This window comes from Netta rufina, assembly GCF_964035555.1.
Source record: "Netta rufina genome assembly, chromosome: 9".
In the NCBI taxonomy this organism is placed as follows: Eukaryota; Metazoa; Chordata; class Aves; order Anseriformes; family Anatidae; genus Netta; species Netta rufina.
This window is the reverse complement of record NC_140132.1, coordinates 6,941,339-7,013,427: the sequence shown is the minus strand read 5'-3', so window position 1 is coordinate 7,013,427 and position 72,089 is coordinate 6,941,339. Positions and strand designations below refer to the sequence as shown.

General features: G+C 39.8%; 1 protein-coding gene across 1 annotated transcript; it reads right to left on the bottom strand.

Annotated features, from left to right (window-relative positions):
* Positions 1-19,322: 19,322 nt before the first annotated feature.
* Positions 19,323-52,714, bottom strand: SLC25A36 (solute carrier family 25 member 36). Its single transcript, XM_084291895.1, has 7 exons — positions 52,615-52,714; positions 44,075-44,245; positions 39,220-39,297; positions 35,814-35,914; positions 28,112-28,178; positions 24,520-24,809; positions 19,323-23,673 (listed from the first exon to the last, which is right to left on the bottom strand). Exons 1-7 carry the CDS (start codon positions 52,653-52,655, stop codon positions 23,480-23,482), a joined length of 942 nt encoding a protein of 313 aa, XP_084148021.1. The 5' UTR covers positions 52,656-52,714; the 3' UTR covers positions 19,323-23,479.
* Positions 52,715-72,089: the final 19,375 nt, after the last annotated feature.

The window sequence follows — 72,089 nt, the reverse complement described above, 5'->3', positions numbered from 1 at the left end:
AAAGAAAGCCTTACAGGTTCTGTAATGGTTTGCAACAGCAGTAAATTAAGGCACATCTTTGGCAACCTAACACTAGTTTTATTTTTTATCACTACATTTAAGTCTTCCAGAGATGAGGAATCACACGTTCATTTTGGTTTCCAGATTCTCACGTATTATAAAAATATTTTACTGTCTTTTGTTTGAAAAGTATAAATCCGATAAAGAATGTATTTATTCTGGATTCAGCTGCAGAGATAAAACGTCATTTTTCAAATTTGCTGAGGAAGAAAGGAAACAGTTTCACAAAAGCAAATTTAGTGCAAATCAAACAAAACTCAAGCAGAAAAATAATTTATCAGCTTATCCTCATAATGAAAAAAGAAGGAAAAAAGATGGAAATGCACATTTTTGGCAGCGTAACAGCATTAGCCAAAGTACATCAAATAATCAGTTGGCAGTAGCAAGCCTTTGATTCAACTTCTTCAGTATGAATGAGTTTTGCATCACAAAGCAGGCTTGTATTGTGTAACAATATTTTCACTTCATTTTTTTTTTCTGAAGTATCTCAAAATGAGCTGGGCTTGCTGGATTAAAATGCTGATGAACAACGGCAAAATAGAAGGGGAGACTTTCAAAGGCACAAATCAAAGTTAAGCATTCAGCTCCTTACTTTCTGGATGACTTTCAATATGAACCAAGTATTTGGCTACTCGTCACATAGGACAAAGAAGATGTAACACATACAGTAAAGCATGGTTAAAAGGTGTCTTCCTGTAGTTGTGGTAGCTCTTGCCACAGACATCACAGGAGGTGGTCTGGTCACGCTGTTCTGGCTGGAGCAGTGAGATTATTCTAAATTCCTTCTCAACTACTTCTCCCATTCCTTACTGTTGCTGCAGCATGACACCACATGAAATCACACCCTAACGTTTTCCTGACAAAATGAGCTATTTAAAAAATCCACACCATCAAAAACATTTCTGTCAATACAATCATACTGAAAGATTTGTGTTTGATAGCAGCATCATGTAGATGCCGACGCCAGCGCACCTAAGAGGAAAAATGCGTCCAGCAGGCAATGTTAATAAGCAGACAAACCACGTTGGAGAATAAATTCTTCAAACTGGCCCAAGACAAAGCACACCCAAATACAGTTTTCAGCTGCTCCCAGGCCAGCAGAAAGTTCCTGTTCCAGGAACTTCCATTGCAGACCAGGATGCAGTCAGAGCTGTGTGCGAAGAAGTCAAGCAGCCTCCAGGCCCAAAAAGAGAGCTGGAAAACTTCAGACAATCAGGTAAGAAAAAAAAAATCCCCATTTCTTTCAATCTACAGTTCATTCATTACTGCAAAGGATGAGACAACTGCTACAACAAGATAATATCAGAGTTGAATTCATAGTTCCCCTTCAGAACAGCATGCTTGACGAAACAAAATATGTTTTTCTGTATTTATCTGGATCTACTTATATTGTCATTTCAGAACCATTTGATTTTTGCGTGGTGACTTCAAAAAAAGCCCGCTTTTCATTTTTGATTGTGGTGACAATAGTTCTTCATGCTTTGACACAAACTAAAAACCTTTCAAAAAGTTCTATTAATAAAAATCCTTACCAGTAATACTGCTGAGCAGATAACCACTAAAATTTAGAAAGAAAGCCAGCTTTCCAACTAAGATTTGGAAGCAAGCCAGTAAGCAGTCTAAATACCAGCACATTTAGCTGTTTCCCCTGTCCCTCAAAGTCCATCCCATGAAGCTGCCCTATTTCAAGACCACGTACGATGTCTTGCAAATACCGATTGCTTTTCACTCTCAAGTATCTCAAACCACCCCCCTTCATCTTCCAACAAGCACATGTTTTTAAAACAGAATGTCTGACCTACAGAAGCCTGACAGGGAAGCGCTCAGAGATAACTACATGGATTACTTGAGCCAAATGCCAAATCTACTTTGAAATGTATTTCAGTGCTCCCCTTGGTTTGAGAAAACACTCGCAAAGATTTATGAAATGTTTCTGTTGTATTCCCTTATCACAGGCCCTGAAACACAATTCTTGGTTATATCAAAATACCCTCCTTTGTCTCTTAGAATAGGGGCAAAAATGCAAATGTTTTCATCTGCAAAATGTCTCAACTGGATTATGAAAAAGGAAAATACTTACAGAAAACAATCCAGCACTAGAATAAGAAAATCTGTCATTTGACGTCTGTATTCTTTCAATGATTAATTTCATGAAAATTAAGATGAACGTGAAGTATGAATATAGCAATTAAATTTCACAATGAAAATGTTTGTAAACTGCTAAACATCAAGCAATTCACCTCAGTTTCACAGAATTCACAAAATCCCCATAATGGTTATCTTAACAAAAAACTAATAATAAAGGAAAATTAACTATGAATTGACTTATTTAATTCTATAACGTTAGTGACATACATTAGTAATGTTTTTTTCCCCCACTATGTCACATTAGTTAATAGCTTTGGTTATGCAAAAATAAAAATCATAGAATCATAGAATATCCTGAGTTGGAAGGGACCCTTAAGGATCATCAAGTCCAACTCTTGACACCGCACAGGTCTACCCAAAAGTTCAGACCATGTGACTAAGTGCACAGTCCAATCTCTTCTTAAATTCAGACAGGCTCGGTGCAGTGACCACTTCCCTGGGGAGCCTGTTCCAGTGTGCAACCACCCTCTCTGTGAAGAACCCCCTCCTGATGTCAAGCCTAAATTTCCCCTGCCTCAGCTTAACCCCGTTCCCGCAGGTCCTGTCACTGGTGTTAATGGAGAAAAGGTCTCCTGCCTCTCAACTCCCCCTTACGAGGAAGTTGTAGACTGTGATGAGGTCTCCCCTCAGCCTCCTCTTCTCCAGGCTGAACAGGCCCAGTGACCTCAGCTGTTCTTCGTACGTCTTCCCCTCCAGGCCTTTCACCATCTTCGTAGCCCTCCTCTGGACACTCTCCAACAGTTTCATGTCCTTTGATGCAAAATGATGATGCAAAAAAATGATGCAAGTTATTTGAGCACAACCCAGATTTCAGAGATCATAACTGGATTTCTTCATCCTTTACACCTACTTTACTAATACTTGTCAAAAATCAGCATGTCCACCCTACTAAAGAAAATATTAAAAACTAGCACAAGAAATAAGGGAATAAGAAGCTTACATTGAGAATGCAGTAAGAGTGGCTAAAAGAGTCAAAGAGGGGCTTGTGTGGTGAAAGGAGAGGAAGAGAGATTCTGGCCAAGCTCACAGCCCTCAACTCAAGGCACTTGGCTCAGAGCAGTCACAGCAGAGCCCTGACTTGCTCCAACAGAGCTCCACAGCAAATCCCTCCAGCACTTCTGCCCAGGTCCCACCTGGCACAGACAGCAGCAGCCACTGCATTTTCTATTCCCCCGGAATGCGGAGCATATCAGCTCTTCTCTTGGAGCTAAAGGATATGTATTGCTTACTTAGTTCCTCATCTCATTCACAAATGCATAAAAAAGCATGTGTGGCTGCAAGTGGTCCTAAACATTTTCTGTGCTGCAGCGAGGAGAAGCCTCAGCAAAACCTGCAGCCATTAGGAGTGTCAGCAGGGAGAATGCAGGCTTCATAAATGGATCAAGAACAACTAACTGCAGTGCCTTAACATTTCCTTTCTTTGCCTTATCAGTGCTAGGATTTAAGGTTAAGCAAAAGTATCCTATATCAGGTCCCAAAACAAGAACCTGGGAGACATAGGAAGCCAGCATAAATTAAGTTTAGGTTAGGTGGTTCTAATTTAAAGACTTTTTGAGCCTAACAGGTACAATCACCTTTGAACCTAACAAATTTTCATCTAGGGATTTATAGTCTAGTATCTACAGAAGGCCCTTCTGAAATGAATAGAAAGCTATTCCTGCCAAAGGGGTAAGACACAGCTTTTTACATAGCCCACTAAAATATCTGTAAAGCTTTCTCTTCAGAAAGAAGAGCAATAAAGACAGATTGTGCATGCTTTTTTAAAAAACAAACAAACAAAACCAACAACGGGTAATTTAAATCTCCACAGGAAGGGCGTTTTTTTGTTTGTTTGTTTCTCCAAAAAAAAAAAAAAAAGGCTCTTTCTATTGCCATTAGCTTTTTCAATCAATACAAACACATAACCTCTTCTATAAATAATGTAGTTTACAGCATCAAGTAATGGGAAAGGAACAAATATTTCACAGGAAACAAATGGGAAGATAAAAGCTAGCTTTTCAATAAAAGTGATGGAATTTGTAATACAGACTGGTTGTCACTGAACTCTTAGTTTCAGACTCATCGGCTGAATCCACCTCATTTTAAACAAATATTGATAATTATTTCTGCTTCCTGTCAGTATACGGCTAATTTCTATGGAGCTGGAAACACGATTTACCAGTCTGACACTGATGCACATGGCACAGTTCCAGTCAGAAACACACACACTTGCTCTCTCATGACTTCTTAGCAGCAGAACCTCCTTGGTCTTGAAGGTTGGACTGACACGGTGCCTTGCCGTCAGGACAGCAGCTTCCTCCAGCACTGTAGAAGCATTTGTAAGCATACAACAACAAGGAAGGAGAGCTAAAAATACACTGGTATGTTTGATGCTCACTTCAGGGTAGCCTTGCACCATCTTACCAAAAAATGCAAGAGATACTATACAAGGGTAGGATGGTGTTAACACCTCACCCAGTGGGGATCCTGAATCAAACTTCTTCAAATGAATGAGATTTACCCAGGCAAGGTGAGATAGCAGAATCAGGCCCATTTAAGGATGAAAGTAGAACTATTACAAGGTTATTTTTCAATGGTATTATCATTCCATGTATAACCAAACGGAAATGTAGTGTCTGCATATTAATAGAAAAGCTCCTACAAAATGTATGCGTCACTCTGCAAACCAGCAATTTTGACTGAAGATACAGCTAAAACGACCCAAGAGCCTGTCTGAAATAACTGCTGAAAATGCATCAAAGCTGAGCCAGCTGTGCTATTTGTTAACTACAAAATACAAAAACAGACTTATTCCAATTGCTTGTAGAAATATGAAGAAACTTTTTTTTAATAATAAAAAACAGTATTACTAAGTATATCAAAGAACATGAAAACCTAAGTCACTTTTCCATATGCAGGATGCTTCCCCAATTCCCCAAGTTACTCAAAAGCAAAATAAATCCAAGTAAAAAAAAAAAATTATATGGAAACTACTTGTCTCAGATATAAGCACTATATGACAGAAGTGACTCTTCGGAGGGCTGTCTGCACTTGCTTTTATTGGTTATATTGAGTTATATGGACTACTGTTAGGACAGTAAATTAGAGCACCTTTTTTACCCTTAAAAAAAGTGAGGTTTTGAGGCAACCTTTCAGCAAGACAAGTAAACCTAATTAGTTTAAAAATGAAGTATGATCAATTTATGAAGGGCATTACGTGTCACAAGTTCCCGTAACAAGAGAAACCTGGATTTAATCACAGCAGAATCTCCTTTTGATCCTGCATCACTAAGCAATCAGGGACTTATTTCTCATCATGACTGGAGAACACCACAGGTGCTGCTCAGTACTTCCCATGTCATAGAAAATAGTAATAATGCTGGTTTACTGCAGGCTAACAGAATGGTAAATCCCTTCTGGAGAGCTGAGTCGGGGCATGTCTGGACTGCACAAAATATTCACCTTGTTAGTGTTCTTTCCTAAGTTTTTACTAGATAGTCTACAGTCACCACTCAGGCTAGTTTTCAACCATAAAGCCTACAAATCACACTGATTCTTGTAAGCAATATTATGCTCACACATAGCTAATTTCAGAAAGTTTTATAAATTCTTTGGATTTTATGACCTACATAAACATCAGTGCCACAGGACAGCATGACAGGGTGTTAGTTGGCTTAGTATTGGAAGCAACGTCTTGACTCACCAGCATCTACTAAGTGTGCTAGCTACAGAAATTCTCACTATTATCAAAGAACAGCAAAATGTCTGCAATTAATGTTTAGCGAAGTGTGACGGAAAATTCAAATTCTTCTTGCAGGGCAAGCAGGCGATCAGGCCCAGTCAGCATGGCTTTATGAAAGGCAGATCCTGCTTGACGAACCTGATCTCCTTCTATGACAAAATGACACACTGGGTGGACGAGGGAAAGGCTGTGGATGTGGTCTACCTTGACTTCAGCAAGGCTTTTGACGCCGTCTCCCACAGCATTCTCCTCAAGAAACTGGCTGCTCTTGGCTTGGACTGGCGCACGCTTCGTTAGGTTAGAAACTGGCTGGATAGCCGGGCCCAAAGAGTCGTGGTGAATGGAGCCAAGTCCAGTTGGAGGCCAGTCACTAGTGGCGTCCCCCCAGGGCTCGGTGCTGGGGCCGGTCCTCTTTAATATCTTCATCGATGATCTGGACGAGGGCATCAAGTGCAGCCTCAGTAAGTTTGCAGATGACACCAAGTTAGGTGCGTGTGTCGATCTCCTTGAGGGTAGGAAAGCTCTGCAGGAGGATCTGGATAGGCTGCACCGATGGGCTGAGGTCAACTGCATGAAGTTCAACAAGGCCAAGTGCCGGGTCCTCCACCTGGGGCACAATAACCCCGAGCAGAGCTACAGGCTGGGAGATGAGTGGTTGGAAAGCTGCCTGGCAGAGAAGAACCTGGGAGTATTGGTTGAGAGTCAGCTGAATATGAGCCAGCAGTGTGCTCAGGTGGCCAAGAAGGCCAACGGCATCCTGGCTTGTATAAGCAGCGTGGCCAGCAGGGCTAGGGAGGTGATCGTCCCCCTGTACTCGGCTCTGGTGAGGCCGCACCTCGAGTACTGTGTTCAGTTTTGGGTCCCTCGCTACAAGAAGGACATTGAGGTGCTTGAGCGGGTCCAGAGAAGGGCGACGAAGCTGGTGAGGGGCCTGGAGAACAAGTCCTACGAGGAGCGGCTGAGGGAGCTGGGCTTGTTCAGCCTGGAGAAGAGGAGGCTCAGGGGCGACCTTATCGCTCTCTACAGGTACCTTAAAGGAGGCTGTAGAGAGGTGGGGGTTGGTCTGTTCTCCCACGTGCCTGGTGACAGGACAAGGGGGAATGGGCTTAAGTTGCGCCAGGGGAGTTTTAGGTTAGATGTTAGGAAGAACTTCTTTACCGAAAGGGTTGTGAGGCATTGGAACAGGCTGCCCAGGGAAGTGGTGGAGTCACCATCCCTGGAAGTCTTTAAAAGACGTTTAGATGTAGAGCTTAGGGATATGGTTTAGTGGGGACTGTTAGTGTTAGGTCAGAGGTTGGACTCGATGATCTTGAGGTCTCTTCCAACCTAGAAATTCTGTGATTCTGTGATTCTCTTCTGCACCTGTATCAATGTTCCTATCTGAGATTTTTGTCTTCCAACTCATATGTCCAACTGATTATCAGTCATACTGTAAAAAAAAAAAAACAACTAACAGGATAACACACATCTTCATACACTGATGAAATCAAACTGCATTCAGGCTCTTCAAGCAAATGTACAAAACCATACTGTTTTGATACTTCAGCTCCACTGAGACCTGGATCTTAGCTTTGTTGTCTTTAGTTAAAATTCCTAGTCTGGAACATGCTTGCATATTGAATAGCTGCATTAAACAACTTAGCTCTTTCTAGAGGCTTAAGCCTTAAACTTCCCCACTCTCCATAGATGAGGGCAACAGTTCTGCAAATCAATTTAGCAGCAAGGAGGGGAGATATTCACTAGTTAGGGGAGATAGTTAATTCTGAATCTTACTGTTTAAAATCAAACAAAAAAAATTCAACACTAAATTAAATGAAGTAGGATGGGTCAAGCCTTTTGTGACTGTCAACTTAATCAGAAACTATGAACACAGAATGAACCCTCCAACATAACGTGCTCAGTGAATAGATAAAATCCAAGCCTAAGAATTTGAACTTTGATTTATATGTAAAACTCTTTACACTCAGTCATCCTAAATTCCCATAATGTTTCACATACTCAGGTAAAATATGAGAAAGCTCACACACTTTCAGTTCTACGTGACAGGAAAGATGTTATTTGTGTATGTGAATTTGTGGTGCCTCTGTTACAACATATTCATTATTTATTGTTTGGTGACCCTACCTGTGCTGCAGGTAACTTTGGTTGCAAGGAATTACAATTGTCTTTCACCTGCAAAGGGCTTTCTTAAGAAGTTGTGTGCTTTTCATCCCCTTGAATACCTTATGATCATGTTAGATTTTTGATTGCCTATAAACAAGGAAATAGAGTGAATTAATCTCTTAGGCTTTCTTTTCAAACAATTTTCCCTCTATTAATGCCATCTAACTGACTTCTTATAACCTGGAAAACTTTTATTGGGGGTGTGTGTGGAAATACTGCTTAGAGAACAATCACTGGAATCACTTTACCTGGTATGCAATTCCCATAAGACCATACTACTGTTTCTGCACAAAAATTCTTATGGCTAGAAAAACAATGGGGAAAACCATGTTTCTGTATAAAAAGCTGCTTCTGATATAAGGGGGATAATATTTCTCCATGAAAAAAGATATCTGTGCCTGAACAAATTCACCATTTTGCCCAGAGGGAGAACTTCAGTCATTTACACCATGAATAAGAGTGTTGGCTGGCAGAAAGAGCAAACTGTACACTGGATCAAATTTTCACATACTTGCAAAACTATCAACTTTCATATTAAGTGAAAATTGGTAGTTTTATATAGCTCTGTTTTCAATATTCTCGATCACCATCAGGCCAGGGACTAGAAATCCCAAGGTCAAGAATAAGCCTAAGTTTCAGAGTCAAAAGTTCAGAATGACCTTTTACAAAAATAGTCATCTTTTCAGTAGTCCCTCTAGGTCTCCTGGAGTTACACTACTTCTTCAGAGTGATCCACTTTAACACTTCAGATTAAGAGGTCATATAACAGCTCTGCTAAATAAAATTAGCCATTACAGGTGGAAATGCTTTTCTTCCCACCACGTCTCCTAAATCTTTGAAAACTAAACCAAGAGGAAACTAAAGCAAGAGCTTAACTACACCATTTATCTGACTTAAGAGTTTGATGAAAATTAATTTGCATCTATTACTAGTAACCTAAAACATTCTGCATTAATTGTAACCTGCTTATAAAGCAACTAACACATTCCTCTTCAAAGACCTGTGTGTGGGCCTTACACAGAAATCCTGTTCCATGACTAAGGCTCCACAATATTAAGACAGCAGTATTTATCATAATACAAATACCCTCAACTCAACAAAAGACTCTAGCTGACTGAGTTTAAATCTTTTCATGTTACGGTCACCTCCATCAGTACAGTTTGTAGGACAATACAGAGTTGAACAACGAGCATTGACTTTAGCAAGCCTTCAGTAAGACTCTCATAGGTTACAAAATACCTCATTTTGAGTTTTTTTTTTTTTTTTTTAAATTTGATTTGTGTACATCTGAAAGTGTTAATTGTTAAATTGAGAGCTGTGTTTCTGAACTACATCATTAATGAATTTTTTTGACCAGCAATTGGTTGAGGTTTTTCTCTTTTGGTATACCATTGGGAATAACAATTATTTCTTTATAGAGGCTGAAAGAGATGCAATTGCACCCCTGTATGCTGTAGTAATTTCTACCACAAAAATCAATCCATAACAGCAGGAAGAGAGTAAATGAAGGTCTGCATAAGATAAAAGTGTGTATCATTCTTATTATATCCTCCTTGTTTATCCTACATTTCCTTCTGTCATGTACTAGCTTTCTAAGCTCCATCAGCACATTCTTAATATATGCTTACAGATAGCCATGGCAAAATAGAATTGAACTACTGTTCAACTGGGGTATTCTCCCACTGCAATAACATTTTTTTTTCTCCGTGGAGACCCTTTTAGTTGTTGTTTTGTGTTTTTTTTTTTTTTTTTTTTTTTTTTCCCCACATACTCTAGTTGAAGTTTATCAACAGCAATACCTGCAAAAATACTTCAGAACACAATACAAAGAACCAAACATAATCTGTAGCCAACTCTTTACCTCCCTTCACTTTTCTCCTTTCCCTCAAATAAAATAAAATAATAAAAAAATAATATTGAGATCAAACTCCTCTTGACAGATCATTACCACTTGACCAAAAAGTTAGCAGAAGAACAAACTAATAATATCAGGCATGGTACAGGACTTTGATACCTAGAAATTAGCTTGCTACTTTGCTGTTTTCCTGTCCTGAGAAAGGATTGTGAATTCTAAGTGAAGTTGCCAAATGTCCCAGGTAGTCAGAGCACAGGCATGAGCAGTACAAGAGTTCACAATTCAGACAGACTAAAAGACACCAAAATTCTGAATATTCACATACATCTGTCTAGAGTAAGGGAAGAGCAAATACTGAGACAAGATATTAACCTCTAAACCTTAGGAGACCTTTGGTGCAGAGAGCACTTTGTCCAGAAGACAACAGCAAAGAACTCAACTGGGAGACTGGACACAGTTTCTTTGAAAGATCCCCAAAGCAAGGGGGATTGTTTCTGGGCCACAGGAAATGTCATAGCAAATCCAAGGCCCTCCTTCAATAAAGGAAATTCAAATGCATATAGACCCATTTATTCTTGGGAAAGACAGTTTTAACTTCCAGGGCTGAAGTGGACTTGTTGTGCAGAAAACAAAGACAAATTTTTTTGTAGAAGGGAAGTCGAAGAACCTACACAAGAAAAATAAATTCCATGGCAAAAGGCAAATCGCTCTTTTGAAGCAAAGCCATGATTCTGTTCCTTGTTCTCAATTTTAGCTAGTGACCTGAGGAAAGAGGCAAGAACCAGCCAGCACAATATCTCTATCTCCCTCCTTTCTTTTCTCCAAGTTTCCTGAATACTTTACAGTTGTGATGCATGCTGAAAAGAGAAGCAGGAAATGTTTATCTGAGCCAGGAACAGCCTGTCTCAACTTCTGAAAGGCAAGAGTCTTCTAGACAGAAAAGGAGTTTGAATCTGGGCCCCCTTTCTCTTTCCTGAGCACTCTCACCTTTGTTACTTGTAAAGCAAAACAAACAACAAACTGGAATGACACCACCTATACTGCTAAAGAAAGCAGCAATCATTCCTTGCATTTTTAGTTCATAAATTTTCCCAGGACGATCTCCTTAAGGAAGCTGTAAAAGTGAATGCTGAGTTCCAGGATCTCAACCAAGCTTAGGGCTGAGCTGCACGTTCCTGTCCCACTGAGGCATTTGTGGATATGAGCAAAGAACAATTTCCAGATGCTTGGCAAAATAAAGTGCTTGGGCATTCCAACAGTTCATCTACCCTCAGGAAGGAGCAGCAAGGGGTCTGAGGCAAAACATTAAATGCCTAAGTCTCGCACTCAAGTCCCTTTTCGCATATATCATCAAGTGTCCAGATAGATACTCTTCATCCCTAAATTTTAAGATCCAATAAAAGAGGGGTTAACTGTAGAACTGAAGGTCACTGCCTACTGACTTTCGCTATTTTACCTGTGCTACAGCATAAGGAGGTAACTCCGTTTTTGCACAGCTGCACTGTTGTTGCGATGGTTTCTACTTGTGTTAAATGAGGTGCTGATAGCAATAACTTGTGGAGTACATAAAACTTTTCAAAGGTGTTTGTTAGCAAAGTTTCAGCTTTGGTTACAGCCCTGGGCATTTAGCCATGTGAAATCCATCAGCCACAACAGCTTAATGCTTTTTTGTAACTATCTTCTCTCTGGTCTGTAATACTTGGAAATATCTTAACTTCAATGCTTATGCTGCAAAGGAAGCTTTCCATTTTCCCATTTAACCAGGGCTGACATGCTCCTTTGAGAAACAAACTCTTTCCAAGGGCATAAGAACATGAAGGTGAGGCTCCTCCACCTTCTGTATCTTCTTCCATCAACCAATAGGGAACCTGGGCATGCAGATTACACAGAGCTACCTTAACTCTTCATTTTGATGTAAAATGAAAAGATAACAGATTCTTCTCAAATCAACCCTTAAAAGCTGTGCTTTGATGTATCATCTTAATTTAGTACAAGCAACTACAGACATGGAGAGAAGAAAGTGAGTGAAGTTTCTCATTTGCGGCATTACAGGAAAGAAATGCTGTATCATGACAACTTCATGGCGTATCAGCACATTATGTTGCTGTATCACAAACACTGTAACACCACGCTGTAGGTCTAGTACATGCTGAGGCCTGAATGCAACCATCCATCACAGCCAGGGAAACAGCGCAACGTGTGCCTGTCTGTGCAGTGATGCCTTCATCCAAACACACAGAGCTAACGTTGACACACCGCTTATGAAAAAGCTCTTCCCTGCATGCCAGGATCTACTGTGTAAAACAATATTCACATTTTAGTGGAAATTTGCCAAAATAAACGACTTTATCCCTAAATCTACTTAGATGGAATAAACCACTTTGAGAATACTACTACTAACATGCTCTGTGCTCCAGAGTCATCTGGGACAAGTTTTGCTGATTCAAAGTTTCACTGTGACTAACACCTAAAGTTCAGTTTTTATTTTTGTCCTGTCCTTAATATCACATAAATGACTGAATGAACCAAATTTACTATGAAAATCATTCAGCCTTCTATTTACACACAGCACACCTTGATTTTCCCTGGTGACACTGCTGACACCTTGCTCTGACCTCTGCCTTTCTCAGACTTCTAGAATACTATTTCGTCTGTTAGCTCAGTAGGTTTGTAGGTATTACTGAATGTTAAAAGCATTGTTTGCAATGCTGACTTTATTTTTTTTGTAGAAAGACAGACTTCTCAGATAATGAGGCATCCATTAACACTTTTAACAGGTGAAACAGCTGAAATCCATCACCTTTTCCCAGCTTTTGTATCTAGCTTCAGCAAAGAGGAGCTGAACTTGGTGTACAAACAGGGAATTATTTATAATTGCTACAGCTTTATTTCATCTCCCTTCAAAGTTGCATTCTGACATAACGCTAAGGAGAAACCAGATACTGGAAAAGCTCCCTACAGATTCCCCAGGACACACAGACTAGAAAGACTGTATAAAATTGAGTAAGATACATTCAGTATATATATAACTGAACATAGATTTCATTTCTCAGAGCCTCAATTTATCCTATGGGCTCAGATAAGCTGCTCAAAACCACAACAACTTCATTTTTTCTCCAGATAACATCTCACCTGTGCCCTTCTTTAGGAAGGCATTTATAGCTCTGAAACCCCATGTTATCACCTTTGTGAAGAAACAGGAAGCCTGGCAGATACTACCACCACTTATCACCAACTCTCTCCATTTGAATAATGAGAAGTATCTTTTCATATCTAGGAAAGAATGAAACGCTAAGTTTCTCCAACATTTTTCTTTCTTGACATATTTTAGGGGCTCTCTTTATGCCTTTTGGTCTTTTCCAGTCAGCTAAAACTCCATGCTTTCTACTTATTTTTCAGCATCTTTTCAGGAGTATCATCTCTAAATATCCCGTGCCTCCAAAGTTAGTTCTGCATCCCTTTTCAGGGATGGGGCATTTTTACTAAATGGAAAGCTCAGATCCTGAGAATTACCAGAACACCGTCCCACAGAAATAGCTGAATGTGAGGAGTGTCCCATATCCCTGTCTTACTCTAAGGAAACAATATCTTATCTCGGGAAAGACAGTGGTATGTTGGGAAGAGAGTATAGTTCTGGCTGAACTGTGCTATGAGGAAACTGCAAGAGCATCTGAAAGCTCAAACTGGTTCACCCCTGTATGGTTAAGGTATTTTCGGTGTGTGGTTTCAACAGCTCTGAGCTGCTGTTGCTCAAGAGGTAATATTCCATTTACATCCAAGCTATAAAGAGTTGGCAATGGCCCCGTCAGTTACAACAATTAAGGACTTTGGCAGATATTCTTCCATCTAGTGTGGAAAGATCAATATTTTTGTACTGGTTTTGTGATTTTTAGCATTGCAAAGAAAGCATTTTAAATGTCTGTTTATTGCCCGAGTGAATTGGGGAATAATACTGGACCACCCTACAAGTGTAGCTGGATAGTTGTCATTTTTCAGTATTTTCCCTCAACTAATCTCCTAGGAAAATGTGTGAATGATAATAGATCATTTTTGTTGCAAGTAATTCAAACCATACTCACAAGCTTTAATTTAAGCATATCCAGCTGGAGCTCCCCAAAGCAACTTACAAGTCATTCAATCGCCGTGAAGGCCAGGAAACATTTGTAGTGGCAGGCAAAGATAATAGAAACTCTGTAAACTTTTACAGATTGCTAAGTTTCAGAAGAGACTGAAGGGAAAGAAGCACACCTCAAGGAATGACAGAATGAAGGCAGCTGATAAGACCCATCATGAAAACCTACCAACTTAGGAAAAAAATTCTGATTGCCTGCCATTAGAAGACAAAGGTGTAAAAAATAAAATATATATTTGCACATCAGTAAGAAGCATTCCTTGTAAGAAATAGTACCCGCAGACTGTGAAAGGAGAGTTAACAATAAGATACCTATTTCTAAAGGATGAGGAAGGAATCTCCTATTTATTTTTTTTACCTGAAGACCATGCGCTTGGGTACAGCTGAAAACAGGGAGCACACAGAGCAATCCATTGTGATTTCCCACAGAATTCCTTGCAGAGTTGTCCCATCTCTGGAAGGAGACTTACACTTGCTACAGTATCTCGGCAAGAACAGTTAGGTTTTTTTCATCATTCATTTCCTTTTCCTATCCACAGGTTAAACCAGAGAAATGAGGGTGTGTTTTCCTCCCAAGAAAAGTTCTTTCCCTTCAGTATCTGTTATGACAAGGCTCCCACTAATTTTAGCCAGCCTACTCGGAGTGTTTATTGAGTAGTCCTATAGGAACTGATCTTTTCTCTTGTGAGGCGGGCCACCTCAGTCCACAGAAACATTTCTATAGGACACGCTTCTGGAGATGCTGCGAGGAGTTAGTGACAGCAAGAAGCCAGATGTAGCCCCGAGAATTATTCATACTATTGCTTTCTACAGGAAAACTCCTTGCCCAGCCTGGTCAATAGCTGGGCAATATAGCACAGTGAAATTGGAATGGAAATGCTGCAGAATTGTACTTGTAGAGCATTGTTCCCTTATGTGGGAATTGCTGGCAAAGGGAACCATATTTCACGTTTTGTTTTTTTTTTTTTTTTTTTTTTTTAAGTACTGTTACATATCTAGCCTCAGATCATTAAAGCAGGAATAAAAGTACACCCAATCACATTTCCTTCTGGTCCTTGTTTTCCCAATTTTCTTCTTGTTATGGCAAGGACAAAACTTACTTTTACTCTGAGATATATCAGTGTCACATCCAACTTCTGATGCTTTCCAGGGAAATTCTTAATCTGTATGCGGGAGAAGACAAACTCCTCAGCACCAAGCTCCCTTGACACCCTTACAACATTCCCAGTCACTCCCCACTCAGTATTCCCAAAGCCTTGCTTAATGCAGAAATTTGCCCTCAGTACATAAATATTGTTTACAGGGTGAGTTAGGTGTCACCTTGGAAGTGATGGATTTTCATCCTGTATCTGTTGTGACACCACTCCCTCATTTCACCTTTAGCCAAAGTCTACCCTTAGTGAGCACAGCATGATTACATGGGACTCTTGCCACATCATCTTTAGAAAGTCATCCCGTGGTCAGGAGATCCAGCATGTTTATCACCCCAATTCACTTTAGATCTACAAATTCCTTTCCCAGGGAAACTGGAGGGAAGCAACTGTATGCAAGAGCAACAAAGCAAGCTGAACCAGCCCAGGAGGAAGCTCCCTGTAATATCTACCCTAAGTCAAAACAGTAGCTAATATTAAGTGAAAATGAAAAGTGGAGAGACTGATAGTTCGGGGATTTGTATTTAACTGAACAGTTTGGAATATACTGTAAGAACTCACTAAACTGCAGTAGGGACCTGGAACCAGTACAGCTAGATATAGCAGGAACAAAATAACAAACAAGGATAAAATTATTTATATTAGCATAAGAATTAGCAAATTTCAGTCACAGCCTAAATCAACTAAATAGTTTTACACCAGGAATTTGTCTCCTTGCACACTCAGTGAAAAGGTATTCTTTCCTAACAGCAAACAACATCATCCCTTAGACACTATCAAAATGCAAGACTTGCAGGAAAGCAACATGTGGTAAAAGAAAAATTCAGATCAATTGAACATCATATATTTTCTTACTAAGAGAATCTGTCTTTAAGCTTATCTGTCTCTAAGCTTCAGCTGCTTAAAGACAAATACATGAAGGGAATGTTAAAAAGATAAGTTCTTGGGCTCTGTTGATTCTAAGAGAGGACAGAGGAAAACAGTAAAATGAGCCCTAGTTCTTTTCTGTAAATCCTCCTGAAAGACAGACACATGCACCCCACGAGCACAGGGTGATTAACTCCATCATAAACAGAGCACCTAACTCAAACTAAACACACAGAGGAGACCATCTAGGTTAGTAAGTCTAGACCCATGCTATCAAAAGGTGACCACACCATGCATCTCTTCCACGTGCTGTTCAGGCTCTCAAGTGCCTCCCTCCTTCCTGCTCTCAGGACTACTTAAGACTGTTTTGCATTGATTATTATGTAGGATGTAATAACAGCCAACAAATAACCCTTCATTTTGTAGCACTGGGGTTTATAACTTAATATTGGCAGTAAAATCACAGAATCATAGAATGGTTTCAGTTGGAAGAGATCTTAATAACCATCTAATTCCAACCCCTTTGCCATGGGCAGGGATACCTTCCACCAGACCAGGCTGCTCAAATCATCACATCCCTTTTCAGATTCTGTCAGTTATGCTGGCAGGATATGCACACTTCTTTCCCCAATTACTTTTGTCAAACTTCTTTTCCTAGCTGTGATGAACTAGAGCTGAGTACAGTATCCCAAGTCAGGGCAGCTCAACTTTCATATATAAAAGTGCTTTTCCTTTAGCTTTCTAGAACTATATTTTTATTTTAAAATATATTTAAAATATTGTAAATCTATAAATAAAAATGTAAAGCAGTCATCATTATTGAACTGACTGTACTTTGTCCTTTCCAGCTTACAAAAGTAACACTCCCAGCCTACAGCAGTTTATAACTGACTGAATATGCATTTTGCACTAATATTTAATCTTATTTTGCTAGTCATGACAATCTACTTTTCTTTTGTTGTGTTCAACACTTACTGTGTACTGATAATTCTTTCCAATTGATTATACACAAATCTTTCTTCTGCCAGAAGCACTGACATACATACTAAATACAATACCAAGTACAGTTCTTGCAGAAGTCTTCTTGAGCCTTCCTTAAGTACTTTTACTATTCATCACTAATCCATCAGTTCCTACTACAAAACATTTCCTCTTTAGCCAAGATCTTACCCATGTTGGAATAACCTAGAGATTTCCTTTGTGGCTCCACTTCAGATACTTCCACAAAAATCATATGGATTGGATTTCCTGCATTTTCTTCATTTAAAATACACATCATTGCAAACAATCACCAGTTTATTTCAAAGTGATCAACTCTTACTTACTGTCCATTTACCTTTGCGTCCAACGTTCTGCAGAAGAGAGATTTGCTTAGAGCTTTGCTTGTTACAGATGCACAAACCTGCAGTTCCCTCATTTTAATTGTTTTCCCTCTTAAATACTGGTAGTACATTATCTAGTCCCTAATTATGTAGCAACAGTCCTAAATTATAAGAATTCTTGAAATCTTTTCTGCAGACTTGCACTTTACCATGCCTATTTTCAGAGTTTTAGATGGATGCTGAAGTTCCAGAACAGACTGCTTTGAATTTTGTTTATACTCCAGATGCAATAATTTCAGCAGTTAAAGCCTCAGTCCCGTCCTAAGTGTCTGCTGCAGGAGCAAGATTAGAAAAAGCTACCGACTTCTGAACAACCACAGTTAAGGGAAGAAACACTCCCTTACGTAGAAATCCACCCAGAAGCAGGACTAAGATTCATCATCTGGAGCTTGTCTTTAAAGGCTTCTAGTTGACTTTACACAAGTCTATCGGTAACAAGTAGGCCTGCATTAGTGAAACCAGTCAATACTGCATCCCTTGCAACATTCCACTTAAAATATGAAAGTTCCTTCTCTCCTCAGTTAATCTTCCTCAGTTAAATACAATGTTTTGTTTACACCAATTAGTTCATGAGAACTAGATTCCTGTCCTGGCATCCCCTGCATTTGACAGAAGCTGTGCAAGAAAACAATAAATAAATCACACTCTGAGTCAGCAACAAGCACACTTGCTGGCAACACTGCCTAGAAGATTTGAGGAGTATTTGTCTTTGGAATTACCTCATTTTAAGTGCATTATCAAATTTAAGGGCCTTCTTTTGTGAGAGATCTTTATTAAGCTTCACATGCTTTTCAGCTGCATCTGTGTCAGACCACCAGTGCGTTAATGCCAAAACGTAACTCAATTCAGACCTCACATACCTTCACTTTACACACATGATTTTGTCCAGGGCAAGCTTAATACAACCCCTCCAGCAGAAGTGAAGTAGCATGAATGTCAAAACATCCTCAAGCACTTAACCTGAGTTCTGCCCTGCCAATTTGCCTCTCTGAGAACTCAACTGAAAGATCAATTGCAGACAATTACAATTATGCCAGTTAGAGGCATAACTTCAGATGTGTCAGGGATAAGCACGCTGCTTGCCTGCACTAATTCCAGAAGACTGACCACCTCTAAAGCTTGGCTGACCTTGATGCTAAGAAGTCTCAGAAGCAGAGCAGGGTTGGTCAATTCAAATTAACACGTACTGAAAGAAAATAAAGAAATGAGTTATCACAGACATGCCTTTTTAATGCAAGGTTTGAAAAACTTCTGAACATCTGAAATAATGAAATAGGAAACATCAAATCTGGCTCCATATCAAAAGCTGCTAAGGATTCAGTTCCAGAACACACTGATTTGGAGGGGAGGGGAGGGGAAGGAAATGCGGCACAAAGAACCCCAAACAAAACCCATGTATGTTTTTGCAGAATGATTTGTGAGGAAATTCTCAGGACAGACTTCAGATCAAATGCTTACAGTTAAAAAGAAATCGTATCTAATAGCACTTCAGATTCAAAGACTTATTTGTAAGTGCACTTGCAATGAAGTCTGAACATTTTAAGGAATTACTGCCCTTCATTTTTGCCAACAGTAGCTTGTGCTAGATGGCACTTTAAATGGCACAAACTTTCTGAACACCAGTTACTGAATCTCAGTTGACCAACAGTAACATGAGTATTCAGATTCAACTGCAAGAACACAGACTGTAATATAAAGCACCCATGAACCCCAACAAAAAAAAACATAGGTACAACACAGATCCATTACGTGCAGTTATTATAAAAAGACACAAGATCAAATGATTCACCATGGTCTCCTACCAAAATGCTCGTTTTTAATCACAACTGTCCAGGCACTGGTATGTATCAAAAATAAGAAATCAAAAAGGTTCAAAGTAGTGTACAGTTGAGCACAGAAGGCAACATTTGAGTAGAAGCACATCATTTTAATTTGCTTTGAAGTTTAAAGCAATCCAAACAAAAGAGTTAACTATATAAATACAGAGTAAATGCACATAGTTTACAGCCAACTACATGTATGCAAGAATAATAGCAAACCTCACATGAGCATGAAAGTATTCTGGAACTGTCATTTGTGAGTGTTTAGCTATGACTCCTAGGGCATAATTAAGTTCACATACGCAGGGTAGGCAGACTCACTTAAATAGAAGAACTGAAAACTTACTTAACTAAATCTTTACAGACAAAAGTTGAAAAAGGATTACATTTACCTAGGCACACTTCAGTGTTCAGCTTGTTTTCTGAATTTAAACAGTTCAAACAGGAAGCAACATTTACAGAGGCTCTCCAATATTTTGGATCTGGAAGTATTCTTCTCAAATGCTACAGTCTGAGGAATGTTACAAATGTAATTATAAGAACAAAAACGTAACAGCAGAAGCTGTCATTAACAAACATCTCAATTAGAAAGGAAATACATGGAGTGCATTATGTAAACAGGGAACTAGATAGGTGCAATGTCAATGTACTAGTGGACAGGCTGATGTTTCAGTTACAATTAAAATAAACAAAAACTCCATAAAACCCTAGTGTAAAACTACTTAAAACAACATAGTCTAGCAGATGAGTAATTCAGACAAACAGCAGATCTATCGGTCACTTTAAAGGCCAGGCTCAGCCCCCTGCGACACACCACAACTCACCTGTCAGCACGCAGCACTACAGGGACTGTAGGGCAATTAGAGGGGCAGTGAAATGTGACGGCACTCGCCGAAATCGATTTTTTCTGGCTTTCCAAACTCAGGCCACCCTTGGCACGTCACCCCCAGGATGCTACAGCAGCTGGGTGACAAGCAGCACAGCCACACAGGCAGCCAGGCAGCCCCTTTTGCCTCTGAGCAATGCAGGCTCCACTGCCATCTTTGGGCTGGTTCTGCAAAGTGCAGGCTCAGTGCTTCCCAAACCTAACCTTTTGCTGAGTCAAAACTGGTAGCTAGTAAGGGTTTATCTAGGCAAGGGAAGTTGTGGAAAGAAACTAATTACTGAGGCTTGTTTTAAACATCCAAAAAACAATTTGCCTCTTTAGCAGGGAAAAAAAAAAAAAGTGACGTAAATAAGCTACATTCAAATAGAAATTAGGATGACCATTTAAATTACAAGAAAGTTTAAATGCACTCCTTTTGGTTCTGTAGAAGAATAGTACAGAGTGTAGCATCTTCTAATTCCCTTTGAGCTTTTGGAATAAATAATCAGGAAAACTACATAAATAATTTAAAGATCTTTGGGAAATATTTCAGAGGTAACTTTGTATGTACTGTACTTTAATGAAAAAGCCAAAAAACTTTGGGTTTATATTATATAAAGTAAGCCAAAAAACATGATCACCCCCTGAAGGCAAAAACATTGCTTAAACCCCCCTGAAGAAGGTGGAACCATAAGCTGATTGTCTACTTCTAGCTGCTGTCTCCCATACTCAGTTGGCCTTGTCAAAATTCTCTACTTCAACTTTTGTTTTGAAAGCAACTGCAGGGGTCGGATCTCACCCAGAGAAGGCACACAGGAGGTACCCAGTGAATTAATGGAAGAGATGTATGTGTAATCAAGGGAGACTGTTTCCAATAAACAAAGGAGAGCAACTTGCATGAAGCCTAGGCTAATGCAAGGCTTAATGTCAGCTATACTCACAAACTCCACAGCTGAATGTTGTCTTGCCAAGTTAAAGTTTGTCTGTGACCAAATAACTTGGATAGCCTGAAGAGTAATCCGCTTTCTATAGATTTAAAGCTACAACAAGCAGCTATGCCTGCACTTAGTTTAGTTATCCGAATAATGGCATCACAGCAAGACTTTAGAGTCATGAATAATACTTCCGATTTTTCCTAGAAATCACTATAAAAAGGTGCATTTTATTTAGAGCACACATATAAGCACTCCCTTCACTTCTTTAAATCAACCAAGTTCACCTTCGCAGACAGATCACAGACCACAGTATTTGTCTTTTAAAAGGTAAAACATGATTTTCCAAGGACAAAGAAGTCAGTACAGCCAAGCTTCCACTCCAAGGTCACTGCGTGTGCTATAGGTGGCAATCAGTAGTTACATGAAGTATTAAAAATTTTGGCAGCATGGAGAACATGACAAGATCAAAATAAAGGAAAGGGAATGAAAAAAAAACAGACTGCTTGCTCTGTAAGCTTCAAGTTTTCACATAAAGCCTACAGAACTACTGCAACTGAGATCCTACACATCTACAGCATGAAATGCTTTATCCTGCAGTTATATGGAAATCAAACCACATGCCTTGTTTAAAACCAAACAGCATGTACTAACCACAGTTTGACTACAGATAATCGATAAGAGGAAGAAAAGTCACAAGCCAGAAGGCCACAAAGTGCATAAGGAGTCATTTATAAGAAAGCCATTGCACACAATGCACAGTTTAAGTACACTGAAGCACCACACTGGAAGAGCTGATAGCACAGTTCTGTCATACCAGTGTAGTGGCATTTATATGTAGAAAGCTATTGCCCCCAAATTACAATGGCCATCTTCTTCATAAGGATCATGGATGCATATTGATAAATATTCTAGGTGCAGACAGAAGATTTCTGTTTGGAAACATACACGAGTTCTTGTAACAGTAAACTTCAGGTTTTGACACTCCGACTGTATGATTTTGGAAAGTGCTCTAAGTTATGACAAGAGTTAACTAGCTAAGCCTTGCTGCTGAATGTAACTCATGGTTTTGCAACTGGTTAATAGAACAAAAAACAATTCCTGAAAATTCAAACAATCTGGAGGACAAGGTTATACTGTCAACTGCAATTCTGCACACAGGCTCAAGTTGGAAGAAGTGATACATCAATTATCAAGGGGAATGCTGACCAAAAAAATAAATCTAATTTACTCTTTTCTCCATCATTCTGTACGGAGGCTGTCTGCATTGAAGAGATTTATCTCAGCTTCAACATTTTCTGCTTTCTGGTCACCCTAGCCATGGTGATGCATGTTCTTCCCCTCTACACCAATACAGATACTAGTAAGCTAGGTCAGGCTTTGCCCGAAGTTTTAGGATAAAACACCTTGTTATTAGGTAGCATTGAGCTTTTGAATAAATCCTGTCTTCACAAATGTTAGGCTGGACTAGGTAAGATTTCCTATCACAGTAAGTATCCTTTAAAAGGCTAAGTAGCAGCATTCAGCTACTACCATAGCTGTGCGAGTGACCTGACAAGTTGGCAAGGAAACCGAATGATATAGAAGAATGTTTCATAGGTCTCTTTCTTCTAAAAAGGAGGGAAATTTTCAGAAATTAAAAACAATGATGCAGCAGAACTAGAAATCCACATACACCAATATTAAGAGATGGATAACCTGAAGAGTTCAGCAATCAGATCCTCTCTCACTAACCTAGAACACTGCTCAAACTTAAAAAAAAAAAAAAAAAAAAAAAACAACACAGCCAACAAGCATCACCTTTTTAAAGTGAAGAAATAATTCAGTTCTGGGTCCCTGCGCCATATCCTATCTCGAGGTAGCAACACTGAAAACTTTACACACTGACTACTACCTCAGTCTCTATATGAAACTTCAGAGCAACCTAATGGAAATTTCAGGTATGGAAAGGTATTAAAGTATCATCTTCCCCATTCTTCCAACAGGTTACTGTGCAGTAAAACAGAACAAAAAAGGATGGAGTTGAGAGCAATCATTAAGTGGAAATAAGGCTGCCCGAGAATGTTTTACACCCCCTCTCTCACTCATCAGGTCTCTGAAAACTGAATAGCATTGTCTAGATTAACAGATGAAAATAAAGTAGCAATTTAGAATTAAGAGATGTATAAATGCATTCCCTAAGGGGCAGCTCCCATTTGCCACATTTCTGAGACCATACAATAAGGCAGCAAAATTATTCAGTTGCCCACAACCTTCTATTTTGTCCATAGCTGCATGTTCCTGATATAACTTTCCTTTTGCCCACCGCATTTGGCATTGACATTCAATGGTCCACTTCAGTCTTTCAATCTTCCAGCTTCCTCTAGAAAGCCTTGACACGCTGCTATCCATCGAGCAAGTAGACTACCACTTCATAGGTTGACATCATGATAGCTGTGTTTGGAATCTGTCTGATCAGATGTGTAGTTAAACCTCGGTAAAGGGATCCATACCCTTCTTCTCGCACAAGCAAAGATAGCGTCTGGAAGAAAGATCTATATTTTGTTCCCTCTTCTCTTAGTCTTGTTCGTACAACCTCTGTATAAGGAAAACCACACATGATTATGTTTGCCACTTATCTTTCTCAGCAACCAACTAGTAATTTTACATTAAAAGACAACCAATCCCCTTCCTCAGGTTCTTAATAACAGAAAAACTCTAAAAAAAATAAACAACAGAGAAGCAAAGCAGGTACATGTAAGAGGAAAACAAGTTAAATGTTTATGTATTGTCTACTAAATCGATAAGCAAGACTTTGCTCAGTTAAAATCCAGAAGAGAACTGTTTGGGCTTATGTTTTAACTTCAAAGTTGCCATGAATGAAGTACTCAATCCATCAAGCTTAATGTATACACAACTACTTGGCTGGAAAAAGCAAATGCCACTGAAAACCAAACCAGGCTGCCTATTTTCTTACACACCAGAAAGTTCTTCTCTCTGCATTGGGTTGACACAGTCTTATCTCAACCCATGAGCTTCTTCCATTGTATTTTCTCCATGTCCTGAGTGGGGAGGAGTAAGACAGCAGTGTGGTGGTGGTTAACTATCTACTGGTGGTAAACCACCACAGTCCACTAGTGAGTTATGTGAAATTGCTGGCTATGTAGATTCCAAGTAACAAAGTACCTTCTCCCTAAGTACTTTGGGCCACAGCCTGGCAATTCCCTTGTAGAAATAAACATTGACAAAAAATAGCCATGAGAGATATCCATTTTAAAATATTTTCATTTCTGAATACTATACTCATTTTGACTAGCCGAATGTGAAAAGCATTAGATAAAGGAACTGTTAATGAGCAAGCAAGTCCAAGTCAGCTACAAATCGCTGGAAAAACTCTATTTGATCACGTTGATTCAGGATCTCAGCTACACAAGCCCCACTTACCATGGGGATATGCTATTGATGTTGCACAAGTTTTGGAAGTGGCAGCAGCCATCATCATTCCAACAAAGTCCGAAGCTTCTTTTGCCGACTCATCCTCATTGTCCATGGCAGAAGCAGTCTTATACTCCAGTAGTTTTCTCTTAATACTCTCATAAATAACAAAATGAATTACAGTCTCAGATATGCCTGCATAGGATGCTGACATTCCTCTGTAAAAGCCTTTAATACCATCTGATCGATAAACTTTTTGGACACATTCAAACGCACTCATTCGTTTTTCTCCACGATTCCTAAGAAGAAAACAAGACAGACATCAAGATAGTGCAAATTGAGATTAGAAAATAATTAAGCAATTTTTCTTGAGTGACAAGAAGATTTAGGAAACATCTCACACTGATGCTAAGGGTCCCTAATTCAAATACTTACGGGAACACAGAATTTGGAAGTGAATGTCCTAAATACCTTCAGCACTGAACACAAGTAAAGTACTACATTGATTCCAAGCCAAACTTTTTATAGTATGATTAAAGTAAAATATTACAGAGACAAATCAACCAGCTCTAGGCCTCCCAGTGTCTTGTGGAACAAAGGACTAAATTGCCTAAAAACAGACTCCCAAGCAGACTTTATAAGTTAAGGCTTGTGGGAGAAAAAAATAATACAATTTTCTTCTGCATAATGAGTGGATTCTCCCCTAAATTCTGCCTCAAATAAACAGCTCCTACAGAAATTACCCATCCCATTCCAGAAGCGTATGTCTTGCAGTACAGCCTTTAGGATGAATTGGGTGAGAGGCTCATAAACATGAAACAGAGGAGAGCTAGGGTTCCAACAGGTCTCAGAGCATCAGAGGTATCAGCAAACAGCTGGGTATCAGCAAACATCTGAAGAGAGCATGACAACCAACACAACATAGGCAGCTTTTATTTGATTCAGCTAAGCCACAGCTGATGTCAAGGCATATGCTCCTTACACTTTGCAATATGCACACTGGACTTGAAGGACATCAAAATACTTGTCCTCAGCCTCTTGCTATTTATTTTCTGATGTCAGAACGAACTTCAAAAACCCAAGCCAAATTACATTAGACATTATCAAAAAATATTTGGGTAAAGAAAATCTAATTCCCATTTTTAGCTTACTTACTGAATTGAGTTCTGCATACTGAAAGATCTAACACACTGTACACAACTATGCATGACCCTTATGACACTACATAAAATCTGCTTCATTGCAGCAGGGACCACAGGCACTTGAAGCATACAGATTCTGCCAGCAGAGGTCTCCTGAGTGAGCAAATTGCACAGATTAAAACAGCAAATAAGCTTTTAAGAAGTTACGTTAAATCATACGCATACTGTCAAATCAGGACAGACAGGATGCAAGTAGAATAAGGCATCACTAGATGGCAGAATTTCAATCCTGATGGCTTGACTCTGCAGCAGAAAGCACTGAAGCAAGGTATCAGGTACTATTTTAAGTGGTCCTTGTGTACACATAGATGTGAATCAGAACTTGACTGAGCTAGGTGGCAGATGCTGTGGAGTGGTGGGTAGTGCTGCTGGTAGGACAGGAGAACAGAGATGAAGAACAATTAGCAAGAGGAACAGCTAAACCTAGAAGCTGCAACTCCAAGAGCAGCCCAATCTATATGTCTCCTCTACACCTGGACAGGTAAACCTGTCTTACCTTTCTTACAGGACTGCTGCAAGAAATTGTTCTGACATTTAAGAGCCCTAGCATTGCCTCAAAGTCTATAACAATTTCACTCTGGAAACAAAACATGCCTTCTCCCCATTTTTACTGGGACCAGTGGGAGTTTTGAAGAGAACCTCAGCATAAACAAAACCAAGTGAGTATAATCATAGAATCAACCAGGTTGGAAAAGACCTCCAAGATCATCTAGTCCAACCTTTAAATAATCATACAGGCCAAGTGTTTTATGCCTCTAAAACCTGAAATATTAAAAACTCTTTTAAGCTGAAAACGCAGCGTGTGTTAGATTAGCCTGTATAACTGCCGTGTTCTACACTTAAAGATAGATTTCCTTGTTCTAGAAGGAAGCTCCCATATGAGCAACGGGTTTGTTACTACATACAGAAATAATGTGCACTCGTTAGTTTGAAAGCAATACAAAAACATGCTAAGGTTTGAACTGCAGGCTGTACAGCAAGAAGAGCTCGCAATAATCTATTTTGTTTTAATGACATTTTGATGCCCAGATACTCCTTAGGATACACATGGTCGTGACTAAGATTCAGGAGAACACCACTGCACTAAAGTAGTTACAAGATCTGCACATCTAAGGTTGTTACATGTACATCAGAAATTACCACTTGTCACAGACACCTATCCTCCCAAACAAATGCTATCACACAGTATGCTGGCACAGACTGTAACAGAAGCACTTTAAAAGAACAATCAAGGTTATAGTTTTAAACCATTTATTAGGGCTTAGGGTTGGTGTATTTCAACCCTCTTTACATTAATTAGTACATTCTGCCCCAGCAACCTTCAGAGGTTTTTCGGTTTTCTTTGTTTTATAAGGAAGAAATTAAGTTGATTTCACTGTGTTTATATTTAGTTTTTTAATTCTATTAATTATTTAATAAACTCTTAAACATGTAAGATCAGTGTTGCCTATGCTTGAAAGTTACAGTTTGTCCCCAGAAATGAATCTCATTTGACAATGTCACTCAGAACTGACAACGTCAGTTTGGTAGGTTGTTTTGGTTTTGTTTTTCCTTTGAAGAATTATCACAGAGCAATGTTGTTTTCTGAAGCAATGCTTTCATGCTTTACAACCAGAAACGGATAAGCTACCAAGTTTTGTGGCTCATTAACGGATTTAGTATGGCTGCAAAGAGAACTGGATATTGCACTCTTTTACAGAAAGTTTATAAAATGAACAGGACGGTTGTATTTAGACATTTGCATCTCATCAGTCTCTCCCTAGTTTTAAATAGATGACAATAGAGGTCAGTCTTCCTCTCCATTTGCATAAGGTTCTACGTCATTACAAGTACTGTACCAATAAACACTTTGTGTAATCAATTTCTGTAATAAATTCAGACAACTTCTGTTGCCTGTTGCACATTAGGGAAATTCCTGTGTTTGGATCAATAAAAGCAGGCTTCTGCTTTTTGTAGGCTCACTATTCGTGAAAAACTAAGAGCAGACTGGGGTTTCATCATTTTACTAAACTTTCACTAAAATATTTAAATCCTGATTTAAAACACTTAAAATTCTTATTTCAGGAACTTTTAGCTCAACAACTAACAACAAAAAGACTGCATTACTGAAGGGAAATGTAAGCACATGTTGGTAGAATATAAGACTGATAACCCTGTAATTCGTTCCAAATTTGTTGGCCAGTGTACTACAGTGTCTCAAGCATGCCTTAGAACAGAGAGATTAATAAAGAAAAATTATTATAACGACAAGTGTAACTTTCAGATAGATCAGTACCAACTTCTTAATTCAAAGTTTTGGATATTGAAAGAGTCGATCCAAATACTTCTGTTCAGAACTCTTACGCAAAGTTTAAATCTAACAGCAGTGAGATTTCCAGTTGTCACCGGTAGATTCTTACCTTGCATCAAGCTGTAATCGTGTCTTTACTAGCCAAATGGGATTGGTTGTTGTGATTGCAGTAAAACCTAATATTTAAAAAAGAAAAAGTTAGATGTGATAGTATCATAAAGGCAACTGCAGCTAAGTTTGAAACACACACAGAAAGGTAGGATGCAAAAACTCGGACTATACTGATTTTTACAAAGTTCCCATTGTAGCCTTTTACTGACATTTTATGAACCCATACAGCTAATAATCATCTAGCTTTTTTAAATTTCACATTAAGATTTTAATTAATTTCACATTAAGATTTTAAGTTTACTCTTAGCAAGGGTTTCCCCACATATAAAATAAGCCCAATTATGTATACTTCTGTCTATATAATCATACCAACCCTTTTTGTTTTTTTGACAGCACAGATAAACAAAGCTAGCTAGACTAGTATCAGCCAATCAATTTGGAAAATTCAGTACGAACAGGTTGCAGATACAGCTACAGCATTTAATATAACTTAAACAATTGTGTCAATTTAATTTGCTACCTGAAATACAATCCGAGTTTACAAGCATGCAAACTGAATAAATACTACTTTTGGTGCAGTTAAAAGGCGTGTGTTACTGTCAGTTAAGAGACCTTTAATACTGAACTAGGAAGAGCAGTTAAATTTAACAGGTAATATTTTATTTAGTATTCAAAGCAGAGATTGTTGGTTGGCCCAGGAATACTTTTACAAGCGTATGAGTGTTTAAATTGTTAAAGTAAATAGTATGACTTCTAACTATCCAGACAGACAGCAACTATTCAGGCTTGCATCAGGACTATGGGTTAAAGCTTTGATTTTCAGTCCACTGAAGAAAAAGAAAAGGAAGAGAAAGAAGGAAACAAATTAAAAAAAAAAAAAAAAAAAAAAAAAGAAGAAAGAAAGAAAAGAAGTAAGAATCATTCTTACTTCTGCACAACCGTGGAGAGAAAAAGAGCAGAGTGAAAGGCAGCTCTGAAAAAAAAAAATCAAAATAAAAAACCATCTCGAGTCATAATACCACACGTGCACCATTAATGAGGTGACATGTCTGCAGGAGAGGAAAGGAAAAGGGAAGAGCTGGAACATGGCCAGGCAAAAGATGATAAATTTAGACACTTGCTTTCTAAGTGACACACATCACTGATATATCACTACAGAGACATGCTGCCCTCCTGCGAGGGAAGGGACGGGGCTTGCAGGAAAGCAACGAGGAGTTATCTCGTTCAGTGCATATCTGGTGCACGATACTTATACAACGAACAGGCTATTGATGAGCTTGTTTATGGAGATCATTAACAGCTTACATAAATATAAATATTTAGCAGAACTGCTTGCATACCAGTTACTTCTGTTTAATCATAATCTATGTTTACATTGCACACAAATGACTGCAATACTCTGAGAAATGCCAGGGGATCTTAACTGTTGTAAGGTTTGTTCTGCCCTCCCCACCCCCAAGTCTTAAATAGGTTATTAGGATTTTCAGTTACAGTTCTCCAGACAAACTATGAGGTTTAGCAGGTACTAGGATTTAGCTATACTTCTGTGCCAAAACAGCAAGAACACTTAAGGGATTTCAGTTTAATCTTTTGATTAAATAGATTTTTAAACTGTCTCAAACCTCTTAACTAAAAAACTTCCTGTGAACTCACTGGTCATAAAGGTTTGGGGTTGCTTTTTGATACGCTACTTATTTTTTTCTACGTCTAGGTAAATAAATAGCCCTTGATACGATGGAGTGAAATACCAGCAAGCCTAAAATGTTTTCATACCTGCATTCCACACAGTCAAATTATTACGTAAAAAACTCAAAGCATCAGCGACCTACTCTGCCTTAACAAGGCACTGGATGTTTTTTAAACATCTGCAAAAAAGCTCTGCAATTCAACTAGTCTGAGCCCTTCTGACCTATCTAAGGCTTTATGGTACAGGAATTCCACTGAACTAAATTGAACTAAATGCACACTTTATATTCCTCTATACTAGCACTAGCAAAGCTTTAATTTTCTTACCTTAAAATCAGAATCTTTCCACACCTACAGCGCATGAAAGGCACTAGTAATTAACAGGACTGAAAGAAAGGCTTTGAAATAAGGTGGCAAAAAAAGTAACTCAATTCCCCTACAAACACACGTATTCCAGAAAAGGCTTCTCTCAAAAAAGCCAAGATCAGTTCTAAAGTGCCTCCTAGCTCTTAGAGAGTGTTTAATGAGTCAAACAAGAACAAAATGTTTTTGCTTCTTATTTATCTGGAGTTACATGCTCTGAAATGTTCTTACTGCTAGCCTGTACTTGGCAGCATTATCTGCTGGGCCCTTTCTCTTTCCTATCCAAGTCGTAGAACTGGTCTCTGAAGATGCTAAATCTGTAACAGGAAACAGAGGTGAAATCAGAGGTAACAAGAGGCAACTTTTGCTGTCCAAATGTTATCCAAGAAGCAACATTTGCCCGCAGCGGCAGCCACATACTTCTGAGGAGAGTATATTGGAAACTGCCAGCAAATAGTGGTTGGCACAGGTTGGCTTATTCTGTCTAAACTTCCTCTCCCTAGGTTGCTCTAAGCATTATTTAAGCGTAGCACTCCTAACAGTAGGCTCAGACACTTAGCAACAGGCATTCTTGCCCCCAGGGCTGCCATAAGCCTTCGTAGCACAACAGTTTGTATCAAAGCTTTCAAATCAAAGAGCCTTCAATAATTCAGGTTTCAAGATGAAATGACTACAGCTCAATTCTTACAGGTAATATAGTAAATAGCCAGTGCAAGAAGAAAAACAAAGAGTTGAGTGATGCTGACCTCAAGGAAGAGGCTCCAAAACAAGAAATATCCATAATTTGGGGATCTTTGATAAGATAAGCTTTTGTTTTTAAATAAAGTAAGTCTATAGCAAAAGTACTAGTTAAAACATAGGTGCAGGGCTTTCAACAACTATTAAGCTCTATCATTTCTTTTTTATTCCTCTTTTTTTTTGTTTTGAAGTCTTAAAACTAAACTTTATAATGGTTTACAATGCTTATCAACGTGTTGTATTCTCAAAAGATTAAGATTCCAGATTAATTTTAAAATCAATCTGGCAATACAAGAAATTCCTGTATTGTCTGTATTTTAGTTTGTTCTATGAAATTATATCCAAACTTCAGACAGAAAATATCGCAATCTACTTTTTGAGCTATACGAGCTAATGACAGGTAAGATCCCAGGTATTCCTATTATGCATCATATTTCAGAAGTGTTTTTTTTTTTTTTAATCTGTAAGCCAATGTAATTGATAGACACATGTGAATATGGAATGCTGAATTGGAAATCCAAAGTGGTAAAATAAAAACAAACCAAAAGAGAAAAGAGAAAGAGACAGAAAGGAGATTGTATACATATTAAAAACAAAAAAGAAAAAGAAAAAAAGAGGTATTTGAAATAACGTGACAACAGCTGCAACATTTTAAAGGCAGCTTGGGGACACACAAAAAAAAAGAAAACAAAAAAAACTTGTTTAACTCAGCAAGGGACTTGGAATTAGCCAACAGAGCTAAGTAAAAGTAGCAGCCATCAGTGAAAGGTATTTTCCACCTTTCCCTGAACTGCACAAAGTTAACTCTTAACAGAGTTCAGGAGACGTGATGTCTTTGCACAATGCACATAATGTGAATTCAAGATAATGAAAGTGAATTCCCCTTATTTTGTTTATTTAATAGATATTACAAACCCAATGTGTGGTTCTTACACTAGAGGCTGCAAGAGACGCTCAGTTCAGTACTCACGAGGTTTAAGTTAGTCCATATTTCTGCAGGAAGTGACCTGCGGATGGGGAGCATGAGATGACACGATCTCACTCTTTTCACGGGAGAAATGTACAGTAAATGCCTAAAATAGACACAGGCTTTTCTGTATCATAACAACAAGCAGTGACCTCATCAGACACATGTGTACAAATCGAATCCCATTGGAAGGATTTGTGAATTAGTTATTGTGAGATCTAACTTTTTTCAGGTAAAAGTTTAGGAAAAAACGCAAGAAAAATAATCAGAACAGGCCACAGGTATTAAAATAGTTGTGTAAAATGCACTGAGTACTGAAATTTCTGCTCATTTGCAGCAGTTCAATTTTACATCTCCAAATACTTACCTATGTATGAGATTTACAAGTGAGCCCTTCTCCTTTCCCACTACCTCCCAAATATCTTTAAAAAAAAGTAAAGTCATCTTAGGACGGAAAAAAATGGATGCCTTATGAAATCAAGCTTTCTAATGTCAATAATCCATGAATTACATGTGCCTTGTACTTGGTATTCAAGTTATCTGTGTGTATACTAAAAGGCTACAAAAAGTGTATTACCTTAATAGGTAATAAAGTGGTCCCAAATTTTAAAAAAACTTACACTTGGGTTGGTTTTACAGTAGAGTTCCAAAACCAGCAGCAATAGTATACTAGGCAAAGTAGTTCTGCAGCAAATTTGCATCTGCATTGCCTGAATAATGCTATAAATCACTAAAAAGGCAATTCAGAAAGCCAAACAGGAAGTCACCATCTCATTCAGTTCCCTACGTAAGATTTTATTCTCTGTTGTGGTAGGAGAGGTTGAGTAGGTACAATGAGAAGGCAGAGTTTGCAGTGAATCTGAGAATTTAGCCTAAGTTTGCAATGTACAGAGAAACCATCTTCACAAAAGCAAACACTCATTCTTGTAGTATGCTTTGAATCTCTTCACTGTGCAAGCATGCAAGAATCGTGTGATAAACCAGGTGGTGAGCAAAAAGGATTGCTGAGTATTCCTTTATGGGATATAAAGGTATTTTAGGAATTATGGTAATGTGAATTATATGCTGGAAGCTAGCACACAGAAAAAGGAAAACAATTTCGAATTGCATAAGGCATCAGTTTATTAATATGTAGCGTAATTTGTCCTCCTTCGGATAAAACAAACTTAATAAAGAAGTGTTAATAAAGCTAAGAATGTATATTTATCTTGAGAAGGAAGAATCAGGCCTAAAAACCAAAAAGGCTTAAAAAACTGTACCTCAGCTTCTTGCACCCAAAAAAGCTGTGTGCATAAATAAATCCTTATTTAATATAGCATCAGTCTAGCCTGGGATACTTATGTATTAACCTATGATACATGCAAACAGTATTTAAAGTTGTCTGAAGTTCACTATTTAAAGTACTTTCATATATGCATGAGATAAAGCCATGGATAACTTAGGGTTTTGTTTTGTTTTTTTTTTTTTTTTTTTTTTTTATAATTACATTTTTGCATTACTGTATTTTGCAACCTACACGAAAAACTTCATAAATGCAAACGTCATCTCATGCTCATCAGGTATCAGAAGCCTTTATGTGAGAGAAAGGTCTATCCAAAGAAAAAAAAATATCACTTATTTAACACTCAGGTACTCAATTCCTTACTGAAACCCATGGCAGCTGCAAAAGAAAAAACCAATACTGATTATTTTTGCTAGTTGTTGCAAGTTTATCCACCTTGCCAATTTTGAAATCTTAATATCCAAAACACGTTATGGTGATCTTGCGTTAACCTGTTTAAGTCAACCAATTACAAATTCCCATTTGATCTTGCCCCTGTTCTTTTGCCATTTCCTTGAGATGTTTTGCATCACAGAGCAATACAAACCTTGCGGGTAAAACTTAATGGCTGCTTTAAGTGCATTTTCTGAAATATATTAGAATTGCAAAAACATGGTTAGCATGTTCCCAGGAAAGCACTGTTAACTACAGTCCATGTATATCAGTACACTGCCAGTGCTGAATATCAAGAAATCGTTTGTCAAAGAACCTTCTTCTACAGGTCTTCCAGAGAATGCCTGGAATATACAGTGCCAAGCTGGTCACAAAGAAGCAAACAAAAAAATCCACAACCTGTAGTGTGAACCTACGCTCTGCCCTCAGTTTCATCAGCTACATGGTTCAGCAATACAGCTGCAGTACTAGGGAAGTGTGAGAAAAGTAACAGTCACAGAAGCGTTCAATATGAAAGTTGGTATAGAAATGCAAAAAAGGCAAACAGCAGTTAAGGTAAAATAGATTTACCCCAGTCTCCAGAAGTTGTAAGTGCAAATGCGTAATACCAACCTTCTGAAAAGGAAGCAAGTCAGTAAGCAGATACAGAACTCCTGGACAAGCTACAGTCTGCATCTGCAAGTGCTTGGGAAAAGCCACTACATCATATCTACATAAAACTTATTTTTACGATGGAATCAGGACAGTAACTTGAAAAATAAGGAACACTCTGAAGCTTCAATTCTCTGCAGCAATGCACAAGTTAAACAATTTGTCTTCAATTGACCACACACTTAATTTTTTTCCCCTCTTGCCCATACATTCCCCCTCCCCCCCGAATTTTATTTTTATGTTTTCTCCTATTAACAAACAGTTGAAGACAAAAAAAAAAATAAAATTATATAATTAGGGTTTCTGAGGAGATTAACTGATTAGGATGAACTTTTCCATGAAAACCCTTTCCCAGCACATTCCCCGTGCTGCTCACCTACAAACAGAACACACACTGGCAGGTGATAAAAACACTGTGGTTTTGAGCACCCTAATTTGCCCATTTAAGATAAAATAGATGTCTTTATGTCTGTCAGAAGGTTAAATACAGCCATCACATTTCTCATGTGATAGAGATAAGCATTAGTGTGTTATTTAACTAAAAAGGTAATGTCCCTTAAATTTACTATGCTATCTAACATTTTCTTTGTAGCAGATTATTAGCAAGTATTCAACAGAAAAGTTACCCTACCCATCTTTCTGACATCACCTTCGACAGTCCATTTTAGATTGATTGCAAAATTTGACATGAATTATAAGGTTCAAGAGGCTATCATAATGTCAGAATTCATCTGTGAAACATCTATGACCTATACTGAAAAAAAATAAAAACTTTGAAATATTTGTTTCTACGTAGAAAAGACAGGCAACAAATTGTTGCCAGCTCATTTTGGTTTTCCCAGGACAAGTCCTTTATCAGAAACCAGCTCAGTTGCCTTTAACTCCCCCTTGTTAACAATCCCAAAGCACAGAACACACAAATCAAGCAACAAACAGTGGCAATTGCTGAAATACATGTATAACAAAGTTACACTGCAGATTGAAGTAGGAATTCATTTCCAGACTTGAAAATATATGAATATGCTAGAAATCTGCTCTTCTATGCCACTTGAGTGGTTGAGCAAACTTCATGTAGACTAGTGTCTGAGCAAAGGATTTGGAGGGGAGGAGGGGGCTGTTACACAGTTACACAAATATGTGCAAGTATATCTCAGAAAGGCAAAAACAAGTCAGATATACAAAGCTGTAACAGAAAAAGTAAGGGTAAAAAATAGATTCCAAACTATTTAGCCAGAGTTCAGTGCACACTGTGTTGTTTATAGTTTGCAGAGCAGATAGTTACTGTGTTTAAAGCACTCATTTTTCATTTCACAAATTTAGAATTGAGGAAGCAGACATGCAAGTTTTCCTGGAAAATGCTATTCACACACATGGTTAAAGACTTCAATTAACATCAAGTGCAAAGTTTCATGCACACAGTCTCCAGGTGGCTTGTTTAACCAGAGGCCAGAAAAGGTAACCATTGCAGAAAGAAGTCATTCAACCACTGAACACTTTGTTTTATTTTTTCCACATTTAATGCCACCTCTCCCTTGTCTGTAGAATCTAGAATGAAGAAGCTAAAAAGCTACAGATCCTTACCTGCCACACCAGCTGAAATCATGTGTACCTGGGTAGAATCTGGATTGAAAATATTGTTCAACTTTTCCTTGCAGTTTGAGTAAGCAGCAAAATATATCGCTCTAAAATTAGAACAAGATCTGAGTTATGCTATGTTTTATGCGTTGGTGCCCTTACTAGCAGTGCCACTAACTTCGCTAACTCAAGCTCATCTTCTCTCAAGCCTTATTTCTTAAGTAAAAAAAACACTCAACGTTATAATTCCTGCAAAGCATTGGGACTGTTTTAGGAATGAAGAAAATGAGCACACTTTACAATGTTATTTCTTACACAACAGCTCCAGTTAACACTCAGGGAGGGGAAGAATACCTAATTATAAATAGAAGTACAGCAACAGTTTCTGTGACACTAGGAAGCTTAGCCCAGAAAGCGAAACACTGTTGAAGTGAGAACTGGAGTTACATTGTTTGGTATTTCTTTAACAGACTTCGTTCTAAAGGCGTAAGCTCCTTTCAACATTATGATTTGAGAAGAAATAGAAAATATATAGGACTTGTTTATTTAAAAGAAACATTACATATTTATAATTACATTTATATTTTAAAAGCTTCAGCAACTCTGAAGATGGGAACCACACTTGCTTTCTATAGTTCTGTATTTTGATCGGGCACTTTGTATGTTCCCCCCCCCCCCCACCCCCGAATACACTACATAGAAAATATTTCTAAACTTGTACTACTTTCAAGTTTGAAACCTGCTATCAAGACAAAGCTAGGCAAAAAAGTTAGCATGTCAATGTAATATGATGAAGATACTTGTTTTCATTCATTAGAGCCATTACATTGATTTTAAGTACACAGAAAATACATTTTGAATTTGCAACTGTTGTTTTTCAACAACTTAGACACCTCCCTACAAAAGGAAAAAAATCCAAGCTTTCATGAACAGACCATTAACCTCATTAGCAGTACAAACATGTTTTTCTTTATTATAAAAAATGATAAAGTGTTTGCTCAATGGCTGTAATTTCTAAAATGGAATCTCAACCCAGTTAAGTATACTGGATGTGTTATGAAACATGCTTCTCTACAGCTTATTTAAACAAAGACCTGCTGTTAAGTCCACTTAGCTAGTACCAAATTGAAATGAAGTACAGGATGAAAACAGTCTGCCAGAGGGCAAGGGAGATGTGCTTATTTATAAGGCATTACAGCAAGTAGACATTTTTAGTATGAACACTGAAAAAAGCAAGCTAACTATTTTATGTGAGGGAAGATGGGAAAGGAAACTAAACAAGATTTACTGAAAAGCAATTTACTGAAGAGTCTGATTGATGGGTTGTTGTTGGTGGTGGTTTGTTTGTTTGTTTGTTTGTTTGTTTGTTTTGCAATTGAGGATTTTTTCATTGAGGGTAATCACAAAACGGAATTCAGTGGTGCTAAGAATGATCACGAGTTAAGAATGATGGTTGCAATGCATCTTTTAAGACTCTTGACAAAGTAAAAAGAAAAGTTTTATGAATGTTTATGAAAAAAAAAGTGCTAAGTTCCAAGAGCTTACTTTCCCTGAATGATGATGCAGAGATCAATGGGCCTTTATGGGTTGATAAATTACATGTAAAATTTATTTTTTTTTGTGCAGAAGGATAAAGTGAGAGCTGGCAGAGCAAGCCTGCGGTCCACACATGGTGTGCATTTGCATGCTTTTAGTGCAGGGTGAATAAAGTTGCAGGTACTAAAGATATAAACTGCAATCATGCATTGCTTTATTATAGAAGGAGAACACAGAACATAACTGAAGAGATTAAAGGGACAGGAAGAGAAAACTTCCTAGCAATGGCAACAGTTGGAATGAGAGAAAGCATCCATAATGAACATTTAGAACCAGACTGGACTACCGAGCAGAATTGCGTTCTTCAGTTTGGGAACTATCTGGCTTAGAAAATGTGAAAATAATTCCTTACCTATGACCTATGTTTTTTGTTGGTGGTTCCTGGTTTTGAAATACAAGTAGCATTGCATGTGGCAAAGTCTTCAAATGCTAATTTGCCAACAGCAGATTAAGAGAACATGACCCTAGATTTTCCTTACACTCATTTCCTTTTTGAGGGGATTATATTCAGAATGATGAAATATTATATGCTGAGATCAAGAACACAGCTACTAGAATTATTTCAGCTTCTCCACATATCAATTCTAAGTTAATGATCAGAAAATACCTCAAGGATTCCTAATACTTCAAAAAAACCTGCTAAAATAAAAGTATTCCAACTGCTGAATCATGCTTTTCTCTTCATACAGGGAACCTACATAGCAACATCTTATCTGTCAGATTCTAGCATAAGACAGAGCAATGCTGAATAGAAAACGTATTTGAATAATATTTTCCAGAAGCATCCAAGACCCTTGAACCACTATCATTAAAATATTCCCCAACTGGGCGTGCAGGAAAAAGGAATAATCTTCTGTTCAGACCAAGAGGTAAAGGGAAGCAGTGCACTAAGTCAGTGGAGGAATAAAACCATTGTGAATATATATTCCTGCTGCAAAAAGACATTTCCCTTAAAAACAGAAGAGAAAGGAACAAAAATAGGCCAAAAGATAGCTAGCCTCATTAGGACCAAGTAGTTTTACACATCTTGGCCTTCATACTCTTCCTTAGCTATTCTATTTTTGGAATGAACTTCAGCTAACACTTGTACGCAAGAATCAATTCAAACTGGCGTAACTGAGGTCTGAATAAACCTCACTCTGCTAACAGCAGCAGCTAGAGCATTTAGGCTGGGGCAGAACAACTGACAGCCACAACACCACTGCCAGTCGGACCAGATTTACAATCTGGTTTGCTGCACTCTCTGCCACTGCCCCACTACTTTTTGGAGTCCAGCCCACTGCTGGATCAGCCTCATCTGTGACAGCTGTGTCTCACCCAACTCATTCTTGCTCTTTTTCAAAACAGACTTCCCACTGCATTAGGCCAGTGGTCTGTGCTTCAACAGAATTCAGGAGGGGAGAAAGACACGGTGTTTTGAAGCTGGTCACACAACTGCTTCCTGAAGATGATGGATTAACTGAAGGCTAAATCTACCTGTGCATAAGGCACAAACTTCTGCTTACATGTGCAACTCCTGAAATATTCTCCTTCTTAACTGGAAGAAGCTCAATAACAAATAACATTCAGAAAGAGGCGTTAGTAAATGCTCAGGTAAGCTGGTGCAGAGATGTGGGACTAGAGCTGTGCAGCATGAGTGACTCATTGTTTCAGACAAACTAACCCTGAAACAATTTTTTCTATTTACTAGATATTTACTGTTTACACTACAGATGCAATAACACACTTGAAATTAACCCTAAATCCCTTGAAAAATATACAGCAACCAAAATTTCACTGAAATTATTTCGCTTACTGAATGTCTGTTTGTATTTACCTGGAAGGAGCAACGCCTACCAAATTAGGACCCAGCCCTCTAAACAGAGAACGAGGACCTTCTTTTTGCAAGATCATCCTAGAAAACAAAAGTGACATACTTTAATATTCACATCAAAATTAAGGAACGCACTAACAACCATTACAAAATCATTTTAAGCTCTAATCTTTGTGTACACATCCATTAATAACCTTGACAATGCAATGTTCACCACAAAAGATGGATCATTTCCCAGAACTGGCATAATATAAATTCAATGGCTGCTTGACATACCATAAAAATCCAGGAAATAAAGACAGAAGTAATGGCTTATGACATCTATACAGACTCTCCCCAAAGATCAAGCACATATGATGCTACCTATTGTTAAGCAGTTAAAGTGTCCTTAAATTAGAGAGAAAATACTAAACACTGAAATTTCATGTTCCCGTAAGCTCTTCTAAATTGCTTTAGAGAGAAATATTAGTTTCTGCTCTATATTAATCACCCTTTAGCTCCTAATTTGGGAACTTTCTTTGGATGAGAGGGGCAGGGAGTGAAAGGGAAAACAGGAAAATTTATAAAGATTCAGCTACAGGAACAGTTGGGTGCCTCCTAAGGGCAGTTTAAGGAGACGTTCACTCTGATGCCCAGCCAAGCACATCTTTTGCAAGCTATCACCCACTCTTCTCAAAAAGACAGCAACCTCAACATGGTTTTGCATGTGCTACCCTGGTTTGATTCGACAAGACTCAGTACAGTAAGGTACACGTCAAAAGTTCAATGTAAAGCAGCCATTGGGATGAGAAGTGCTGCCTCCGCTGTCCCTATAAATCATATGATTTAAATCGGCACATTTCAAAACGTGCTGTGTCATTCACATGATTTTGAAAGATTTACCTTTGCACTGCAAGATTCAAACTACACTACACGTGACCTCTAGTGGTATGTGAACTGTTTCAGTGTCAGGGAGCCTTCTACAGCCCCCTACCTCTTGCTCTGCCCTCCCTATTCCCCCAGAGAGTTTCCCCTTACACTGGGCACTGCTTCACAAACCTACAGGCATCCGTGTCAGTTGCAGCACCACAATGTAGCTCCTTCTATGCCAGAAGTGCCCAATGTCTTTGAGATCTTTTTTCTAGTGATTAGGAGAAAAATTGGTGGTAATCAGGGTATATAAGATACTCTACAAAGTGTTCCACTAGAAACCATTCTTAGCTTTACTCTTTCTATAAGTTACAGTGGTTATTTTGACTCTGCTGAAATATAAGGAAACAGACCCACCCCCAATGTGACAAGTGGCCCTCCCTTAAGGCTAGGAGGTATTCCCTCCTCCATCCATCCATCAGTGACCGCTTATCAGTTCTGAACCGCTGCCTGTGTGCTCCTGGCCAAGCACTTCCGCTGGCCATGCATCAAATGGGTTTTCTTTAACTCATTCCTGAAAAGACAATCCCCACCTCTGTAGGTAAGATATGACCTCCCACCTTTGTGGGACTTACAGAGAAACAGAGGGGTAACTAGTCAACTGAGACATCAGGCAAGGTGTTACTCATATGTCAGTGTTTGGAATATCTTTTGCACAAAACTACGTTTTTTTAAAACAATGAGACCAGGTTGAAGACCATTATGCAACAAGTTATCTTGGTACTTTACGAGGATACCCATTAATATCCAGTTTCAGTGAAACCAATCTGTCCAACAAACTAGATGCTAATCAGACACAATATTTTAAGAAGTACAGCAAGATATGGGAGACTGAAGGAGGAGAAACAAGGACTACCTGCGTCCCTATCACTGCAAACTACTCTAGCAATTCAGTTAGGCACAGCTTTTAAGTTAGGAATTAACTGCTTCACTGGACGTTGCAACATAAAACTCAGTGCTTATTTATTTGGAAACACGGGCCAATACACACAAATATTTCTTCTTCAAAGAGACGTGCAGGTTAATGACAAGTCAATTGCTCAATAAAGCAAACTACCATTGTATAAATGGCCATTTTGCTTGCAATTTACTATCAGAACAAACAGATGAAAGTCATCCATAGCACTGAAAGAGATTCCAAATCTATTCTGATTTCCAGCAGCTGAGATTGTCTATTTTACCACAGTTTTGCTGTCAAATCAAAACAAAAGTTTACAAAGTTTGTTCTCAGTAATCAAAAATAAAGCAGTGTTTGTGAACTGTTGCATCAGTGTGAAATAGTCACCATGACTGTTTAGGAAAATCAGCATATCATGTGTCCAGCAATGCCGTAGCTTCATAGCCACAACAATTAATATGAATCCACTGAGTGAGTAAAGTTGCTTCACAGCAATAATTAGAGTATTCAAAAGCACTTTGGAAATCCTCATTAATTAGACAAGTGTGTTATCCTAAAAGCAATTCTAATGCTTTTGGAATGAACTCTTTGAGATAATCTTAGCATATTCCATAAAGCTGAGCATGGTTGCAGCATCAGATGATAGCAAAGCTGTACCCAATTAACACGTGATCTGTGCCCACATAACGCACTACTAATTGAACATTACCTTACACAACAATATGAAGTGTTGCAAATACATGCATGTATGCACAAATATGAATGCATACAAAGCAGCAGGAACCTCAGTGTCTCAGAGAAATTTATGAGTGAAGTCTCTTTTTTGTTTCCTCTAGATCTACAGTGTCCCAAGACTTGCTGGAGTAACTAAGAATCCAAGAGAAGTCACAGCAGAATTTCCCCTAACAGCAGGCAGAAAGGACTATAATGGTTGTAGTTATCGATGCTCTTCTGCATTCCCAGATACCAGCTGCACGAGTTAAATTCTACTCTGAAAATAAGACACAACCTTTTTGCATTAAAGATCAGATCTCAGAGCCTGCACTGTTTAATGAAATCAGAGAACGGCAAACCCACAGCTGGGAGAGCAGTACAAATGTTCCATACGGCCTCAACTGACCTGCCAGTGTTATGTGGGGCAATCCACATTGCAAGGTCGGTCAGATTTCCATTATTAAGACCTCTGGTTTAAACTCAGTCGAGGTTAGATATAACAGGCATCAGCAACATGATATGCCCAACAGATATTTAGGAATAATGGAATTTGCTTCTGTTGCCAGAGAATGCAGTCACCTGCACTAGCTCTTCTCAGTTTGTTTCCTGGCACAGATGCCTTTTAAGTCACCTCTGTTGACACTAAGGATGCAGAAGTGACTCCACAACAGTTAGCTAACTGGAATTCTGACAGCATTTGCCTAATTCAACTCGCTTTTTGATGAGTACTTTAAGCTCACTCATGAGAGCCTTGGAACACTGCACTGAATTTGGTGTGAGAAAATACAACCAAACCCTAACCTACAAATCAGAAAACATCAAATATCGATAAAGGCATAAGTGACGGAGGTCCAAACTGAGTTCCCCACTAAATCCACTGAAATCCCTAGTATCTTAAAGCAGAGGCCTAAAATAACTATGTTCTACAACTACATATTTCTACAGACACAGCACATTGCCATGTCATCTGGGATTTTTATTTTTTTTCATATTTGTTGTATTCAAAGAACTTGAAACCTACAGAAGTTACTTGGCATTTCAGTAATTTGATACTTACAAGGAATAAAACACATCTAAGCAAAGAACAAAAGGAACAGCAGATACATATTCTCATACCAAGGATCAAGAATTAACATGTAGTAGCAATTTAAAAAAAAAAAAAAAAAAAAAAAAGCCAGCCCTAGCAATGAAGTTCATCATGAACTACCTCTACCGCACTCTGAATTTGTTTCCTGCAAAGACGGATAGAAAAACAACCTATTTTAGGCATTTTAGGGCTTCTATCAGAGGAGCATATGAAAAACATCTGATCCTCCTGCAATTTATTTGGACTCATTTCTAAGTAGAAGGCAGAAAATCCAGAACATTCAGGAAAGAAGCTGAATTGCTCAGCTTCCACCATGAGAAAGTTAGTAAGGCAAAAGCCAGTGTTTCAGATGGAGCTCTCCTTCCTTGTCACAACCTGAGCCCTACCCACTCACATACTTGTTCCCAACATGTTCACCCATCAGACACTTACCTGCAAAAAAAAAACAAATGAACAAACAAAAAACTCTCAATCAAGACTTCCAGACTAAGAAAAACCTTCTGTCCAACATGCTATTTAGGTACAAGCTCCATTTAAATAAATGCTGTGCTCTAACCTGATAAACCCTTAAATCCTTCACTGCAACTGCCAGAAGGGGTTGCCTACAAACTACTTCTCACTGATTCATTACAGATAACAGTAGCTTCTTACACTTGTCTGAGTCTGCCTAATGCAAAAAGCAGGAGCACATCTTTCCTGGAAGGAAATTTTCCTCCTATACCCAAATGCTGAAGCCACCTATCCCGTCACTGGCAAGATGGAGTCGCCCAGAGTGAAGGGAATCTTGCCTCTGTTCTGCAGACATTAGGAAAAACGCCTTTGTCATGAGAGTGGTCAAACACTGCAGACGGCTTCCTAGCAGGGGGTGCCCCATACCTGTCAGTGTTGACAAGGCACTTAGATAACGCCCTCAATAATATGCTTTAACTTTTGTTTAGCCCTGAAGTGGTCAGGGAGTTGGACCTGATGATTTTGTAGGTCTCTTCCAAATGAACTATTCTGATTTTAAGCATTACATTGCTCCCAGTGAGTTTTTAGGATATAGTTTGGGTCCGTGAGTCCTACAGGGGATGTATGTTCTGACTAATTCACGGTGCAAACTGACACATGAAAGACATTTGGAAAAACAGAATGTGATACAGTTGAACAGCAAAATGTGCAGTCATCTTATAGTAACATCATAATAGGCATAAGAGTGTGAATCCTTCCCCAAAAGCCCAACCAGAAACCTACTACCCATGCACACTCACTTCAAACAATGGAGAGGTCCAGGAGAAACTCTAGTTACTCTATTGACACTGGGACCATTCACCGTGTTGAGATGGACTTCGGAGATGTATAGAGTCACAGAGGAGGATTGCAACCGTGTTTTCACAACTTCCAGTGGACATGTCAGAATTGCACCAACTGTACCTCCACATCTGCAAAGAGAAAGAGGATCAGCGTATTCTAAACTGAAAAAAAAAAGAGAATACAATAATGTATAATTAATGTTATACTGAACACAGCTGAATTGCAAAATGGGAAGAAATAACTGTAATGTGCGTGATAACTGTGGTTACTTGCCCTTGAAGGCAAGCACACTTCAGTCAGTTTGTTAATCGCTTAATGTGTAGTGAAAATTTGAACAGACAAAAAGAGTTTCTGAAGTAGTGAAGGTGCACAGTCTTCATCACATGCTGTTCAAATCACTTCGGGAAACTAGCTCAGCATCTCCAATGTTTAACTTCCTGTGGTAAATTTTAACTTCTTTTGAATGTTCAGCATGCTCCTGACCACAACAGAGGTGCCAAAAATCCTTAAGGGTAGGACAGATTTATGCACCACACACACAGGGAAGCTGCTAAAAACTGTAACGTGGCAATTTTATACCACTGAAATTAACAAACTCCCTTCGTATTTTTGGACATGGTACCACAACAGCAACGATTGTGAGTGCTTCCCAAGTCCTGCCCCGTACAGCAAGGCACACTTGGTTCCAAGAACAGCTCCCTGTAGGGCTGAATCTGGGAAGCCAGAAGTCTGCCGCTTGTTTCTGTAAGAAGGCCACAGGAAGCTGTGCGTGCCTTACGCTACCAGCGGCGTTATTCCCAGTCTGCTCAAGGAGAGCACAGCCAGGGACACGCTGCCTTTTAGCAGCTTTCTTCAGAGGGCTTCTCTGGTGTTTGTTCACAGGCTAATTAATAATTACCCACACTCCTGTTTAACTACGACCACATCAGCCTCTGAGGGAAAAATATCAAATCCACAAATTTTGATTCCAAAGATAACCCCAAAATCTTGGACTTCACTGTTATGAAAATAAATGCTACCCTTGAACCTTTTCCCATGTTCTCTTGACTTTGCCAAATACACTTCTTAAAATTACGACCTAGACATGGTATGCACTCATTGGTTTTCTGTTTTGTTTTTTAAACAACAGATTTATATTAGGGTGTTCATTTGTTACAACTCAGTCTGAAATCCACTAACAACCACAGAAATATACTTTGCACTGAACTCAAAGGGCTCAGTATTCACTCCTCTGAAGGAGTAAGAGCTGGTGTATGACCCTGACAAGCACTGAGAATAAGATAACTATCAGCTAGCTTGTTGAAACAAACTTTTAAATGCTGCAAGATTTGTTCATCAGTATTTTTTAAACAACGTCTTCCTAAATGCAAAGGAGAGTTCAGTACAAATTAGCAGGAATAGCTGGGACTCAAGAACTCCTGCAGGCTTTCATGGAAAAGGAGCTTTCAGAGTCTGTCAAGTACAGCTCTTTTCTGCTGCAAACAACAGCAGAAATGGCAGTTGTTAGTACAGTGTCACATCCTAAAAGGCTGATGTTTGTATGAATTGAACTGATAGTACCAAGCAACTGCTAAGAATTATGTTTGATGATGTTCTCTTAATGGTCTGTTTGAATTAGCAACCTAGAGAGAGCCTACTTCTAGAACAGGAAGGCATCTCGTCCCACCCCTAACTCCAACATTACACCGAAGTTTGCCCTCTTTCAAGGTCTGAGGAAAGAAATTAAGTTTGTGAGTCTGAAGAAGTGCAGTCTCACGGGTAGATGGAAGTCAGGTCCTGGCATGCTGTCCAGTAACAGACCGACACAGCTTTCAGAGTAGTATCTTTAAAGCATCACTGAACAAGCATTTTGCTTGCCTGCTCTCCTAATATTCAGCTACAAATAAATTTTTAAAACAGGAGTTGTAGGAATACACAGACTAGGGGAGCAAAATATTTTAGCCAGTGTTGCAAGCAGTAGAAACCCCTGACACGTTTGGGTTGATGACATGCAATACCATGTGAGAGCCACTGGCAGGCCAGCCCTCGGTACAGCCTGACAGAGCTTTTATAGTCTCAAGTGTGTCTTCAAGACTGAGCAAGTCATTGGTCTTCCTGCGATTCCACAGCAGCCAGTGCTGCCTGGCAATGTGAGTGTGCAGGCAACACAGGCAGCCGGCTTCAGGGTTTGTTTCCTTTCTTGCAACCCCTCTGCTTCTGATCCCCCGGAGCCTGCTGCCACTAAGATCTTTCCGCATTTGATTTCAGGCAGGTTACATGAGGACTTGTTTTCAAGCGAAAGCACGTGGTAGGGTTTATATTTGTGTGATGATAAATACTACGGAAGGGGAAAGAAACGAGCAGGAGAAAACTCGGCCCCCATTCAGCAACGGGGCCTGGAATTTGGAGCCTTTAATGCCTCTGGCTCCAGCTACTCCGCACTGGAAAATTTTTCCGAAGTTGAAGATTAACACTGAGCTTGCAAGCTGCACGCTCCCCTGCAGCACACCCAAGCCACCCCGAAGGCTGGCTGACTGCAGCAGCTCTTGTCAGGTGCTCCCTGCAGCTGTGTTACGAGCAGGCCCCCAGCAATGGATTATGAGACTGGTAGGGAAGAGGGCAGACATGCAGCTACTCCATGCTTGCTCTTCTCAAGCAGGCCTTCTGAAGCATTGCTCCGTGACAAGGAGCCATTTACCCCAGGGAAGAGGAGCAGCTGACCACCTGCTTTCTTGGGAGAGCTGGGCACTCGCTGCCTGCCCCGCTTGCTGCCGTTCACATCATGATTTCCAGTGATCAGCACTCTGGGCACTGCTTCTTACCGAGGGGTTGGCTTTCTTTCTTTAAACAAGATAAAATGTCTCAGATGAACTTGTCAGTAGTGCTAGGCTGGATTATAATTCTCTTCCCTCCCCATTTTCAACATCTCAAATGGCAACTTCCAAATGAAGAAAGCGGAGAAGTTCTGTGAAGAACTGCGCGGATCCATATCATTCACATGTCTTTGCAAAGTCCCGAATCTCCACTCCTGGCAAAATGTGATACCTCACTTCCCCAGCCCTCAAAAACCCTCATGCAACAGAGACGGCACCTGAAGTCTACGAAGTAGAAGAACCCCCCCCTCCCCCCCCCCGCAACACCGAGGAACCAGCCTTGCTTAGTAGTACCAAGATCCAAGTTAGAACTGATCCACTAAGTGCAAGGATAATCCAGGAACCACACCGACTTACATAGCTGACTTGAATTTTAAGGTAAATACTGCAAGGCATGGCAAAATAATCTGTTCATGAGAAACCTCAGTGAGCAGCCTGCAGATAAACAAAGAGAGACAACTCAGTAACTATGTGACCCGTAAAAATAAGCAACTGTTGAGGAACATGCCAGGTGTTCTGCCACCAGCAGTATTTTACTTAAAAATATGTTTCAAGCCTTGCTTATTTGACATACTAATGGAAGTACTGTGAAAGACACAGCCATTTCTTTGTGCTCCTCATCCTGGCATGCCAGGCACAGGCAGCCTCCAGCTCCAGCTTAGGAGTGCTCTATAAATTGCCAGCAGATCATCACTATCGCTCCTGCTGCCCTCCTCCCAGGATCAAATCTAGGTTTTTTGCTTGGTTGGTTCAGGCTTTTTTTTTTTTTTTTTGTTATTTGTAGTTTAACACAATTTAGGGAGTAGCACAGTTCAGAAAAACATTTCCCAAAAATTAGAAAATAGTGACATTTATTTCTCTTCTGATTACCACACGTGGGATTTTGTAAACTACTCCAGAAATCTGTTACCTAACAATACCAGAGCTTCAGCATCTCCAGTGCTGGGCCCTACTAACTGTGACTTGTAAAAACAGTTACAAATATGTAACTTTTTTTCTTCAAGATTAGCTGAGTTTCACCAGAGAAAGTGGGTAAGCAACTACTCTCCTGCTGACGGAGCACAAACTGCAAGTGGAAAGGGCAGAGCGTGAGGCGTCCCTGCCCAAAGGTGGCCAGTCGGCAAGTGAGAGTCACCTGAAGTTCTGCACCGTGCTGCAACACAGGGCACAGTGCTAACTCCTGAAGCAAGGCAAGGCACTTTGCTAACGTGTAAGCCAGGACACAGACCCAGCCCTTAATCCCAAAGCTTCCAAACTGGAAAAAAAAATTCATTTTGTAAAAACTGATTTCTAATGAATGTCATGAAAGACCCTAGTTATCTTACCTATCCCAAACTTGACATTTGTCTCTAATCAGTGTTTACTACAAGCCTTTGTGAGCTTTGCCAAATGCTTATAAGAAAGCTGACTTTTATCAGAAACACCTGATTGTATAAGGGCATGATAATCTCCCTGTAGGTACTAATTAACTTAAAGTAAATCCACAAAAAAACAAGCAAACAACAACAAAAAAAAAAAAAAAAACAAAACAACAAAAAAACACATGGGGAAAAAAAGAAGACTAAAAGACCATTACTAACCCAGACAAGTCAGAAAATTAAATATTCAGCTTGAACCGCACAAGACAGCACAAGAGCCGATGCACTCAGCAAAACAGGTAGACACATAGCTACCAAACAAACTCAAAACAGATTTACAGCAAAACCAAGAACAGTTGTCTCTACTTGCTATTTCTTGGACAGAAGAATTTCGGAAGACTGCAACACAAGCCTAATCCAGAGAGCACCCATGGAAAAAAAAAAAAAAAAAAAGCGCATTTGATTCCAAGTGTATATTTAGAAGACCATCACCTCACCTGATTAATGTATTTGGACATATTTTGGCTTTACACTCTGCTAGAACTTCAGCACAGATCCCCAGAACAAGTCAACCCCTTGTCCCAGATCAACCTCTCTTACTGTGACGATATGCAAGGAAAGAAATACGCATATGCTCCATAAGCTAATCCTGCCCAGCATTCAAATCAAGGGATTTATTTCCAGGGACAGCTGGACAAGAAAACCTTTTGGTGTTTCAGGCTGGGAGTACCTGCTTAGGAGTCGCTGCCCTCGTGCAGAATTGTGGGCTGCAGTCTGCTGCTACATGTGGACACCCCTGCAGTGAAAGCAGGGACAGCTCTGGTGTGGATGAGGGTCTCAGCATTACAGCCACTGGACTGTCTGCAAATACTCCCAAGAGGATTAATATTCCCAGTAGCGCTGGTACAGCTGACCTATAATTGTAACTAGCGCTGTTTAAGAACCACCAGCTTCTCTGCCTTTAGGTAATTGCTTATTTTACACAAGCCCAGGGTGAGGCTGCATAGCACTTACCTTAGATTCACCTTTCACTGGCACTGCGGCCTCAAAGACTCGGAGATAACCCTCAACCCCGTTATCTTGGGTCTACATTCATTCATGTACTTTACCTGCTGCTTCTCTTTCCTCTATGAAAGAGTTCCCTGCAAATACTGACTGACAAGATAAACAGTGAGAAACCTGATCTCAAAAAGCCATCAGGAAAACACCGAGCCACTTGCAAGCAGAACACTTTCTGATCTCTTTACCACCTACCACAAATTCAGGTCCCCACACTGCCAGCAATTTCACAGACCCGTCTTACAGCATGAGAGTAACGGGCGGGCACATCGACAGGTAAGTTGCAGGTCTGAATATCAAACCTACAGTATCCCTCTGTTGAGAAGGAATTTAAGGCCTTTGGGAAATGAAACTTTCAGAACCAGCAAGAATGCATCTCACTAATCTGGAAGTTCCAGGGGTTTCCGATTATTATACTGCTACACTTGTACATTACGTATCTTTCTCATTAATACAGTGGCTAGGAGTACCAGCAGCCCACAGCGCCCTTGTTCACAGATTATACTTTTTGCTGAAGTTTTAAAAAATAACAATTTTAATTTAACTTCCTTAAACTAAGAAATATTAATCAAACCTGTTTCTAATTAACAATGTAAAAATTAAATCCCCCTGATGTGCTGACATACAAAAACATACAAGTGAAAATTGGAAAAAATAACATGAGGGGAACAAGCATCGCTGCTTTCCATTATCCAAAACAAACACTAACGCCGAGAGCATAGCTTCAATTAGGACCTAGGACAAATAAATACTTACAACATGACATTTGTATCAAGTAAAACAGCTTGACAGCTGAAAACATCACTCAACTAGAAGGAAATATGAGAAACATTAGCTTCACAATTCTTCAGATATAGCTATTTTCATGCAATTTGGTCATATCACGGAGCAAAAGCCAAGCTACTCAATGCTTCAAGAAAGAATTGCCTTTTTTTTCCCCCCCTGCAGTAGAGTACCTAAACACAAAATTAACCTAAAGTTGAGGCAGAAAGGCACTAACCTCCTCCTATGCCTCATAACAGGAAGAACTAGTTCTCAAAGACATTCAGGGTTATGCCAGGAATGTATTTTAAGGAAGGAGGGAGTCCAGGTGCTTGGTAACTCAATTACAGGTCAAGTCCCTATTTTCTGACAGGCAGTTAGAAAGGCAAAAAAACGCCACCAATCACCATCCTACACTCTAAGTTATTAACTAACATCTTCCTAACTGAAATAAAGAAAAATCCAGGAGTCTTTCACATGTACAGTATCTATCTTTCTAAAGAATTCTAACTATCTTAAGTGGATTATTTGAATTTTGACTATTTTAACCACTACAGGGATTCTGCAATAAAAGCACCTGAGTTTACACGGCCAACGCGTTGTCTACAGTGACAACAGTGGTTATCTGACTACCAAATGGAAAAACAGACAACATAAATACAATCAACAGCTTGACTCCTGAAAAGGGTGAGTTCGGAGCAATGCAACCGAGTACCTCAGCGGAAAGTTGAGCTTCCCATGAAATATGATTTTGTGTCAGGATCCAACATTACAGGCATCCCAGCTATGGCCCCACAAGGATGAGATACGATTAGTAGATGGAGCTACACAGTTTGTGGAAAGAGATCCTGACAAATAAGTTCATTGGGATAAAATATGAGCTAAGTAAGTGGCTGCAAATGTGTCACAGCATGAAACTGAACTCCAGGTCCACTGCTGATCCGTTCTGGAAGGCTCCCTGCAATCACTGTACAGTTAGAAGGAGTGCACGATGGTGGTTTTGCAAACAGCCTAGAAAACTATGTTTAAATGTCCTAAGACATGTCCTAAAGTTAGTGCATGGAACTAATTGCTTACAAATTGTAGCAGTTACAACTGCCTTTTTTGGAACATGTTAGTAAAAGGCTGTAACACTTTTTCTTTTATTAACATGGAATTCTTATTTTTCCACCTTATTTCCAACAAGAGTGATGTTCTTCCCATGCTATGTATTTTCTGCTTCTGAATGGGACTGCTGTTATGCTTACACGTACACCTTCAGAGAATCTATTTAAAGTCAAGAAAGTCTAAGATGTGCATTGGGTGGGGACTGCATGTGAAAATAGTACTTTGTTGATGTATTGGCTGATGCATGAACCAGTCCAGCAAAATCACTTAGAAGAGCTTCCTTTTCTAAAGAAATAAAGAAGCACCATTTCAACTCATTGATGGTGCTAGACGTCATATGCCCACCATTCCAAAATAAGTACTGAATTAGTTATTTTTAACACAGGACTAGTATTTCTGTTACACGATACCAGCCACATTTACAACCGACATGCAGTTACGAGGCAGAGAAAGGTGAGATTCTCAAAAAAAAAAACCTAACAGAGTAAAATTACTTTTAAGAAATCAAATCAGGTAGAAATTGGTGAGCAATTTTCTTCCACTCCTGTACCCCTGCCCAGTACTGCTAAAATGGTCAACCAAACCTGTTGGGTGGGGATACGGATACAGAAAGATATAGAAAAAGAGGGAGGAGAGATTATTAGAAATACAATGTCAACTTCCACATGAACCGGTAATAGCCCAGAAGTACTGCAGTTTGACAGCTGATGTTGAATTGTCACGAAGCAAGCTAGGCAGCTACCAAAAAATCCTAGAATGGCCCCACCTACGTCGCTAAAACAGCAATGTCATCACTTAGAGCTTCAGTAATGAAAACGGGAATTAAAGACTTAACGTAGACGTTACAGCAAGGGTCAGCAGATTAAGACATCGGTGCTGGCTGCATGCAACCTCCCCTGCAGCCCGAAGGGAAGCAGAGCTTCCTTCCTTTTCAGGTCCCCCCGAGGACTGACGAGGGCTCCAGCAGATCGATCCGCAGCCCCCCACGGCAGCAGAGGCGCCTGGCGGTGACCCCGCACAGCTCCCCCCCTGCCCAGCACGGCCAGAGCACGCTGCCAGCTTGGCCGGGCTCCGCTCACAGCAGGCGCGGGGCCGCTCCCGGTCACCCCGCCCGCTGCAGACGGGGGCGGAAGCTGCACCGCGCCCCCCTCCCCGCTCCGTGCCCCCGAGCAGGCCGCGCACCCGCAGCCGGGCCCTCAGCGTGCGGCCTCCCCTCGGGGCACCCCAACCGCGGGGTGCCGGCCCCCGCACCGCACCGGGCGGGCCTGGGGGCGCTGCCCCCGCTCCCCGCCGCCTCACGGGCTCCGTTACCCCCCCTCAGCCCTCGCCCGGGCCCCGAGGTCCCCCCGCGCCCCGCACCCGCCGGCGAAGAGGTGCACCAGGGTGTCCCGCTGGCTCATCCTCGGCAACGGCCGCTTCCGGCCCGCGCCCGCCGCTGCGCCGCTTCCGGCGCGGACGGGGACGGGGCTGGGGACGGGGCTGGGGAGGGGGCGGGGCCCGGCCGCTGGCTCCGCCCCCTCCCGGGCCGCTACGGCGCGGAGAGGGGGCGGAGGTAAACAGAAGCGGCTATTGGCTGGGGGGTGACGTCACCGCCGCGCTCCGCACTATATAAGCGGGGCCGTGAGGGGTGCTCTGCCATAACGCAGGCAGGCTCCCGTAGGTCGCGGGTCGGGGTCCTCGCGTTTATGGTGCCCTGGGTGAACGCCCTGCTCCCTCACAGCGCCCTCGGCCCCTGCCCCTTGTTTTTTTGTGTTGCAGGCTCGGCTGCTGGGGGCTCCCCGGTGTTGCATCCTTGGGGTTTTTCCGTGTGGGGCGTTATGAGTCATCAGCGCGGTTCTGTGCCGCTGTTCCTCAAGAGCAGGCGTTACGTTGTACAAAATCAAAAATGGTGCCCCACGGGGAAGGTGTTAGCGTGGCACATAAAGTTGGCTGAGTCAGTGTTCTCAGAGCCCGAGCACCTTCAAGCAGATAAATGGCAACCTACAATCGTCATGAATGCAGTGCTATCTGAAGAATTAACATCAAGGTCTTCCTAAGTATGAGGATTGTATTACTGTTTTGTAGAAATGCAACATTTTTTTTTAGCTCAAAAAAAGCGAAAGTGCGCTCTAAAGCAGCGATTTCTTAACCTAAAAATCCATCAGAAGGTGAACTGAGGTGAAAGAAACTGATAAGCTAGAAATGCAATCCGGAGGTTTGCAAGAGGAGGAGGTGGGGTGGGAGAAAGGCTGGAGGGATGTGTGAGATGGGGAGGTGCCGAGGCAGGGGGACGTGGTTAATGGTGAACTGAGACAAGCGGGGTGGTGATTTCAGTCAGCATTTTGCATTGGTGTCCCCCACGCAGCATGTTGTTGAAGCTAGTGAACCAACGAGTGAGACTTGAAATAGTTCATTAAAAACAAATTATTCCAAAATAGCAGCACACACTTTACTAACCTGTAGTATACATATGTGAGATGTATTAAACTTATTCAAAAATCCACCAATTTGTCTACCTGAACTTGAGCAAAGTTTTTGAATTGGTCGCTCACCACATTCTTCTCTCCAAATTGGAGAGGTATGGATTTGAGGGATGCACTGTTAGGTGGATAAAGAATTGATTGGCTGGTCGCAGCCAAAGGGTTGTGGTCAATGGCTCTATGTCTGGGTGGAGGCCAGTCACAAGTGGTGTCCCTCAGGGGTCGGTCTTGGGATCTGTGCTCTTCAACACCTTTATCAATGACGTAGATTATAGGATTATAGGAATCAAGTGCATCCTCAGCAAGTTTGCAGCTGACACCAAGCTGAGCGGTGCAGTCGGTACAATAGAGGGAAGGGATGCCATCCAGAGGGACCTGGACAGGCTGGAGAAGTGGGCCCATGAGAACCTAATGAGGTTCAACAAGGCCAGCTGCAAGGAACTTGAGAGCAGCCCTGCAGAGAAGGACCTGGGGGTCCTGATGGACGAGAACCTGGACATGAGCCAGCAGTGCAAGCTTGAAGCCCAGAAGGCCAACTCTGTCCTGGGCTGCATCAAAAAAGGGGTGGCCAGCAGGGAGAGGGAGGTGATTGTCCCTCTCTGCTCTGCTCTTGTGAGACCCCACCTGGTACACTGCGTGCAGGCTTGGGGCCCCCAGCACAAGAAGGCTGTGGAGCTCTTGGAGTGGGTCCAGAGGAGGGCCACTAAGATGATCAGAGGGCTGGAGCACCTCTCCTACGCAGAAAGGTTGAGGGAACTGAGCTTGTTTAGCTTAGAGAAGAGAAGGCTCCGGGGAGACCTCATTGTGGCCTTCCAGTACTTGAAGGTAGCATATAAACAGGAGGGGGAACGCCTGTTTATGTGTGTTGATAGTGACAGGATGAGGGGAATGGTTTTAAACTGAGACAGGGGAGATTTAGATTAGATACTAGGAGAAAAGTTTTCACTCAGAAGGTGGTGAGGCATTGGAACTGGTTGCCCAGAGAAGTTGTGGATGTCCCATCCCTGGAGGCATTGAAGGCCAGGCTGGATGCAGCTCTGGGCAGCCTGCTCACGTTGGTAACCCTACCCAGAGCAGGTGGGTTGGAACTAGACGATCTTTAAGGGCCTTTTCAACCCAGGCCATTCTATGAAAAAGTGAGAAAGGATCATATGCAGCTTGGCGAAAGACATCACACAGGCAAATATTTGGCTTAATTAGAAGAGTTAATCTAAGAGTACTTGAAAACTCTACAAGTGACTTTATTAAATGGTGCATGGAAAATGAAGGGTCTTATGCCAAATAGTTGGAAGCGACAAGTCCATTTTTTTCCAATTCCCTCTGTAGCTTAAGAGGGAACAGAAGATGAGTTTTCTGTAGACCATACAATGCCTTCCAGTGAGCACATGTCCCAGTAAACAAGCAAGTTCAATATGAGAAGAGTTTGACAAAGACTCTGCTTTATTCCATCTTTGTGGGTGAACTCCTCACCTGGGAGCTATTAACTTCATCTTGCACTTATGGTTTACACTGTGACAATTGAAAAGCTGTAAATTGATTTTTCTGAATGTTTATTGAATAGTAGGTATAAGTACACCTATCAAAACATTTGATATTAATTATTAGATGCTTTCAAAGTGTTTTTAAGTCTATCTTTTTATAGAAACTTAATGATATTCCACTGACACATTAAAAAGACCCAATCTGAAATATTTTCAATTTTTAATAATAGTCTGAAGCACTCTGATTCCAAATGATGTTGCAGCATTTCCTGTGGGCTGTCTTTAATATTACTTTTTATTCTCTTCTACTTGCCAGGCTGAGTTTTCTGGTAGTACTACATCTCCAGTGACTGATGGATGTGAGTTCTTACAGTGCATTTCCCCTTTCATCCCAGCAGGGAGAGGCAAGTGTCAACTCGAATTGCCACATGGAATCACTTTTGAGAGCCCCATTACACAAATAAAATCATTCAAATCTCCTATCCCACTTTTAAAAGATGTTATTTGGGTCTTGTATGATTCTATTTTTTTCATTTTTATTTTTTTTTTTCAAAATCTGAGTAACTCTCCTATTGTTGTCTCTGTTGTTCTTATTTCTTGATTCTCCAGAAATTAAAAGCGTTCTGTTGGGCTTCAGACTTACTTTTCCTATCTGCTGGGTGTAACTCAAGCATGTGATAGGACTCAACAGAGTTTCAGTGGGAAAAACACATGCCAAAATTTAAGACCATGTTTCTACATTTCCTAGCTCTGATATATATATATATTTTTTCAATTTGCCTTCCATATACCACGTTCTTCACTTTTCCTCCTGGTGTCTTAAATTTCATTGATGGCTTTCTGTGGTAAAAGAGTAATAAAAAATTCCTGATAACACCTACTTTTTCCTGCTCTCTTGTGACAGCCAAAGGTGCAATATATTTTTTTTTTTTTTCCACTCTATGGAATTTCTGCTGCTGACTTTCAATTGGGTTTCTAAAAATTGCATTTGCCTTTCTATTCTGAACTACTGTGTTGGACTCTTGCTCTTATGGCTCAGATTATGACTCCCTATTTCTCTAATATTTTTATGACCACATTACACAAGTTGAAAATGTACCGGCAATAAAGAACACATGAAGACAGAACTGCAGACCGGAGATACAGGTTTAGTGTAGATACGGCTTTGCCTTTCAGTATTCTTTAAACAAGCACTTGCTATCTTTTGCGAGTGACAAGTTAGCCCTCATAAAACAATATAATACAATTTCCCTGTGAAATATTTGTACTAAATAACCTATTAAAAATATTTTACGTGCTTATGTGCTCTGTTAGGTATATTATTCCATCTCCTGACCACACAATATATTTTCTCACTTCAAAAAATGTGAAAACAAGGTATATTCAGTTGGAAATCTTGATTCTGAAGTTTTAATCATTTTTTTTTTTCTTTACATGAAATTCTCCTGCTGTTGGGATAAAATTATTTACTGATACCAGATTAATGATTTGTATCCATTACATGCTGATGTGGGGAGAGGGAACCTTGTATCCCTCTCTCTAATGTTTTAAAAGACATTAAAAGTAGGAGGAATCCTTTAGTTTCTGACAAATTCTTTAAATTGGTGCTAAAGAAAAAGCAAACAAAAAAACAAAACAAAACAAAACAAAACAAAAAAAACATGTTGATGGGTGGAGAACTAAGTTTGAAGGGCAGAAGGCAGCTGACCCATGACTCAGGCTTGCAGAATCTCTTCCCTGCCTGTGATCTGGAGGTAGAGGCCCACTGTACACTTAAGGGCTCATGAAGCACAAAGTTTGTTATCAACCTGCTGGGTAGTGAGATGGAAGAAACTCATTTCTCTGTGACCAAGGCAGTCTTCACAGGTGTGACCCATAACGCAGCAAGAGCTGTTGTTATGGTATGCTCTATTTATTCTTTATTTATTCTCAGGAAGTACCATTTCCTAATATTTTATTCCTCTAATTTTTAGTTTCAGTGAGTCATGGTAGTATTTCTGGGCCCAACGTTATTCTCCGTTTGCCATAACACAGCAGGCATATCCCAAAGGTATGTGCCAGCACCTCACTTAGCGATCTGTTTCCTCCAACTATTCTTTAGATCAGCTAGTCAAAGCAAAATGCATGTATCAGTGAGAACTAGGATGGGCTAGAAATATTACATTCAAGTCTCATTTTGCTACACTGTGGGCTTGTTGCACAACCTTTGTGTAGCTTAGGAGCCAGTTTCCAATGGATCCTTCGGCTGATGGGGTCCCTTCATGCTTGCATATTAACAGCTGTCAATTCCCAGTGTCAATTCCCAATTAAACCAATTAGCAGGTAAAGAACTGCAAAGCACATAGTAAAGATTACAGGATAAACTAACTACAGGCACAAGATGGAAGATACGAAATGTGTCCAGGTATTTTCTATTGAGGTCTTTTGAGCAGTATGTTTGTTTTTTTGTTTGTCTGTTTGTTTGTTTGGTTTTTTAATCATCTTCTATAAAGGCTCTATCAGTTTTGTATCAGAACAAATTAAGCAGCGCCTTGGTGGAGGAAGGGTCTAGCCTAAACTAAGTGTAAACTTTGAGTGTGTAAGTCCTAGATCAAAGAGAAGAGGGAGATGTGGGAGACAGTTTAACAGGTTTGTATAGGGTGGCAGATACTGTAGGCTGTCCTGTGTGGTGAAATGCTAAACAGCAGGCATCACTTAGAGACGAGCTAGGGAACTGGTGGGAGGAATGGTGGGAGGTGAGTAAGGTTAAAGGTAGCTGATACTGTAGGGTCAGCTGCAGCTCAGATGAGGTCTTGTTACAAGCCTCAGGAAGTGGGATATGGCCCTAGGACTTAGCAGCAGCAACATGTGAGTGTGGTGTTACTCCAGGGGGGAAAACAGTGAGTTGCTCTTACAAGCATGCTGGAAAGGAGATTTTAAATTACAACTTCTGTGCTTTGGAAAAGGAGTAGTATGTGACTTAAGTGTCCTAGTTTCTTTTGTTTTCTATAAAGTGCATTTTCTTAAAGTCATTTGATTCAGCATTTGGGAGGAGATGGCGTACAGCTCATTGAACAGCCAGCATTCATTTCCCTGTATGTCTGCCTGAGAAATGAGTGTTAATGACACTGAAGAATTGAACTGCTTGTTACTACTAACGAAGATCTGACAGAAGGGTTAAATTTAGATGTAAGCCTCTGGGAAGAAAGTGTCTGGGTTTCTTTAATACATACCATATTAGGTAAAGAGAGGATTTGGGGATTTTATTTCATTTTTTTAAAATACTGTTGTTATTTTTTTTGCTGTTTTGCCTAGCTTGCTTCTATAGGCTGTTTAAAACTGGAGGAGATGACAGTTCTGATTTCATATATACCTTCCTAATGAAGGGAATAACAACATTAGACTTAAACATCAAAATCTTGGGGTTGGCCCACAAATAGCCATTGTTTTCTGGCTTCTGCACGTCAGACTTCTGTGGTAAATACACCATCATAAATGATTGGCTTAGGTTTTTGTGGCTATAAGTTGGGTGTATTTTCATTTGCAGATCTGGAATCATAGCAAGTCCATTACAATTAATGGTTTTTTTTTTTTTTTTTTTTTTTTTTTTTTAGCTTGTCAAGTGTAATAATTATGGAAATGAATAAATGAGTATGCTTTTATTGCTCTGTTGATGTGGCACTACTGAATTTGTGTGTAACAGCATAATGCACGATAGTTGGAAGACCCCTATCCTGTCAAAAAGCTGTCCAATTAACTCTGAAAAAATAAATGCTGTGGTTTTGTTAATATTCTTCTATCAGTCTGGATAAAAATATATGTAACTACATCTCACAAATAGTGAAGCAGAATGAGACAAGTCAGATGTTTAGCTGGAGCCATTGAACAGATCATTGAGAGATTTAGAAGCTGTTTGACCAAAAAAAAAAACAGCAGGGAGACTGTGGCAAACAGGTTTCTCTATGTATTTAGTAGGCTTTTTATTTTCTTGTTCCTTGAGGGAACTGTTTTGTAGCTTACAGAATCTCTTAGGAGATACACAGAAGATCTAGTAGAAGAGAACAGTGGAGAAGGATAGTAAGTAGGGAAAGAAGAAAAGCAGCTTTCTTCTTTTTTTTGTGTGTGTGTTTTTTTTTAATAAGATCAGAGGTCAGTAGAGTGGAAGATGAGGACAGTGGTATATGTAACACTGAGAAAGAACAGAAGGCAGGATGGTTTGCAGACAGAAATGAGAATGAAGACAGGGTCAGTCATATCAATAGCTGGGGTGCTTGTTAGAAGGAGTAAAAGCCCTACTTGTTGAAAAATTGATTTCAGAGTTGCGAGCCCCCATATATTTAATGGAGAGAGGTGAATGTAGTCAATTTCATGGCCTTTTTAAGAACTGCAGAGAACACTTTTCATGACTTAGGCTGTCAGTTTTCAAGAAAGGTGTGTTCAAACTCTATCAGTTGTACAGAATAGCTTCCCAGGTTATCTGGAAAACAGATAGCTTATCATATCAGAGAACACTTAAAAGATTTTGTTTAGACTGGGTAGATAAGACAAGTTACGATTGCTGCTTACTAATATGTCAAGGGAATAAACAACAGAGACCAGGAAAGTAAAACACTAAGCTTAAGGTCAATATTAGCAGAGGGACTGTGAGTAAGTTCAAGTTGAAGAAAAAGTGAGGGGAAAAAAGAAGTGAAAAGTGATTCTGGTGTGATTTTCTACAGTACCTGGAGTCTGGAATGGAATATTGAAGTCCTGAATGCACCCTGCTGTCGGATGGGTGTCTCAAATATGAATCCGTCATGCAGTTCTGTTTCAGGCACTCTCTAAACCCTGGACTTTTGTCCTTAGTTTACTTTGAGAGCTGTGGGTAAACAAAATATCCCATGGATCATAAATGAGTTTGCTGATGTGGAAATCTTAAAGGATTTCAGTAATTTGTTCACTTCTTAATGAAACAGAACCTCTTTGCAATCTTTTCATCAAAAGGCAGAAAGAAGAGTGCCTTACTTAGAAAAGGTGAATGTGTGACTGTGTTGGTTTTGCACAGCTGGAGTAAGCAAAAACACAGAGCTTGAGACTGCTGTCAACTGCAGTTACTGCACCTCAGTGTTGCTTTTGGAAGACAGTGGGAATAAATGAGGGGAGGGATCACAGCAATGCATACTGCTCTGTGGTGTCCTGGCCTTTCAGGTTTAATGTAAGCAGCCGAATTTGGACAATTGAGCAAATCCAGCCATCTTAGATGTCCAGGTGAACTCCAGAAGTACTCTCAGGCCACTAGCAGTTGCCTAGGAAGTCAGCCACGTTGCTGCTCTCACTTGATAAATGTGGCTAAATAATTAATTTCCATCTGGAGGAGATGTTACTTCTCTAGTTTGTCTAAGCCTAGACAAAGAATTTGCTGACTCAGCTGTACGTTAGGGAGCTAAGCTTCATTACTGCTAATGAAGCAATTGAGGAAGTATAGAAAGAAAACTTAGCTTTTTTTTCAACCAATAATACATGAAATTTTGATACCTAGCAGTATGGTATAGTTCTTGTTTCCTGGATTGTACCCTGGATGTTACACGTGTGACAATGCTCAGCCTCCCTTTTGAAATGTAACAGCTGTAGCTAAAATGGAAACTGCTGGATAAGCTGCTGCCATGAGTGGAGGATGTCAAGCATTAATATGTTGTTTATCCTAATGAGGCAAATGTTTCCATTTTTTTTTAAATCTATCAAGTCTTTGATTACTTTCAGTAGGCTGTGGAAACTGCTTACTATGTTCCAGATTCTTCTGGAAGTCTCTTCCATTACTTTCAGATTTTTTTTAATTTAAAAAAGAAAAAAAAAAAAGCTGATATTTTCTTAAAGGGCCATAAAAATGATAGTTGACTTCTCCCCCATCCGAAGAACTACCTTTGCCTAGAAAAGGCACTTATAAGAAATGGAGTGCACCTGCCTGCAGTGTAAGTGATGCCAGTTTGAAAGATGGTTAACAATGGGAAAATGGAAACTTTTAAGTTAATGTGCTTAGGTAAGTAAGACTTTGGAGTACTGATTAAGTCAACTTTTGGCAACATCTTAAGAAGACTATGGTGAGCAATTACTGGTAGCTATGTGACAGGTCATTAAGTCAGACAGATGAAACCTCAACCTGTTGTGGAGTAGTTTCTGTAGTACACACAAGCTCATGAGTGTTCGGAGGTTATATCACAGCCCCAAGTACAGAGCTCCAATAACTCTTCTGTGGGTGCTTGGTTCCTCTCCTGTGCAGCACAATCTCACTTTCTTTAGCCTGTTGTCTAATTAAATGCAATCCAGTTAAATGTGTTATCTTCCCTTAGTTTTTTGAATATACTCTGGAAAATCTTTTGCATGTTTTCTGTAAGCTTAGGCACAATGCACCTCAAGGATTCGTACCATGCTATAAGTTCCTTAACCTTGGTTAAGTCACCACTTGGGTTAGTTTGATCTTATCAACCCTTTGGAAACTGCGCTGGGTTTTGATGCGATTATGGGTGAGAGCTGATGGAGATAGTTTTGAAAAATTCTTTCTTTGGAAGTTAGGTTGTTAGTAAGTGCTGGGAAGAGCTATGTTTAATTTTTTATCTGATGTAAAATGAGATTTCACTGATAATCTTGATTTTTGTGATGAAACATATGTCTAACAACCCGTGAATGTATAGAAATTCTGTAACCAGTGTGATTGGCGACCTACATTTCAAAACCATTATTTTAACCACACTATAAAATTTTCCATCTCTTTTTAAAAAGACTCTTTTGAATTTCTATCTTTTAAAAAACAAGAATTTCTGACTAACATATTCTTAATTCTTTCCCACAATGTTCTTCCAGTTACATTTGAATCTCAACTTAAGTTTGTCATATGAGCAAAGCAGCAGTCTATTATGTGTTTACAAAGCCAAATCTGTGTGGCTATGCAATTTGCATGTGCTTTAAGTATCTCCAAATGAAAATCACATGTTCTGAAATCCAATTTTGCTGTACTGTACTGACTTTGTTTCCTGTTATCCTTCAAGCTCTGAGTACGGAACAGTAGAAGCTGAATGCGTTGTCTGTTCCTGTGTTTTATCTAGACTAGAGTGCAAGGTTAAAGTTCTGAGATGTCTGTCCACATTTTTACATGAAATGGAGTCTGCTGAAAGGTTTGTGTAACTTGAGACTTATCTCTTGCTTCTGTTAGGGTAGATGCTTTTGAATTATTTTTGATAAGGAACAGTTATTATGAATCAAGCCCTAGTTATTAGCCACCATCTGTCATTGTAAAGAAAAAAAAAGGATAGCCAGAGCGTAGTAACAGTGTGAGGTAACTGAGAGAGAATGAGAAGAGCCTTTCTATTGCAACTTTTTCTTTGAAGGTGGGAGAGAATGTCAGGGTAAAGACAAAAGCTGTGGAGAATCCAGTATGAGTTTGAGTTTTCAACATTAGGTTCTGGAAGAGGTGGCATGGATCTGCGTATAAGGCATATCTGAGACTAATCATCCCTAGAATGAGATAGCATGTGGGAATACTGCAGTAGTACGTGATACCAAGATTTTAAAAACAGGTACTGCTGCTGTGTTACAATGAAAAGCAGTACTCAAGTATTTGTCTCTTTCTTCTTACAAAACTGAATTCATAGTGTTTAGAAGACAAATTGCTAGCCGTTCTGCAACAGCTGTTTCCAAAGCAATAAGCTAATGGTGAGTTGGATCTAAGTTTGTGGCACCTGCTGCTTCCTTAAGGTAAATGTACTTAATTTAAGAATGTATTCTTCTCAGAGCTTGGTAAGTAACAAGGATTTATCACGTTATGAATATTGACTGCCTCTCATTTAAAAAGAACAACAACAAAAAACAACATAAACAACTAACCTCTAGGTTGTCATCTAACTCCCATGTAGTTATTGGGCTGAAACCCTGCAAAAGAACTATTAATATAAACCTCATAAAGAGCATGTCTGAACCACTTTTTGAAATATTTGTGGACAGCAGTTCAGAATATGCTGGGAAGAATTAAAAGCAAGAAAAGGTAGGTGGCATTTACAGGAAACAGCTATTCCATTTTTATACAAGAAACCAATTGCAGTGATGCACTTAAACTGTTTGGGTGGGGGAGGTAGGGGGTGTAAGGTGGGAGGAATCATGAAATCTGAACATATGTTAAGTGTTAGAAGTGAGACTTCCAATTTCATTTATATTTAGTGCAAACAGATGGGATTTTTGTTTCCTAATCCTTTGAGTTGCCTTTCAAAATTTCACCCTAGATTGTGCCCACGACACTTTTTTTTTTTTTTTTTTTTTTTTCTTCCTGTGGCTAGTTGCATGTTAGGAAGGACTGGATATTCAAGGACATTCTTATAATTTATTCCTTCAGAAATTTCATCGAAGACAAATAAGTTATCTGCTATGCATATGGAACCTAATTCTATAAACAGAATGAAAAAGGGTAGAAAATAATGAAGACTGCTGGATTACTGATGATTGATGAAAATAGACTTGTGTTTCTTTTGAAAGACAGCAAATAGAGGAACTAACAAAGTGTAACTAACAAGTACCTTTTGAAAACCATTCTCTTCTCTATTTTCTGTGTTCTCCTGCTTTTAGTTATTAGTGAGACTTCTGAAAGGAGGACCTGTGTTTTCAAAATCAGATAGCAAATGTAGCCTGAAACTTCCATACATGAATAATTTTCCAGTGCTGCCTTATGCTGATTTCGTTTAAGAGACACGCTATTTTTTTTTGTGTGTGTGTGATACCAGAATAGGTTGCTTTGGAAGCTAGTTTTCAATCTCAGTCTAGTTCTGGAAACAAATAATAGCTTAAAACAAGATTGAATTTTTCCCCATTTACATCACTGCTTAGAAGACAGATTTTTTTTTTTTCTTTTTTTTTGGCTAAGCAATATGTTGCTTGCATACATTTAGGCAACGCTGTATAATGCCTCAAAGAAGTGTGTACCATGATGGCAACAATAGGCAGTGTAAAAGAAAAAAAGAAAGGTGACCAAGTGACAGGTTTGTTTCACATGATCAGATAAGTATGTCTACCACTGTGATTACAGTTTGAGAACTTCAGTAGTTGGGATTTGGGCTGCAGTCTCAGAGGCTTGATTTAATTGACTTTAATGATCTTTGGCCAGGCACTAAGCATCACAGATTTAGACTACACCAAGCGACTTCTCAAATTCATAGTGAATGTAATCAGTGAAGAGTTCAGTGTTGGCTAATCTTCAGCTGAAATCAATAAATCAACCTAGACAAGGAGAGATTAGCAAAGTCAGAAATGCTTACTGTGATGTTTGCTTTTGTAGTCTTTTTGAGAGCTCAGATAATAGAGACATCAATTAAAAGCAGGATAAATATCAGACGACTTCCAGTGCAACAGCCTTTTCCTTTCTTAATGGGGAGTGTGCGTTTAGCTTTAGAGTCAGCTGCCAAATCACTGGGTATGTTTCTATCCAATATCACAGACGTGGCCAGTGAAAACGTCAGCATTCAAACTTGTTTAATAGAAACCGGAGGGTAGATTTTGAGTGAAAACATCCATGTCCAAACCTTCTTTACAGAAAGCAGGGCTTTTTCAAACTCTATTTTCAGTTTTTGTTCTAATTACCAGGGAGTCATCAACGTTCAGAGTGAAAGTTGGTTGCAATGCATGGATGTGTGTGAAGGAATAATTGCTTGAATAAAACATAGCAATTGTCAAACAGTGTGACAATTCAAGTTCCTTGGCCTCTAAATCAAACTCAAGTGTGCTATCACCTAAATATCTGTGCCAACAATGGTAACTTCCGTGGGGTGAAAATACCGTATTTATCCACTCTTATTATCCAGGTTGTTTCATGCAAATATCCTTTTCCCCCACCACCTGTAGTTCTGTAGACTTGGTAGATACCATGGTGTCATCCTCCATGTGATGTGTTTTTGCTATGTGGTGTTTTTCGGTTTTGTTTGTTTTTATTCAGGGCAGGGGGATATTTTGTTTTGCACAGCCTTGTTTTATAGGCCCCAAATAATGATGCCTCCAGTAGTCAGGTGCGATCAACGAGGTTGTTGTTAAACAGGTACAGTGTCTGCTGAGTCAGGATGTCTGAGATGGAAGTGGTTTGGCAGTGTTTGTCCACGAAACTAGAAAGTAAGCTGGCTCTTCTGATTCTAGTGGCCTGCGGTCTCGGGCTTGTGCAGCAGAGAGAGGTACGTGGGGGGTTTGATGGGGTTGTGTTTTGCTCTGTAACACGTAAAGTCATTTGGTTATGGCTCAGAACATTTACAGGCAATTGGTCAGAAAAGTGAGCCAAAATACAGCACTGTGGTAGTTGACGGTGATTTTTTTACATTGCTTTTGACACTGCATGATTAGCATGCAGGAGGGTTTAGGCAGCTGTGAGACAGATGGAGCTGCATATGTTTCCACACCCAAGAGGGAGGCTTGCATACAGAAGTACAATCAGGAATAAGGCTGAGTGAATGATACAAAAGGGCATTCGTACTGAGATGCCTGAACTTGTAGATAAATTCAGTTTGGTATGGGTGACGATGGCTTTTGTGTTAACTTTCTGACTATAATAGTTTCTTGCATTGAAGTCCATAGAACAGTAGAGTGGAGAAGTACTAGGAAGTGATGACAGCAATCCAAATTAAAGACTGTTGTATTCCTTGTGCATCCGGATCTGGGGGTGGCTGGACCTTCCATCTCCCAAAAACCAGTGGTGCCTTGCCACCACTAACTAAAAAGGTCTGGTGAGAAGAACAATGCCGTGGTCTTCTATTTTTTCTCTTGCTGTACTGCTGAAAATGTCTGCAAAATGAGGTCAGAGATGCTGCTATGCTGAGCCTTCAGGACTGGCTGGATGTGAAGATGAGTTGTTTATTTTGGGGGCTACCTTTTCTCCCATAGATCAGTGAGCCAGGGCATGAAAGAGCTCCAGAGGCAGGAAAACAGAACTCCAGCCAGGCACCTGCCTGCTTGCTGTACCCTCATGGAGAGGGACGAAACTTTATTCAAGTGTTTTGATCTCAGGTCAGCAATAGCCCTTGGCACTGGTCAAGGCTATATGCAGGCAGATATACCCAACATGTATGAAAGGAGTGCTGCCTTCAGTGTGAGATCAAAAGAAGTTTGAGTAAGGATTCAGATTTTTGTGCTCTGTTATCACTTCCTCCTTTAATCTTTTATTTTGGAGATAACAGGACTTAAAGTCCATGTTTCAGCCTTATTAACAGCCTGTTATGTCAGCATAAAATCAGAACAATGATATAGAGGGCTAAGTTCCCAGAGCGCATGCACTTGAACTGTGGAGAACCGAATGAATGCACCAAAGGTAGCTCGCAGAGAAAGACCTGGACGTTCCTGACAAATCCCCCTTTCCTCTCACAGCCAGTCAAAGGTACCGGACAGCCATTTCTTCCTTTTTTTAATTAAGAAAAATGACCATTGACAGTAAAGTAAGTATGGAGAACTTCAGATAAGTGAGAAGACAGTTAAGGTTACAAAGCCAAATGTTGTCAGTAATCATACATGTGAAGCTTCCATTCCTATGATTTTGGGTAGGACATGAATATCAGCACATGTAGCCTTTTATGGAGTCATTGTTTAAAAAAAATAAAAATGGGGGGACAAGTCAGGAAGATGAATTAGGTTATGGTGTCCCAGTTTACTTGTGTGTTCCCTTCCAGCCATAGCTGTACTAGAAACAACAACCCAGGAATGAATATGAGAACACAGTTTCTGCTGTGTGATGTTACACTGGGTACTGGATGACTTGGGACGTGTAGAAATCCTGCTTCCTACTATGGTGTTGTCCTAGATAACCAGACTTCTTGTTTGTTTGTTTTTCTGCTGTATCCTGTAAAATGGTTTATTAACAAATTCTGAGGATGAGACCGTACTTAATCGTTCAGTGGGTATCACAAGCACAGCGTTACTGCTACAGTAGATTAACTCACTTGGTTTCTGATCAGAATATGTCAAACACTATTTAAATTACTGAATATTAGATAGGCATTTCACTACAAGTTCTCTAGATACATAAAGTTCTGCCTACTTCAGGAAGAGCAGATAAAAGCTGTTCACCTGAAATACGTGATTTCCTTTATTCTGGTTTGTCACAAGAAAACAGTAGTGGGACTAACATCTGATATTTTGGCACCTCTGTTCTTGGTTTCTACCCTTTGAGCTTCATTTCTGTTACTGCTCTTACCATGACAGCAGGAGCTAGAAGACCTGCCCTTTGTTCCTGCTTGGCCTTCACGGTAGCTGCACTGAGCTGTCCTCATGGTGGTACCCTGCACAGAAGGATGGGAAAGGCAGAGGAACTAGAGCTACCAGATGCACAGTAACATCTTCAAAATACCAAACAATATATTTCAGCTTAACTCTGTTGCAATTGATTTGCTCCAATGTCCTGGGAGCTTTTAACTGAGTTTAAGGACATAGCTGAATTCAAGCAACTTGGAGATGTCCAATCAGCAGTCATCTGTGGTATGCTTTGAGTGCTTCAGCAGAAATGCATTCAACAGAGCCATGCTTTGAAGGCCAACTAAGTGATCAAACTTTTTGAATGTCGTGTGAGAATCTAGTTCTATACTTTGGAAATTGATCCGTCCTTTTTGTGTGCAGACACTGACAACAAAGAACGCCAGTAACACGATGTCGTGTGCTCCTCAACTCTCTGCAGACTGTCTCTTTGGCTTGTCACCACCCACAGTTTTCAATACGTGCACTCACCCCACTCTGACCAGCAGCTCTTCAGTTTTTGATTACAGATAACTAGGGCAAAGCCCAGAACAAACAGGAGCTTTTATAGTCTTCATGTTACATACAGAGGGAAGGAGGCACTGTGTTAGTACACTCTAGTAGCTGTGAGAACACTGCTGCTCTTGATAGAGCTTTCAATACACCAAAAAATATACTTTAATCTCCACTGAACTGAACCTTAGCCAACTTGCTGTGCTGCCTGTGCAAGAGCGTGCTGGTGAGATGCTGAACCGTCTAGATTGAGTTAGTGACCTACGTGAAACTTGACATTGCCACAAAGATCTTGCTCTGCAGCTTAACCACAGGGTGTCTAAAAACAGGAGTGTCATTGGTCAAGTCTGATGGCATTTACTGTGACTAGTAAAGTCAGTGACACCACTGGGGCAAAGCACTGAAGGCTGAGAGGCTTTCAAATCACCACTGGAATGCACAATTACTTATCTTCAGTTATTAATGGTTTATTCAAGAAACAAGACCCAAACTGCTTTATTGCAATACTATGGTAGCGGTTCAGTGTGGGCATCAGGGACGCCCATAGAGGTAAAGCTGCTAGCGGTGCTTCAGACCAGCAGGTTAGGATGGTATTGCTAATGCTATTGAATATTGAATATTAACATCAGAAGGAAATGACCAGTAACCTTTGGAATAAGTCACTTATCACCCAAAAATGAATTTGGCCTTTGTATATGGATTATATAATTTGCCACATCTATATACACCTGCATAGTGGGGGCTGGTTGAGCACAAGATTGTTTTGCTGGGCAAGATTTTGTGTTTGCTGGTCTGGTATTGCTGAAAATTTCTTGGTTCTATTGGAACTGCAGTGTAGGAAATTGTGAATCTATAACTGGTTTGAGACAGGCTGCAGTGGCTGGCTGCCAAAACCATTTCATATCATTCTCACGAAGCTATAACAACAAAAAGCTACTGAGGACTTGATATTGTGCTAGGAGCCTAACCAGTTAAAGTTCCACTTTTGCCATATAAAAGAGCAAAGAAGTTACTACACGTTATATATGAGAAGAATGACAGTTTTTTAAGAGGTTCTATGTTTACAAAAAATAAATAAATCAGCTAAGTTCAGGCCTGGCACTGCCTGTCCTCCTTTCTTGTCGTTTGTTCTCAGATAAGCCCATCTGGATTCAAGGAGTGGCTCAGTGCTGAGTGCTTCCATGACCTGGAACTGGAGCAGTTATATTTGACAACAGTTCTGTTCCTCCTGTTTGCCTTGATAACAAAATCCTTTTCCTTTCAAAGATGTTTTTTTGTGTATCTAGGTATGTTGCTCTTGTCAATATCAGTGGTTGTTTCTCTGCTGGAGCCCTTTGGACTCTGCACCACTCCTTATTCACATGATGCTCTTGCATTCCTCTTGGAGGCAAAAACACATCCGTGCTGCTAGAGAGTGGAAACATACTGCCTGTGCAGGGGTTAGCAGTAGCTCTTCTTCCCATCTTCTGGCAGGAGCAAAGCAGCTTTGTTTTTATTAGTGGTAAGCTGATAAAAGCTTTCCGATCTCCACGCCGATGTTTCTTTGTCCATTCCTCCAAATTCACACCAAGTATGCAAAGTAAGAAGGCTTCTTGTTCCAATGTTTAGTCAGTGGCACTGAGGAAAGGTTTGGAGCAAATGGAGTCCCACTGCAATAGCATTTCTGTCAGAGCCTTGGAACTGGAACTGCCTACAGCAAGTGTGCAGATTGCATTGAATGTCTGACACACCCATTTATATTAACATATTATGGCAGAAGATGGAACTGTTCCTGAGGAAAAGCCTCCAAATGAATTACCAGTGCAAGCTGGCTTTCTAGTCTTTGGAGCTCTGTCCACGCTCCAGGTTTCAGCTCTATCTTAGCTGCAACCAAGACTATGGAGAAAGCCTCAGTGAAATTTGGAAATGATTCTTCTCCTACTGCTCCTTATTCAATCACTGAATGAGTTTTTTTTGTTGTTGTTTTGTTTTTTAATTATAGTATTTGTTTGCTTAAGCTATTGTCTGTAGAAGTAGAAATTTGCATCTTGCAAAAGCAGTATCAATGTGTGACTATATTGGAAGAGAACAGCAGAGATAATTTTTCCCATTTTTAATTTTTAAAATGTTCCTGGTAGTAAACTTGAAGGAAGTGGTTCAAACTCACCTGCTGACCCCAAAGCCATTGCTATGTAGATGCTTTTGGGGAAGGTTTGGTGAGGTATTCCTGAAGACTTAGAGCAGACGCAGACAGTTTGTACCTTCCCTGAGATGTGCTGTGGGCACTGACATGGCCATGCATGTCTCTAAACTTTCAGCTAAATATCCAAGACTAGCTTTTCAACTGGGTTGTGATAAACTTTTATTTTTGCAGGCATGCATTTGCATCCAGTATGCTTGAATTTGTGATATGTATATTATATATATTTATAAACCAAGCAGAACAAATCCTTAGTGATCTATAATCATGCTATTGAAATTGCTAGTCTGATACTGGGACATTTAAATCTAAAAGCAGGTATTCTTATGATGGTTCTTATAGGATTATAAATAATATTAAAATGCTAAATCCAAGTTTGTACTTCAATTTACTGTATTTAGTAGTGCAGTACTGAATGTAAATACACTGTCAACAAATCTCTGATGGGTATGAGTGCTGAGAGAGGAGGATTAGTGCTATACCATTGTGTTGAGGTGTACTTTGAAGACTTAATAAGGTAAAAAGCTGTTCTTATCAGCAAAATACAAGAGGCTTGGGTTTGATTTAAAAATCCTGCTTTCCCAAAAGATATTTAAAGCTCTTAAAGAAGGAATCCAGCTTCCACTTCCAGCAAGGTGAGAGAGATGAGGTGAGACTTTTCTCCTCCCTGTTGCCTTGTTCTCCTGTGTAGCTGCTGACCGGCTGTGCTGTGACTCACCAGCCAGCCTCCATGGTGAGCCTTTGAGCAGGAAGGGAGCGAGGGCAGGTGGGTGGTGGGTGACTGTCCCCACACCTGCCAGACAGTTTCTTCCTGGCTTTGGGGGGAAGAGTGTGCGGCAACACAGGAGCAGTCTCTGTACTGTTCCGCTGGACAAGTAGTTTAGACAAGTTTAGCCCTATATTTATTCAGAGAAAGAAGGCACCAAACTTGCTAGTTTTTCAGCAAGACATGGACAAAAGATTAGTTCTTCTGTATTTATTTTCCCTCCTCTTGCCACTTTCCCCTCTTCTAGCCATGCACAGTCATTGTCACTGCAGATTTATTATATGCTGCCTGTGCTGCCTCACTTTTCAAAGAGGCAGTATTTTTTTTCCATGCAAGTTCTACCTCTTCTGAGAGGCCTGAACTTTTCTTGTTCAGAGTCACTTGTAATAAACACATGATAAGGAAGATGCTAGCTTGGCTAAACTTAAGTAGCCTCTGCAACACAGACAGGGAGAGTGAAAATGTCAAGTAGTGGATGGGTGGAAGGCCAGACAGCAGGAAACCCAAGATGCTGTTTTCTTGTTGCTGTTGTTCATGAGCATTGTCTTCCAGTAGTTTAGTCTTGTTGGCAAATGATTTTTGCACTGTTTGCCTTATGTGAGATACAAAGTATTTTTATGGGAATCAATGGGTGAAGTTACATATATTTTTATATATTATATATATATATATACACATGTATAAATTGTTTTATGTAGATATGGCTAATATGAGAGATTATATATTGAAGTACTTTTCTTAGCTAAAAATTTCAAGAACAAGTAAAATTCAGAAAATGGAGAACTCTCCAATGCAGTGAGTGGCTGGGGGCTTTGTTCTGGTTAGCTTGCCTGATTTCAGCAATGAACAGGAATTTATGGAGAACTACGTGTGTAATGCAATAGAGACAGTTACGTGGATTTGTGAATACTAGCAGCCTGTTGGTTATCCTTGAGAGGAAAGTCCTTGGTAGCAGTGCAAAATGAGCCCAGTGTGTTCTTCTGGGTTGGCAAAAGCTGTTCTGAAAACATCACTGCTGTGAATGGAAGAAGAAAGAGAAAGTTAGCGTGATCTGCCTAGAAGAACAGCAGATGAAGAAAGCAGTGTGAGTCTGATATGGATGAAGCTGAGGCTAAGACTGAGCACTTGGATTTGATTGCCCTGTGGTGTGGTAATGAGTTCCCTTAAGAGTCTGATTGCTTCTAGGCCAGAATTACTATTAACCATAACATAGGCTTCCTTTCCTTTTAACACCCGGC

Bases quoted from the DNA above. Each gene is read 5' to 3' on its own strand.
- SLC25A36 (XM_084291895.1), bottom strand. From the start codon at position 52,655: ATGAGCCAGCGGGACACCCTGGTGCACCTCTTCGCCGGCGG. The intron at 44,246-52,614 runs GTGCGGGGCGCG...TTCTCTTTGCAG, and splicing joins GTGCACCTCTTCGCCGGCGG to ATGTGGAGGTACAGTTGGTG. The intron at 39,298-44,074 runs GTGAGTGTGCAT...TTTGTTTTCTAG, and splicing joins GGACCTCTCCATTGTTTGAA to GATGATCTTGCAAAAAGAAG.